Source organism: Drosophila tropicalis, unplaced genomic scaffold (genome assembly GCF_018151085.1).
Source record: "Drosophila tropicalis isolate 14030-0801.00 unplaced genomic scaffold, ASM1815108v1 contig_158, whole genome shotgun sequence".
In the NCBI taxonomy this organism is placed as follows: domain Eukaryota; kingdom Metazoa; phylum Arthropoda; class Insecta; order Diptera; family Drosophilidae; genus Drosophila; species Drosophila tropicalis.
Window position 1 is genome coordinate 14,468,955 of NW_027172602.1, and position 67,189 is coordinate 14,536,143.

Genomic DNA, 67,189 nt, shown 5'->3' on the forward strand with positions numbered 1-67,189 from the left:
AAATCGACAAGGTTGACACGTCAACTGAACTAGGCAAAGCAAACGCGACATAGGCGACTATTTTGTTCATATGTATATGTAAGTAAGATTTACTCTTATTGAATGAACAAGAAAATAAGCCGGTTGTAGTTCAATTTACAAACTGAATAGGTAACATATAAAGCAAGCCAATACTTTTACTCATAAATAGAAAGCTTTAAGACCATAAGCAAATATAAAACCGCAGGTGATTCCCACGTATCAGGAAAAAAATACAAATTGAAAAATTTTGGAACAAAAAATGGTCTTTGTCACCGCAACCAAGTCATAAAAGTTAAAATTTCATTAATAATTAAATAGTCCTCCCTTTCCACAGAACTGCACCACCACTTTCATTACATTTCTAGCCACTGTTAGAGTTGCATAACTTCAAATGACAGAGAAAAAAAAACAATTCAACGTTATGCGCCTCACACTAATTAAATTCAATTAAACGACAATCAAACAATGTCAAGCGGAAGTCAAACGACACAACAAAAAATGAAGCAAGTAAGTCGACTCGTCGACTCGGGTATACCATACACCAGGTGAAACAAATTTTTTTAAATTTCGAAAACCAAATGTACATATGTATGTCTATTAAATTGTTTTTACATGTTTCATAGTATGTGCTATCTCGCTCACTCTACGAACACACGAGCACTCTAGAGCCGCTACTAGCCAACGGCCAATTCTGGCCTTGTGGACCGCGTAGTAAAATACGTTCATACGCATATTTTGCATGTTTCTAGTCCGATTTCAATAAAATTTGGTAGTTTTGTAGAAATAGATAAGATTAATTAGTCTGCCGAATTTGAATGCGATAGTCAAAAAACTACAGGAGAAAATCGGTTTTTTCTTAATTATGGAGGCGGAAGTGGGCGTGGCAAAATATGAAAATATATATACTCTGCGCGAATACTAAGCCAGTATACATACTAAATTTGGTGACTTTAGCTTTGTTTGTTTTTGATAAAATCAGTTTTGTTTAATTTACGGGGGCGGAAGTGGGCGTGGCAAAATTTTTAAATAGCCAGTTTCTGCGCGTCTATTAAACTAGTCTGCATACCAAATTTGATGTCGGTAGCTGTCATAGTTTTTAAGAAAATCAGTTTTATGTAAATTCCGGGGGCGGAAGGGGGCGTGGCAAAAAGTTTAAACAATTAGTTTCTGCGCGCCAACTAAACGAGTATATAAACCAAATTTGATGTCTCTAGCTGTTATACTTTTTAAGAAAAACAGTTTTATGTGATTCCTGGGGGCGTAAGGGGGCGTGGCCGAAATTCCAATTAACTCTGAACATGTGCATACTACACGAGTATACATACCAAATTTGGTGGCTCTAGCTCTTATAGTCTCCGAGATCTGCGTGTTCATACGGACGGACGGACGGACGGACGGACGGACGGACGGACGGACGGACGGACGGACGGACGGACGGACGGACGGACAGACGGACATGGCTAGATCGACTCGGCTATTCATCCTGATCAAGAATATATATACTTTATAGGGTCGGAGAAGCTTCCTTCTGCCTGTTACATACATTTTGGCGACTTTAATATACCATTTCACCCTATGGGTGTATGGTATAAAAAACAAAAAGAAAGGAACAACATAGAAAAAAACAGAGGGCCGGGGCTAACTTCGACCGCGTCAAAGTTTGTATACCCTTGCAAGTTGTTTGTTACACTTTCATTGCCACCGATTGTTCCTAAGGAAGCTATTTGATATAGGCACCCGATGTTGATCAGTCCTTTACAGGTGAAGTCAACTCACCAAAACCTAATTTCACGACAATACCTCAGAAAATAGCGAAATTATTGAAAAAGTCACTGTTAGTGATTCGAGAGCTATATGAAATTGTGGTCCGATCCGGCTGAATCTGAGATATAAAAACTATGCAGTATAAACAAGCCTACATTGAAAATTTCAACCCAGTAACAAGCAAAGGTTGATGCACAGTAAAAATGCACTCACTCACGATTTTTTTTCTCTCTGATCCTATAATTTTTAGCCTAGATAATACGTTAGCTTATAATGGGTTTTAAACTGAGGGCGCGACAGTGATTAAGGACATTAGTATATAGACTTTTCATACTTAATAGGGCAGTCAACGCATCCCTTTCTGGGTCACAAACTTTTGAAATAATTTTAAATACCCTCTGCAAGGGTATACTAAAAAAACAAACTAAACCCACCCATAGGGTAAGAGGGAATGATTGAAGAATGACAGTGGAGACTTTACGCCCACGCGATTGCCTTCGACAATTGCCCAGTAAGTAAGTGAACATACATAGGAATACAGAAAAAAATCCATAATCTTTTGTAAATAATTGTGAAACTTTTTCAAATAACTTTTATATCTGTATTGTAAAATTTGACGGAATTTGCTCTCACTTTTTGTATATGTATATAGGGAAATGATATACTAAAGTCGAGAAAATGTAAATATGTCACAGACAGACAAAAGCTTTTCCCGCTCCAAAAAATACATTTGTATATATGTACGTTCTCGATCAACATTACCATCCAAGCTGATCTAGCCTTGATCGACTCCGCACGTTTGTCCGCATAAACTCCTAAATTCCTGTGTTGGCCGGTAACAGCGGGAAAGTGGTCACTTGATTGTAAGAGTCGGTGGAATAGACTATGCTAGAGATAAAATTCTTTTTTTAATTGGTGCATGCTTGATATAAGTCGGCCAGGCGACTTACATTGAATCATCGGCTGTATCGAATTCTGATCTGTAGTGAAGGCAGAAAAATTGACTTGGACTTTGTTTAATAAAATTCTGAAAGTTTCTCGAAATTACTTGCTTGAATTACGAAATTCAAGAATAATTTTGTTTCCATTCTGCAATATGAAGAACACATTACAAATCCTTCAAAATGTATCCCAAGTAATTGCGGGATATTTAAAATCAGTACACGGTAATTAGTTTTTTATCGACTCTGCTGTTGGGCATGACCATTGGCACGCGATATGCACTCCAACCCCTATTTTGTATGCTGCTTCTTAAAGGACATTGGTAAAACTAGCTAGCGACAAAGGAACAGCATATTAAATTTTTCCCTTTCTTCCGTTTTTTTGTTGCCCTTGTTGTTGCTTTTGTTTGCGTGACTCCCTGCTTAAAATGTTAATGACGATGATGGCATTGACAATATGACGATGTCCAGGAGGACATTCTCAACCTGTTGACATCGCGCCAAGGACGAGAGTTCATCTAAGCGAGCGTGTCACATGTCCGCGTCCAAACAGGGTCTGAGACTGGATGTATTTTGTCAGGGTTTGTAGGTGGCTTTAACCCTTTTTTAAACATTTCATTAACAGCCCAACTTTCTGCTTTGTGGGCTACACCTTTTTTGTTTTTCTTATGTATTTTTTTATTACGTAGCTCATTTTGCATGCAGCAAGTTGAACGAGAATATTTTTTAATGCGTCGGTTTACTTGCTGATGAAGTGAATCAAATTGAGGGATACTGAGACCAAAAACCAGGCAGTGTAATTGCATTTTTATTACTTTTAACCAGTCTACCAACTTTACCATCAACTCCGACTTCCGTCTCCGCCTTCAATCTCATTGCCATCTCCAGTTTCAGACCACGACCGCGACAGTTTTTTAAGTAACAGGGATAGAAAGGCAAGAAAGTGAAGTAGAGACTGTTGTAATAGAAGGTAAAGGAGGACAAAGAAAAAAGCGCCAGAAAAGGGTTGCCAAATGCGGCAAAATTCATCATCAAAGGTGTAACAACTTTTTATATGTTTAATTTCCCACCTATTTTTGTGCACCGACAGGCTAGGTCGGGTATTTGGGACAAATATCAGCCTAATATAGAGATGTATAAACTTACTTTTTTGTATGATAAAGGCTGCCCTTTCGTTACATTAAGTCGACCAGAAAGTAAACTAAAAACCAAGGTATTGTTGGAATTAAATCTTAAATGTCCAAAAAGAAAAAAGCTTTCCAACTCATTTGCTTCATGGGTATTAATCAGTCGATGCCAAACAGCTAAAACTGCGCCAAATTGTGCCCCCTTTTTTTTAGCTCTCACCTTAGTTAATTTACTGCGTTCAAAGTTTCAAAGTTTTTTTTTATACCCTTGCAAAATGGATGTATTCATGATGTATATCTCGGATTCAGCCGGATCGGAACACTATATCATATAGTATAAATATTATACGCTTAATTTAATTGAAAATCGGATAACTGTATTATATAGCTGTCATATAATCAGACTAAGATTCTAGGCTGTTCTTTTACGGAAATTCGACTTTTATATACAACGTTTTTCCACATCGACGGCTACAGGTGAGGGAAGAGTAAAACCTGCAAGAGTATACAAACTTCTGCGCAGTCGAAGTTGGCTCCGTCCCTCTGGTATATTTTTTTATTGGAAATTTAGTTATATCATAGTACCCGTCGTAAAGTCCTAAAGATGGGGCGGCTGGCTCTCTGCAATGTATTTTCCACTTTTGAATAATTTTGACCCAAATAAAAAATGATGTGAATTTCTAATTAGGCACCAAACAACAGCAAAATAAAAATCAACGCAGAGAAAAAAAGGTCTAGAAAAATTTAAGAAAATAATGTGAACCTCTTCTGTTGGGACGGTATGATGATGGCTAAATGCCACGGCTGCCTTTCTGACTGTGTGACTGTTTTATGGTCACGTGGGAATTGGACGCTGAACTCTGGACAAGCCTGACTAGTTAAAATGCAAGGATTTCCATCCTGCAAGGGGCGAAGAAACCAGCCAACCAACGGACATAGACCTTACCATTGACAAATTGATATTTGCATTTAAATTGAAAATTTACATTTGTGTGCGCCTTGACGATGACGATGATCGGCACTTGGAGACGTCTATGGGATTGGTATTAGGACTGTTGCTGAAACTGGAGTTGATGGTGTCTTGTGGTCACAGTGGGGTAATTCGCATTAAATACCACATTTTTCTTATTTTTACTTTCTTTCTGTGTTTCCTCCCCCGCTGACAACTGGGCGTCACTCCATTTCAGTTGACATTCGACATTAATACCCAAAGAATATCCACAGCACGCCAAAAGCAAAGCAAGGAAAAGGAAAGGGAGGGTACAGCCCAATTTGCATTATGAAATAATATTTCGGCTTTTCATTTCTACTTTTCCACATTTTGTTTCTTCTTTGTTCTCTTGTGTATGCGTAGGCAATCAGTGTTTATTACTTAGAAAAGGGCATGTTCAAGAAAGACAAAGTTCAGGTTAGAATGTCAAAATGAAGATGCCGCCTCAATCAATCAACTGGGCGAAGGCGACAGGACACTGCAGATGCAAATCATGCCAAAAGGGGCAAGCAGCAATCAGCCAGGAATCCCTCATCCGAATCACAATTTCAATTCAAACACAGGATCAACAGAGGCAGTCATAAATATCAATGAGCAATCACAATGAAGCAAGCTTGTACATACATATATACGCATCCTTTCAAATTCGAACACCTACCGATTCCAAATGAAAGGTTTGTAAATACATACATACATATCAATACCTATATTTATACTAGAATTGTGGGGTTAAATTGTATTCAGAATGCAACATCGCTAATGCTCTAATGCTTTACGTAATTTTAACACCGCTATTCCTTTTCGTTCTAGTATAACTTTTTTTTCTGAGCTTTAAAAACGTGTGCGACTATGTATGTATATAAAGTGAACATTATTTATAAATATGTACATATATAAACTAAATTTTTCGATACCAAGTATGAGTACTTTGCACACGTTAATTTCGATGGCTTATTTAAAAAACAAAGACAGATTCTTCAGAAATAAATAGTTTCAGATGGTATCAATCAGACTACTACTAGAGAAACACATGAATTTCTTAGTTTATTTAAGCAAATTTGATATTTTTTCTCTTCTTGTCTCAATGTTATTTATTTGCTAAGTGGCAAAGAAGTAAGCAGCGCTTGATTGGATGCGGGTGGATAAGATGGACAAGAAAGGGTTGTCGGGTATAGGAAAACACATACACTTACACACATGCTCATATGTAGACCTGCCTGCGGGTCATGGCTCTGCGTAATGGTGATAAAATATGCTCAAATTTGCCAAATATGAAAAGGTACAAAAGTTCTCAGCCAGCCACACATACAAATCCCGAGGCTATCCAAGGGTTTTGTTGGACACAATTTGAATATACATATAAATATAAATATATTGAAATCAAGTAGCGCAAGAAAGTGTAGAACGACATCCCACATGCGTCCAACTCCCGAAATCTCGGCAAAATGAAAATAAATGTGTTCGCTAAAATGAAACGATTGATTTTACTCGAAAGCCTCCTGCTACTCATAGACCAAAAGGGCCGGGTTTCTGACAGTGCCAGGGCAAGGGATAGCTGGACGAAACTCTATTTTTATTCATACGAGCTATACAAAGCAACAACAAAAAAATTGGCAAAAAAATTTGGATGAAATTTTCTTTCTGTTGTTTGTTGGTCCTGTCTGCGGGCGTCATGTTGGTCATCCCCATTCTTGGCCTCGCCGCGCTCCTGCCACGATTGCTGGTCATTCATGTGTGTCAAAATAGCAAACTGAATTTTGTATTCAAGCATTCAAATGCTCCTCCGTTCGATCCCCTTCCGAACCCACTTTTTGACTTTGTCGTCAGGCTGGTGGCACATGCGTTAATATTTCCGGGCGTAATGTCAGGATGGTCATAAAAAAAATGAATAAAATAAAATATATATGCATACACAAGTAATAGAAATAACATACACATTCATTTCCCATTCGCCAAATTGTCACGCATTGAATTATTTTGTTTGTTTGCAAAAAAAAAAATATACATATACATACATACGTATATAGAAATATATGTAAATATGTATGTACACATGAGTACGTACTTATATTAGTAAATAAGAAGAAAGACGGGTCGAAAAAAGAAAAATAACATTTGCATTTTATTCAATTTTTGTGTCGTTTTACAATTTCTCTCCCCTTGATCGTAACTCGCATTATGCCAATTCTTTACGAGTTTCTTACATGTTCAAAGGAGCAAATGTCCAACCACAGATATGTAGATAGTGGAAGATACTGAGTTAAAAAGTCGATGATTTATGATTTTTTTTAAACTCAACTTATTTCAATTATTTATGTAGATATACATACAATTAAGGACTTACGGAATAACACTATAACGCTAAATGCTTCATAAAACAATTAATAAACTTTATGTATTGGCTTTCAAATAATAAAATCTTAACGAAACTATACTCGATCTCGTGTTAATTGTTTTTCATAATACATATGTATGTGCATATGTAAAATGTTTCCTCAGTCCTTGCATTTGTCTGTTACGAATATGCGAGCATTTTATTAAACACGTGCTCCTGCTTCGTCCTTGAGCCATTCACCCTTATTAAGTAAGTGCATCTTATCGCTTTTCCATCGCGAACTTGCTTGAGTGCTGCCTTTATATGCTTATCCCGATTGTATAGCATATAATGTAGTTTAGTTTTGTATTTATGTTTGCCACGCAATTTTCCTGTTATCCCACACCAATTTGATTTTCCTGGTTTACCTACGGCACTTTGCACTTAGCACCTTGGTGACTTAACGCACTAAATGAAGCTTGACACGCACCAAACCCGTACATATGAACGCACACACACACACACTTATACAATAACAAATACACATGCATAGAGTTGAATGTGTGGGAAAATGTATTTATACATAAGTATATGTGAGAGGTACCGCTCTTGCATTTAGTTGAGGTGTGTTTAAGTTTTAATTGCCAGCAATTAAAAGTACATGTTTACATATCGTAAATACATATGTACATATGTGTGCATGTATGTATGTATGTAAATACTGGTCCTGGAACATGTACATATACATGTGTGCTCAATGCAAGCCATCTATTCATAAATCTAGTTCACTTCCATATAATAATGAGAATGGGAATCAAAGCACTTCAATGATAAAAGACATAACGTTCATTAAGGTACAGATTATGAAATTGATGCAAGTGTATGTATGTACATACATATGTACATATGTATACATGTACTACAGTTGAGTTTTACATAAAATCATTTAGCAAAGGCATGTCCAACATTGCCAACCTTAACTAATTATAAATTCTTTGCTTTAAAATAAATATCCTCAAAATTTTCTAGACACAGATTTCCAAATATTGGTGCCAAGAGAAAAAGCGAGTTCAGACACAATCAGATGGAGACACAGTTTCTCCGACCATGCCACAATGCCACATATTAAAAATATGTATAAGGAAGAAAACTTCGTCGACGTACTTTCACACTTTGCCTGATTAAAACGGAGTCGCCGCCGAGAAGGAGGAGATGCGGAGTGAAATGGGATTTAAGCGAATAAAGCAAAGTTTTTGGCAAAAGCAAAAGGCTTCAACTACATTGCAAAAACCAAACAACGTCTACAAGTCGTGTCCTTGAAACCCACACAGAAGTCAAGGCACGGGAAAGGAAATTTGAGTTAGAGGATGGGAAAAAGAGCAAAGAATTTTCTTTACGCTTCTTTCTTTGCATTTACATAAAAATGCCTTTGCTAATTTCATAACTCGGCGGACATCGGAAGGAACAGAAGGCAATACAGACGGAGAGCAGGAGAGACAGGGAGAGAGACACAAAACTAATTGTAAAGAATACAGCAAAAATTGCAAAATCTGCAAACGGGATTCAGATTCACATGCAGACTCATTAGCTTTGCTTCAGTTAATGCAAAATCAAGTGCCAGTCCCACTTCCAAGCAGACTTATCTTAGCTGCTTTTGCTGCTGCTGTCTGCTCCTGCTCCGTGCGTTAATCATCATCCTATACGCGTAATTACAGAGTCAGGAACGGCGGCGACGACGATGCCAGCCATCAACAGAATATTAAAAGACTTGGCCAAAGGAGTTGCCTGGGCATCCGCATCCAGGAAAAGCCTTTCGCACTATGAGAGCAAGAAAGATAGAGATAGATAGAGAAAGCGAGAGAGACAGAGATAGAGACCTCTGCGGTTGCCATTTACTGCTTGAGGTTGTGCATATTATTAACCCATCCTATCCTTAAAACAATTTTTTTCAGTACAGACTTTGTTTGTTTTACAAATACGTTTGTTTTTTAATTTCCAACTTTGTCGTTCAATATTACAAATTGTTGTATTTAGTAAAGAAAATGAACAGTGAATTTGAAATGGAAAATCAATTGATGAACGTTTTGTGTTCTTCCTTTATACATTTATATTCCTTTCTTAAATTTTCAATAGTACTATAAATTCAAAACCAGCTCTTTAATAATGTTCAGCTAACCGACTCATTTTGATGAACGAGTAGACTGATTTACTTTTCTATGAGTGATCAAGCTCAATTATTCACTCACTCACTGACTCACTGTCTCACTTCTTTAGTTGACACACTTAATTTCATCAGTCTGTTCAGAAATCAATTAATCAGATATTGTTTTGAACTAGTTTTAATTAAAAATAAAAAAATGATTATTTCTATACTCCGTTCTATCCAATTTTTATGAAACTTTTTACACAACTCCTTTTTTTCATCACCCTATTCATCAACACTTAAATCAAAAATCCCCGGCAAGTGCTAAAGTATTTTGAGAACAAAATGTCATCTGAGTGGTGAGTGTCTTAAACATGAAGGCAACTTACTTGCAATAGAATCAAAGATCCAACAATGCTGCGTCAGTAGAAGGAGCCGGCAATGAAGTGGGGAAATCCCTGACAAGAAAAGCACTTAACTCTTAAAGGCGAAATGCTTGTAAAATTTAAGCTCTACTTAATTTACGATATACTCGTAAACAATTGCCTCAGGCTTGGCAAGTTCCCCGACTCACAACTCTCAGTTCACAGTATTGAAACTCCCATTGTGGCACTTGTCACTAGCCGCGGGTGGCTGGTAGGCCACACCATTAACCCCTTTCTCTCCTTTCCCCGGCCACACACAAACGTACACAGCTCTTTCACAATTTTTACTAATTTTAATAAAGCGCCAAATGGAAAAGACAAAGGCGCAAAGATTCAGACGTCGGGGAAGATGCCGAGTTAGCATCTCAAGCTACCCACAATCTGCCACCCGCAACTTGGTGCGCCGTATTATAAGACAAAGGCTCACATCAAGAGAGTAACAACAGCACCTCTTCTACTCCCACACGTATATGCAGATGATGAACCGCAAAGGCAAAAAACGTTAGCCAAACTGCGGGCCGCCAAAAATATTGTGCTCCGGCGACATTTTTCGCTGCCTTTAGGAGTGGTACAGTATAGTAGATGAAGAAGGGGCAGGATGTCAAATAGCATTCCGGCTTACTTCTTTCAATTTTTGTTTTTCTCATTTCTGTGACGCGGTTTCTCATTATGCAGACGATGTGAAGATATGAAAGTCCTTATGGAGGTTTCTACAAAAGTAAAAAGCTAGAGATGAGAGCCTTTAACGATATTTACTAAACGACATTTACTTCTAGTTCAATTTTATATTTGTAATATATGGAAAATAATTTTAAGCTAAGGAAAAAATATTTGATGTTATTATTAGATCCCATCTCCAGCATTATAGACACACGCAGAACTAGGAAAAGGAAAGAGGCAACCGCCAACTTCGCATCAAACGCACATTTGTGTGCATTGGCTGCCGCAGCCGTTGGGAATTTAACCCGTTCAAAACAACATCTTCACCCTTCATTCTCTTTGGTCTGGCTGCCTCTGACTGCCTGCTGGGTTGCCAGTGGATTACTCAATTAATTTAATTATGCGCTGTCAATCATTTCGTTGCCTGTGCCAGAGACCAGAGCGACCAGGCTGTCTACCTAGTGTACCAAGGCACGCCCCCATTCGTACACCTCCGCCTTTTTTTGGACCTAGGCAAGAGTTACTTATCTTCTTGTTGCCACTTAATTTTTGTTGTCCTTAGATTTTCGACAAAGTCTGTGGGCGCTCAGCCGTGGTTCGCGCATACTCTCCCTTACTCCAGTCCGGTCTTATTTTTGGTTACCCTTTGGCATACTTCCGCCCCCGACCCACTACTGCAGAGCCTCCTCAAATTTTCTTCCTGCCTGAGAAAAACCGCGACCATACCGAACAAGAAGAAATCATTTGCGTTTTTGCGTTTTCGCAAGACTCAAACTGGATATGCTAATACTCCCATGCTCTCTTTTCCCCACTGCCGCTTTCTTCTGTTCGGCATGCATGTCGCATTCTGATCCTTCGTCGTCGTCATCGTCATGTTGACTTTTCCATTTGCTTGGCAATAGCTTGTTTTTTTCTTTGAACCTGTCAAGACACTTCTTCCCCCGTATCCTGCGGGTTTTATTTGCTTTAGTATTTGTATATGCTCCATGCGCATGTATATATGCATGTATGTATATATGTATACTCAGTGTTTGCTTACATGTGTAAATTACTTTTCAATCTTGTGATTACTTTTTCTACATTTAATTATTTTAATTATGGCTCAATGCACAGGATGGCATCTCCAACGAGATTCTTTGTTAAAAAGCCACCACTGCAAAAGGACTTGTGCTAATGTGGCACTCTATCACGAATAACAATCCGACCCCATATTTTATAATAAGAAAACCTTGCAAATATTTGGAAAACAGCCTTCTAAATTTTACTAGTAGTTATCGAAACAAGTTTCAAGAAAGTTAATTAACAGCCATCAAAAATGCTCAATTGCATGGTTGGCAGTGAGTAAGATAACAAGTGTGTGATTAGTATTTTTCATTACTAATTATTCCAGGTAATTATATTTACAAATTAATTAAACTACGCGATACATAACATAACATAAATTAATCCGTCAATTGCAATTTAAACGTCATCAATCCGCCATTTAGTAATGACAAGCTCCTTACAGATAAAAATGCTGACAAATCGAGTATGTAGACAAAATTTAACAGCTGCCTGGGCACTTCTCGAGTGATTCAGAAATGATATTAAAAGGGTACAGTGCGTCACCATCACTGGGAAATAATTCTGTTGTTGCTTCTGATAAGAAATTAGGCTTTTTGCTTAATTCGCCGCTTAGGTAGAATCAGTTTTGCAGGTTAGGCCTGGTCAGATGGTATTGATCTTGCGATTAAAATGTTGGGTTTTCCAGTGTACATGGATCGTCAGAAACCACATGCGACTTTTGACAAAATACCATGGACAGCAAACTACAAATATAGACTGCGGACGACGAGACCACGGCATAAATTTACTTTTTGTCGTTTTCGTTGCCCGCTGATGCTGCTGGAATTCACAGTTGGAAGCTCTTAAACAGTGATGATGTCGGGTGACTCTGCATCTGATTCAGTTTAAGAATGTTCTTTGAGCTTGGCATTTTTTCGGACACAATTCGTTTATTTTCTATCCGAGCTGGTAAATTTTGTTGCCTTTTTAGAGGGGTAAGCGCAAAAGATAGCTACTGCGCCGACTCTGCAACTGGAACGTAGAACAGTTTTCCTGAGTTTCTGTTCTAAAATAGAGGAAATGAGAAGCGGCAGCAATGTATGTGCGAAGGAATAAGCCCTAGCTGAAGAAGCTAACGGTACTAATGCTTTTGTCAGAACAGCCGATGTCAACGAGCTTCGTGTTTACTCCGAAAACCCGAATGACGAACGGCGACGACGACGTCAGCAGCGACAAACAAAATTTTTTGGCTGCAATTTTCATTGCGTTCGAAAGTTCGACAACTTTGGGAAAACTGTCAGTTAGCAGCGAACTTAGAACAGGTAGAGACGCACGTTTCGGGCTTCCTCGCGCGCCTCTGTAACGTAAACAGAACAACGAAACAAAAACCAAAAACGTAACGTAACGATTGCCCCTTATAGAAACAAAACGCTGCATATAATGCGTCGCTGCCAACGTCAACGTCGACGCCAACTGGGGCGCCAGAGTTGGCCGCTGCCAATGTAAAATTTTATTACCCCAAACGCATCCAGCAGTCGGCTTTTGGACGTCCGGACTTCACACCGCCTCGCAAGGACTAACGAAGAACAAACTTTATTGCAATTCTCTCGCCACAGCGTCCAAAAGACGACCCACAACTACAGCAAAAAAAATGTAAAAACTTTTCGCTCGCGAAAACAAGACAAAAACTTTTGTTCAAAACTACGCGTATAATAAAGTTTTCCTCCCCTTACTGTTGCTACCCCCTTTTGGAAAGCAAAAATTTAAAGCCTAAAACAAAAGAAAGACTCCCCGAAAGTGAAAAGTGTGCGCCATTAATTGATATTGCGTATACGCCGGCAAAGTTTTAGCTCAACTTCCAAGACGCGCAGCAAAGAGTGAGTGCCAAAAAGTTTTTGTTCTTACTTTTGTTGTTTTTTTATTGTTGTTGTTTTTTTTTTTTTTTGTCGATGGTTTTTTGTTCATCGTGATTCTTGAAATTTATATGTGTGTCTATTGGTATTTCGCATGCGTTTGTACCTATAAGTGAGTGAAAGTGTAACAACGTGCAACATCAAAAGCAACATCAGAGGCAGAAGCAGAAGCAGCTACAGTAAATACGAAATCCTAGAAAATTCAAATCACAACTATGTCTTCAATAGTTAAATAGTTCAAAAGTAAAACAAATGTGCGAAATTTGTTAAAGCAAATACCGTAACAAGTGACAAGTGAGCAACAAAGAGATTTAAAATAAGCAAACACACAATCCAAATCGATATGAAATAGTAATTAAAAATCGCACTGAACCAAACTTAACTAGGTAAAGTTCATTTTTGAATATCTCTAACAATACATATACGTATTTGGAACTTTCTGGCAAGTCGAAAATAAAATGAATATGCCCGTACATAGTTTTGTATGTGACTCCAATCCTTCCCTATCACCCCGAAACTAACAAAAAAGTAAAGCGAAGCAGAAAAGAATTAATCAAAAGAGAACATATAGTTCGCAAAAACTCAAAACAAACTTAGAAATTCAATGCAACAAGAATATAATCACATTGAAACAAAATTTGACAGAATTGATAATCGAAAATTTTAAAACATCAGTAAAAGTTTATGTTCATGGGTATTTTTGTTTGTAGTAAACAAATAAACATTAGAAACAGTGGGGCAAGTGTATCGAATTTAATGGCCGTGACTGCTAAGTTTTCAGTTTGTGAAAAAACAAAGATAATTGTTTGTTTGTTGTTCTTTTAAAATAATTAAAAGAATGCTTCCAGAAGTATACTAAATGAAATAAAATTTGTATATGAAACAACACGTTCGCATAATTATTTATTCCAACTTCCTTCTTCAGAGAAACTCATTCATAGCAACATATGTATGTACATATGTATAACCACATTAGTTGCTTTCTCTCTTTATCTATAACTCATTAAAATACCACTTGCATATTATTTAAAGTTGTTCGTTAATTGTCCTTTTTGATTGAATATCTAAACTTTTGTTTGCCGGCTTAACAAATAAAAACACACATTTAAAAAAAAAAATCCGTTAGGGCGAAAATTTTGTGTTTTTATTATCAACTTTTTCCGCCGATCAAGAGAAGTTTAAATATTATCCAAAAATTAAAATTTTCACAAAAATTATAAAAAAAGTATATTTTTAATGGTTTTTAATGTATGTATGTCTGTTTTAATTTAAGTTAAATCAATCATTTTGATTTAACATGTGAAATGTATGGTTGTAGGCAAAATAATTATAAAGTTTACAGTTTATTTTGAAATTGTAAACAATCCTGCAATAAACAAATGCAAACTTAAGCTTATTAAACAATTAGAATAAAACCAAATAAACCGACAGATTACGCAGAAGTTGAGAGTAAAATTTGTGTTCTGTGTCCATTCACCTTTGGTTATCATCGTAGACCAATTTCAGAACGTTTAAAAGTTAAGAATATGACTCAAGTTCGCCAATTGTGTTTGGATTTTTCAAAAATGTTGTGGCTGGGTAACATTTTTGTTTCGAATTTCACTTGTTAAAAGCTCTGAAAGCCACGATACTCAAACACTTGTAGGGCCCTGTAGTGTAAGTTCAGATCTGTTCCCAGTTGCAATCGAGCAGAGGAATATTGTTTAGTCTACAAGTGGGAGCTAAAGTGTAATTCGTTGTAATTGAATTTGATAGTCGCATTTGCACTTGGGATCGTTATGACAACTGCAATTGTTTCTGTAACTGCTTCTACTGCTGCCGTTGCTGCGACATTGTTGCCCAGTATTTCGCAAGCAAATCTTTTATAAATCTTGTGCACTCTGTGCAGGCAGAAACATGGCGCTATCCAAGCGTCCATTGACGAAAGAAACAGCTTTGGTTGAAAGCAACAACAACAACAACAACAACAATGGTGGACATAGCAACGGCAAATACGATGAACATGATACAACCATCAAAAGAAGGAAGCGTTGCAGCCGCGATGATGAATCAACTCAGACTAACAATAACAATACATTACCCCAAAAGAAGCGACCACTGAGCAAAAATCAAGCCCAACCCCAACAAATGCCTGAAACTCCCGAAAGTCCCAGTTCAGTTACTTCGCCGGTAAAAATCGCCGCGGCTGATGCCGATCAGGATGATGAGACATTGATCCGTGAAACGCAAGCAGCTCTAAAAAGCCTCTCGGGTAGTTGGCCCGATGCCCGGGGCAATTTATATCGCCTACAGGAACAGGACGAAAATCCGCCGCCATTTCAAAATCTCTTTGAGGAGAAGCAAAAGTATGATGATGCAACACCCCCAGACTCAACCCACTCGAACAAAAACGTAACTGTACCAATTTCCCGTTTCCACAGACAAAAGGAGAATGACCAGGCTCGCCTCAATGCCCATGTGGTCGATGAGCGTGCTAAGAAGATGCATTCGTCGTCATCATTACCAATCTCACCATCACACTCACCTATGTCTTCAGCGACTTCATCAGGACTAACCCCACACACAGAAGGTGTGGACGGCCTAGAATCGGTTACGGCAAGCAATGTGTATAGCCACCAGGCCGCCTCCGCCTTCAAGCCACCACCTATCGATATCATTAAAAGAAACGGGCATCATCTAGTGGCCAATTATGCGGCTGCAGCCCACGCTGTTCATGCTCATGCTGCCCAATATGAGTCTGCCGCTGGATTGGCCTACTATGGCTATGCGGCAGCAGCGGCGGCCAGTCAACATCATATGGAGGCACCACCACTTCCACCAGCTTCAAGATCAACGACTAGTTTCGACATAGCGTCACAATTGAACAACAGCGATAAGCCCATGCCCGTGCTAAAAAAGGAGGCTCCTTCGGTAACGGGAACAAGTGCTATTCCGGATACCACCAAACAGTATACAATCCTTCAGCCGGCAGGCGTGGGCAGCCGTGCAGCCTCAGTGATGCAAGATATAGTACGCGAGGGTGTTCTGGGTGTTCCTCTTGTAGCCACGCCGCCCACCTCCGGTGACACACCGGTCCAATCAGCGACACCTACACCTAGCTACTCGCCTAGTAGTCAAAATCGCGGTAAGTTGTTAGTAGAACAAAAAAGAAATCAAACCAAAAAAATAAACAAAAAAAAAAAACAAACTTAACTAAAAGCAAACAAGGATTGTGGTTTGGGTGGTGAAGTGTAATGTGCTCTGAGCTTTGTAAATTCCTGTGGTACTTTTTTGGTACTCGATATTTAATTGTGATCAGCTGATGTGCGAAACTTCTTGTTGCATTGAGTTTGACAATTGGCTATGAACATTTAAACTTTAAAACAGAGATACATAGAAAGAAAAATCAAAAAGAAGACAGAGAGAGACAGAGAAAAAAAAGAAGTCACATTTGTCTTTAAAAAGTTAAATGAATATGTGGTATTCCGTTTGCGTTGTTCAAAAATGAATTGTTAAAAATGTGACAATTTCAATAAATTTTAAACAATAACAGGCAACATGATGACAAAAATTATAATGTTGTCAAACTAAATGTCACCCCAATCCCTTCCCACCGAATAAGTTCCCCTCACCACAATTCTAAAAATAAGAACCCTTTTTGCAGCTCATTCGGCGGCCAAAAAGACATTAACCGATTTTGTCGTTATTAAAATGGGGCTGTGTTGGGGGAAGACGATAGGGGATACAAATGGGGGTCGGTTGAAACGAGGTTTGGAAAGCAGACAAGCAACAACTAATGGCTTGTAAACCCTTTATACCACACACACACACACACACAAATATACATACATCAGAGCACTAGAAGTCCTTGCTGTATTTTACTAATTGTGTGCGTGCGTGTGTATGTGATTATAAATACAGCAATATGAGTGCACGTTTTCTAAAAACCATTTTTGCATATTTATTTTGTCATTATGTAGGCATTAATATGCTGCAAGGAGCCTGCTGACAAAAGTTGAAACGCCTTTAAGCCAAACAAATACGCAAAAAGAGAGAAATGGGTAGAGAGATTCGGGTTTTGGTATTCATAATTTGTGTGGCTTTTTGAATAGTTTTCCTAGCACAAGATTTTACAGGCTGTCAGGGCACGTAATAAGTCATTAGACTCGTTGTTCTTGACGTTGTTGTTGTTCATTGCTAATGTAGCTTATTAGGTTTAGCTCTATGACAGTCGACGTCTAGTTGTATAATACATACATATATACATATACATATAATACAAACATACTTATATTGATATATGTATATCAGCACCCCCCTCCCCACCACTCCCTTTTTCTACTTCTCACAAGTACTTTTAATTAAATTCTAATTAGAGTCGAGAGTTGAGTTTTTACTTCTAAGACCTTAGCTTCCTTTTTTGCTTGCTTTTTATACGCTGCAATTTGACATTCTGCCCGGCCACGTAATACAGACACACGAAAAATATTTCGAAAAATATTTCATTAACCTACCCCGCCACTTCTGTTATCCCACTCTTCGGCTAAAACTGCCAACTGGCAATCCTGTCTGTTACAGAATAGAGAAACACATACACTCATGTGGTTAGAGGAGCAGCCAAAAGAAAGGAAGGGGTTGGCATGTTATCTTAGAAAAAGGGCCAAGTTTCAGACGTGGTCTGGTTGATTTTTCCCTTTTTTGTTCCCTCATCGTGTCACCCTTCCTTCGCCGTTGCTGTCAAGTGTGTGTGCGTGAGCATTTTTAAAGTAAATAATGCAAAAGCTGTTTTCCATCAAATTTTAATTAATTATTTAGGCAAAAGAATTCGCCGTGTTCGTTTGCTACGCTCTGCCGTTTTTCACTCAGGCTCTGTCTCGGTTGTCGCATCTCCACATAATTAATTAGAAATTGTACACTACTATCCCTTCTCCAATTTTGCCTAACTCACTGACTCACTGACTTACACGAACAAGTTGTGGATTTACTTTTAGATGGCGCCAAATGCCCAACTCCCAATTGCACTGGCCAAGGACATGTCACCGGATTGTACTCGCATCACAGAAGGTATAGGCCACACAGACACATGTGCACACTTCCACACACATGCAAATTTACGCGTCCTTTCTCTCTCCCTCTCTCTTTTTCTCTTTGTTTTTCTACAACTTGGCTTTTCTCGTTTTGTACAGTTTATCGGGTTGTCCGAAACGCGATAAGGTCACCACAGAATGTAAGTGCCAAACCGAATATCAAGTAGACTCTTCTATCACTCCCCCTATGACTTACTATCCAATCTTATTATACATTTCTCTTACTGTCTCTCTATCTCTCTCTCTCTCTCTCTCTATCTTCCTCTCTCACACTCTCTCTCTGTCTTAGTCTCTCATAAATTCTCCTTTTTCGTCAATATGTATGTCTCTGTCTGGCTCTCTTTTTAAAAGTAGAAATCAGAAATCAGCGCATGTTATATCGTATTTGTGTGTACGTGAGTCTCTCTCTCACCGAGCTCTGTCTTTGGCTTTCTGCATGTCGAAGCTATAGATCCTTTTACAGTGTTTCCCCTATTCTTGTCGCAGCATAGAAGTTTTTCTACCATCTTCCACTTCATCTCTGGAATGTTCGTATATGTAGTTGTCGTCGTTCACACAAAAATCATGCGTTTGGTTTTAAACTAATTCACACCTTACTATACCCCCACCACCCTCTGCCCTGCTCCAACAAACCGTTCACTTCCATTCGCTCCGCCCAGTGTTAGCCCTGCACGAGCAAATTCTGAAATGTCCCACACCCGGCTGCAATGGACGCGGCCATGTCCAGCCGCATCGCACTGTTCACCGCAGTTTATCCGGCTGTCCGAAGGCATTGCGTCGTTCGGCCCATCGTCGACCGCTTAGCGAACCTACACTAGCAACAGCAGCAGCGGTAGCAGCAGCAGTGGTAGCAGCAGGTGCGATATTTTTCTCACTGCTGCGAACCAACAAACCAACCATTTGACGTCCAACGAAACAAAACTTAATCCTATCTCTTGATTTGTCTTTCTTTATCTCTCCCTCTCGCTTTTCTTCTTTCATTCTCTCTCTCTCTTTTTTGTCTTTTTATGTTTTTGTTTTCTCCTATATGTAGGTGAACTCCAGGAAAAGCATGAGAAGGAGCTACATCCTTTGGATAAACTTAAGATTACTTCCAATCAGTATCTGAACAACAACAACAGTAACTGCATCAATAACAATACCAAACTTAGTGGAGCCACTGCCACAATGCCCATTATTAAATCAGAATATAGTCCTGTTTCCAGCATAAAATCCGAATATAACAAATCGCCGATGCACTCGTATTTAAGTAATGATACCGCAGCAGCGAATGCTGCCTCGACTGGTGGCAGTGCACGAGCCAGCAGTAGTGGTGGTGGCAGTGTTGCAAGCAGCGGTGCAACAGCCCAAGCCAATGGTGATAACTTACATGCTCCTCATGTGGGTCGTTTTGTTGGCCTGCAAAGTCCCCAGCCACATGCACATCCCCATGGACACCATCAACAACAGCAACAGCAGCAACATACCCTACACCAGCAACGGGGTCCTTTTATCGAGGGCAACGCTAGTCAAATGATGCCAGCGGGTAGTGCTAGCGATGGCACTGACCCATCGAGCACCTATCATGCTGAACATCAGCACCAACAACAGCAACAAACGGAAGAGCGACAGCAACAATATGAACAGATGCGCTACACCCAATCACATTCAGTAGCTAATGGTTCAGAACTCTTAGCTGCCAATGGTGCCAACGGTAGTTCCAGTGAATTGTCGCCATCAACAGCACGTTCCGGCTACGAGCCACATTCGCATCCGCCCACCTCATTAAGCTCGTTGGCTTCTTCAGTGGCGCCGACTGGATTTGCAGTCGATTCAGTGACTGCAACCGCATCTAGTGGGGCTGGGTTTGAACGTTACGATCCAAACAATTGTTGTCCAAATGGACAGCGTCAAATCACAGGTACAGCGCCAGCAAATATGTATCATTATTTGCCCCAAAGCGCCGATGATCTTCAAGCGCAGCAACAGAAATATCTGCAGGAGCAACAACTGATGCTGGCTAAGGCTGAGCACGAGGAGCTGGCCAATGGCGGTGGACCAATCTATCCTCGCCCAATGTACCACTACGATCCCACAATGGGCCCACTACCACCTGGTTTCTCAGCCATAAATTTATCTGTAAAGATGGCAGCAGCCCAAGCGGCTGCTGCAGCAGCTGCATATCAAAATCAACAGCAGCAGCAACAACAACAGCAACAACATCACCAGCAGCAACAGCAACAGCAACAACAGCAGCAGCAGCAGCAACAACAACAGCAACATACAAAACAAAGCACATCACCAACGCCAAATGTGGGTGTGCCAGCTGTACCCGCAGTGGACCTCTCCGGCTCCACATCGGTGACATCATCTAGTCCACACGGTTTCAACTCGCCAGCCTCGCACAACCAATACACCCAGCGAATGGGCAATGGCAGCCCCCAGCCAGGAGCCAGCCCGAACATAGCAAGTCCGCAAGTGCCAAGCCCCCAAGGTCAGACACTGGATTTGAGCGTAACGCGGCTTCCACACAGGTAATTTTATTTGTATTAATTTATGCCGGAAAACGAAGCAACAAACCAAAAAAAAATTATAAGTTGCCAATGATTCAGTCAGTAAAGGTTTAGAGCACAACCTCAGCTTAATTTATATGCGAATATAATTTCTGCTTTAATGCTTTCCCTGATTCTTTCATTACACAGTATCATTACCAGCCCCCAGTATGGTTCTGATGGCTTGGTTGTAGGACATGCCCAAGGATTTGGCGGAGCCGCACCAGGTTCGTTGGGTCCAAATGGTCCCCCACGTTCACCGCAAATGGAACCAGTGGACTTTAGTGGACCCCCTCGTCCTCTTGGTTTCGGATTAGTTGGTCACATAAGTGGTCCACGGCCGTATAGTCGCGAATCAACACCGGATAGCGGTGGCTCACATTACATTGAGACATATAGAGATCCCAGTGGTAAGAGAAGAAGGGCGGTAAGGCGCAGCATTTGAATTTCATGTTTGAATTGCCTTCCCGTAGGCTATTCTCCGCATCCCGGCTACGGCATGGTAGTGCAGTCCGATTATCCACCTACTGGCTATCATGGTTATGGACCAGCCGCCTACCAGTGCAGTAATCCATATGCCACAGCGGTGGGTCCTGGAGGCTATCCGACGCCCGTTTCTGGTGGCTATTCGCCCAGTCCAGCCACCTGCTACTCGATGCCACCGCCACAGCATATACCACAGCATGATAAGACTAAAGATGGGTAAGTGTGAGGGGTATAGAAATATGCAAAAATGACACTCTACACTCGACCAAAGACAATTGCTACGAGTTAACGTAGATAAAGGCAAATGAAACCCTCATGTATTGAGAGGAAGCACTTTTTAAAACTTGCTGAATTTACATCATTATAATAAAGTTTAACCTCAAAAGTGAAAACATTGGGAAAGAAAGCATCCATACATGCTTTAATATTTATGATTTCGGTTTTTGGGCTAACAATGAGGCCATAAAATAGTCCCAGACGGACGCCCATGCTCCCTTCTTATCCGACCTCGGTAAGAAATTTAAGGCAACCTTTAAAACAAAGAAAACTTTTAGGCCATCGTCTTATCTGACAAGGGCCACACGGACCCATTTTAAGACTCCTTTTAAGAGTAGTAATCCACAATCACATTCCTGTTCACATTGGGCTGACTTCTCTTGACGTCTTCAACAGCTTAACAGGCTGCTCGCGCTCTGACCGCAACCATTTGCAGTCGCACTCACAGGAACTTAAATGCCCAACCCCTGGCTGCGATGGCTCAGGCCATGTCACTGGCAACTATTCTTCACACCGTAGCCTTTCTGGATGTCCGCGCGCTAACAAACCCAAAAGTAAGCCACGGGATGGTCAAGATTCAGAACCGTTGCGATGTCCAATACCCGGCTGCGATGGTTCGGGGCATTCGACGGGTAAATTTTTGTCCCACAGAAGGTGAGTTTTAACATTAATGGCGGGTTTCGAACGATAAATATTGTATGAGTAATTCATTTGGCTTCAGCGCATCGGGCTGTCCTATAGCTAATCGGAACAAAATGCGAGTCCTAGAGGCTGGTGGAACGGTGGAGCAACACAAAGCTGCTGTTGCTGCAGCTACGGCCATGAAATTTGATGGTAGGTTGCCATTGCATTGCATTTGCCCAAATATGTTGCGTTTCATTTCTGTTTCTCTTTTCTGAATGTGCGTAATTTTAATTTTCCTGTTGTCAAAAATTTCCCGCCATTACAGCATGCACTACCGTGGGCAGTCAAGGAATAAAGAAACCCAAATTCGATGAAGTCACGATGGTTTATCCAAAGGGCTACACTGGTGAGTTTATAAATGTTGTGTAATTTGTTCTTCTTTTTTTTTTTGGAACATGTATCTATCTCTCTCTTGCGTGTTTTCTGTTATGAACTGGGCTTCTCGTCATTATGCAAACTAGCTCCTTTTTGGATCCGGGGAGTATAATATCATTGTGATAAAGTTAACAACACATACAAGGAAACCCAAAATACTGTACTATGCAAATAAGTATAGTCGATTTGCTAGTATACTAACAAATTAATAACAAAACTCAAGTCTCTCCAATTGTGTGGGAGCAAACACTCTATCATAAATTAATGGCTTGGTAACTCCCCGGCTCTATTGGCTTACACTGAATTCGGTATCACAGCAGATGTTATGCCTTCTAATTGTTGATGTTGTTGCTCTCTTTTTGTATTGTGCATTTTCGGTTTTTAAATTTTGTGTGCGTGTGCTAACATCAAAAAATATAATATATATATGTATGTATATATATCATATATATATACATATATATATATGTATATAGTTATATATGTATAATATCTATTTATCTTTATATATACATATATCTATATTTATAAATATTTATGTATATATATCAGATATAAACGATCAAATTGGATGTCGAATGATGATATCTTAGCCACAGTCAAGCCCCAAACCGGACCGGACCGAACCGGAGCGGACCAGGTTAGAACTGCTTCGCCTGGTGTTGGGGTTTCCCATTCGACAGATTCCTCTGCCTGATGTGCTTTGAGCTCGTTTCGTCGAGAACCTTGCACCTTTCTTTGGCGATTGTGAACTTTTTGGTATATTCTAATAACCGATTCACGGACTAACTAAGTGGCGATCAAGTTTGTGCATTATACATATGTACATATGTATGTATATGTACATATATGTATGTATACACAAGAATAAAAACACACAAATTACGCGTCCTTTTTAGGTTCGTTTTTTGTTTTGCCGCACTTTATTTTTTATATTTGTTAACTCTGAAACATTTTGACAATTGTGTTAACTTTTAAATAATTTTAACTTTTAGTGTTTTTTTTATTAGTTTCTGAGTTTCTTGCAACTCTGTCATTTTTCAGGCAGGTTCTCTGCTGGACAATTTTAATTTTGGTTTCAGTTTCGAAATATTGCATCAAAGTATGCCTGGAGGAAAAACAAAAAGTATTGTCGAGAATTATTAATTAATACGATATTCTTTGACTTGACACGGGCAATTCACAATCCTGATCCCTCCAACCTGGTACATAACATGACATGGAAAACAATCTTGTATACGAGTGTGATAATGTTGCCTGCTAAACACAAAACTAAAAAACAAAACAAATTAACATTCCTAGTTTTCTAGTTCTAATTTAATTCTGTTTTCCTTCTTTTTGTTTCGTTTCATGTGTTTTTGTTGGCGTTTTCTTTTAGATTACGCAACGTTTTGTATCGGTGCGGAATATCTTCTGTAAATAATAAACAAAAAAAACCAGAAAAAAATAGAACCAAAATAAAACAAATAAAACATAATGATGGTAAATGAAGAGAATAAGAAAACAAGTCACACAAAGAATATAACAAAATGTACATACATACAAATTAAGCAAAGAGTCAATCGATGAAAGGTAAGCCCTGAAATTCCACTCTTAAACACTTTTCCATTTACCCACACATTCATCGCCCACACATGAATCATTCTACATGTCACTAAAATGGTATTTGAGTTGCTAGCACACGCGCACAAAAGCAATGCAAAAAAAAAAACTTGAAATGAAAATAATTAAAAACTATAACTAGTTAATAAGAGAAGCAAATAAGGTCACATCTAAGTTTAAACAGCGTTATTCTTTGATTCATCTCACTCTTTACCTTATGGCCACTCTTGTTTGTTTCCTGCGTTAGGCGGCAGTGGATTGGACATCGTCATGGGAAACGTTGGTGTTGGTGTCAACAACAGCAACGTAGTCACTGAAAAGACTCTGAGCACAAGTGCAGCGGCTGGCACTTCCTCATCCGCAGCTTCAGCTCTTGTTGTGACCAACAGTGATGATCTGAATACTTTGGAGGCAGAAATCTCTGAATTGCAGAGGGAAAACGCTCGCGTTGAATCGCAAATGATGCGGCTTAAGTCTGACATCAACGCCATGGAATCGCAGCTGAGCACCAGCGATCGGGTACGTAGGCTCAGGTTCGTTGATGGCAACAAATTATGAGTACCAGCCTTAAAGTGGTTTCCTTATCGTTTATTTTATGTGAACTAGGCTAAGAAACTTTTTGGTGGTCACATGCTGTAAGTTCCCTAACCCCGAACCTTTACTGAACTTCTACCAGACATACCAAAAAACTTGAGCTTAAAACGAGACTTTGGCGGGAGTTTTCATCGTCGACGCCGTCGTCACCTGAATTCAAGCACTTTTCAAGGACGTCTCTAAAACTCGTAAAAAAAATAATAAGAAAGCTGAAATCACAAAACTCGGTGCAAAAGTCGCCGTGCAAAGTTTTGCCAGCCGCTTCAAGTTTGGTTTCTCTTACCTAAAGAACATTGAAAAGAAAGTTGGAGTGACGACGTCGTCGGTGAGCAAAAAAAAAAAAAAATAAATAAAGAGAGAAATATAGAAAACAAAAAGTTTTTTATATAAATTATTGGAAACTTCCGTTTTCACTTGACAAATTGCAGAATGCACTTCAAAATGGCGCTGCCATGTACAGCAGCCAATCGCTAACGTTGCATCGTTGCATCGCACGGCGAATCAGAATTTTGAAGTCAGGCGACGTCCACCCCTAAATAACCTTGTCGTACATACGCACATGTCCCTAGACGGTTTATGTGTGTGCGGGCCTGGTCATGCGCAGGCTGCAGCAGCAGTAGTCCAGGTCTCGGTCATATCAAGCGCCAACAAATCGCAGGACGCCATTCGATTTACTCCTAACCAAGAGCGTAAAAAAAAAACCATGTGGAAAGGAAAAAACATCCTTCCCCTCACAAAACTGTGCTACGTGTATAGGAACTTCGTGCTGCTGTCGTCGACGTCTATGTTGCAAACAGCAGAAGCAGCGCTTTGACTTTCTGAAGCTAAGGCTCCCATTCGGAGAAATGAAAAAACAACACCGAATTCTCCCTCTTGCTCGTTCAAGTCCTCTCACTCGCTTGCTCCCTTCAAAACGATTCGTGCACGCTCGTTTGTGCTCGTCTTCTTTTTGGGGGCCGTCGTTATTTTTCCTTGTTTTTGGTGGATTCTTATTGGAATTTCAACACATATGAATGTACATACACGTACCCACATGTATGTACACATAGCACACTTGGCATATGTATGTGTTGTATGTACACTCACATATGTACATATATAAGGATATATCAGTAGATATTATTTATGTATGTTTTTGCAGAATGCATACATATGCATGCCGATACTAAGAAACTGAATTCCCCTTCTTAATGTCAACTGAGCTTTGTGACCATTAACAATTATTCAATTCCTGGTGCTTAATAATCAAAATATGTATGAAACTGACTACGAATTCATTTGTGACTCTTCCTTGTCATTAGGAGGCTTCTCCATTGAGCAGCCATCAGGTGACGCCTCATCATCAGCAGCAGCAGCGTTCCAGTTCTTCTGTGGCTACAACCTCACCAAATGGCCAATCACCTTTCGCCAGTGTCTCGTCTACCACAGCAACCACAACCGCTGATATTGGTTCTAGCAATTCAAGCAATTCCAATGTGGTGAATACAATGATAAGCACCCATCATCCTACAGCCGATACTGGTGGTGGTCCGCCAAATTCCAACTTAAATAATTATGAGAGCTTGCGTAATAATGTCATCACTCTGTTAGAGCATGTACGCCTACCACCTCCACCACCGCCTCCGCCACCTCATCCGTCAAGCACTGGACAACTGGGCCTGGACGCCAGTTGTACCAGCGGTGGTCAATTGACAGGTGAGCATACAGCCTACTCCACATTGCTGCCACCACCACCGCCCCCACCCCATCACGCCTATACGGTGCATCATCCCGGGAACTATCCCCATCACCCGCACAGTCATCCGCATGCGCATCCGCATCCGCACGAGCATTTCGATTCGTACATCTCGAAATTGCAGTCGTTATGCGTGCCACCCGATGTCTATGCCCTGCCCGATGATGGAGGCCGACCCGTTTACAATTCGGTGAAGCCCAGCATGCATCAGGACTATGGCAAACTAATGCCTACGCCCATTTAAGTGATATAAGAGGGCGACCCGGAACCACTTCCGTTATCCCGTCCAGGGTCATGTATATAGCTAAATAAAGAGCAGAGGGGCGAAACGACATTTTTTTCCAGGAGAAAAATTTTAATTTAATTTTATATTTCTTCTAAAAAATTTGCAAAGTTCATGTATAACACACTCATCCTTTTTTTCCCAATAGTGATTTATAACTCTGGCTACCGGCATGTCTGACCTGATGTTTGAAAGTGTTTTTTTTTTTCAAATTTTATTTTAATTTTTAAAAAGGAGGAAATATTTCAGATTTATGGTTGGCAATTAAACATGTTCATACATATGTACTTTTTAAATTCCATATTAACAAGCAAACGTCGTTTGACTGTGTCCGTTTGTCTGTGTCTTCTTAGCACCTACCAATGTGTTGTTGTTGTTTTTTAACTGTTTGGTGATCCATCACAGCATTCAAAAGAATGATATTAAATGAAGCTTTTATGGATGTTCGGTTTAGCCAACAAATTTTTACTGAATCTCTGGATGCATTCAACATGAAGATTTAAAGTAGATTAATTTTCGAAAATTTCCAAATCATTTATTTCGAAACTATCGAATTATCTGTTTACCGCATGCCGCGAAAACGGAGAACATCATGCATTTGAAATTGATAAGTCAAGAACACAGTATTTAGTAAAACTAATTCATTCACCTTAAGAATTACTGCAATATAAAACATTTAACATCGGGATACAAGGTACACACGACCAACGTGAGGCAGCCTCCTTGTTCTTTATGTTATTCCTGGTAAATTGTTTATCGCCATATCCTGTACTAACTAAGAGCACATGAATATATGCATTCATATATAGATATATATATCTCATATAAAATACGAAGAACCTTGATTAGACCGTAGCTTTGAATTGTTCCACGTTCTAGGCTCTAGGCATTGATGCTTGTCGTGTTCGATAGAAATTGTAAAAAGTGGATATGAAACTAAAATATGTGAATTTTTTTGTGAACGTTTTTTTTTTAACGTATCTAATACTACCTAGAATATAGGGCATTTGTTTTTTTTTTTTTTTTTTTTTGCTGTCGATATCTGATGTCAATTTTCATAAAACTAAATAAAAGGAAAAAATCTCAACAGTTAAGCATGTATGTATGTATTTATGTATGTGTTTGTATGTACATCTAATTCTAAACATAGTTAGTGGTACGGAAAGGTCTGACACCAAAAATGAAGAAACAACGCATTGCAAATATAATCAACAGTAAATTAATGGTTTTTTTATAATAAAGTTTAGCGTACATTAAAAATTTAAAGTATAGAGGGATAAAGTGCAAAAAAGTAAAAACAGAAAGTAAAAAAAAAACTAATATCTGATGTCATAAATAAAAAATCTTGTTGCAAATGCCAACACTTCCCACATTCATTTTGTGGGGTCATAAGTTTGAATGCTTTCAGAACCATTATTGAAATCAGATTTAAGGCATTAAATAAATCAGAATAAATACCAAATTCAGTGCAATACATTTAAATGGAATTAAAATAGCACTTAAGTAAAAGTAGTTCAACTTTTTTTTGGGTTCTTATTAATAATAACAAATATGTAACTACACGGTATAACTACGTATGAAAATGAAAGCAAGAGAAATGAAACTCCCACAGGGGAATTTAGACGAATTTTAAAGAAAATACAGAAAATTAACAGGCCTAAAGAATCTTTGTATTTATTATAAAGTGACAAAAAAAAACAAAAAACAAAAAACGAAGATGAAATTATCTTCAAACCTATAAGAATAATAGAATTAATATAAAAAATATTTATAATATTTATTGTAAAACAACAACCATAAGAATTCTGTAATTTAAAAAAATATTTTATGTGATCATTGTCTTTTTTTTAAATATTACAAGAAATAAATAATTCAAGTACCAAATAAAAGAACAGGCACGTTATGAGTTCTGTAAAGAATGAAGTGAGTAACTGGTCTCGCCGACTTCGGTATACCATGTACAAAGTGAAAAAAATTTTAAGTTTGTAAGACCAAATGAATGTAGGTACAAAAAAAAAACAACATATTTTATCTCGCTCAGTCTCACAAGGACATGAGTGCTGCAAGGACATGAGTGCCGGCCAACGGCCACCTCCGTCCTAATGGACCATTTAGTAAAAGCGTTAATTTGCCTATTTTTGTATGGATTTCAATAAAATTCGGTGTATCAATCAATACAGATATTTTATAATTAAAAATCAATATCAGGTTTGAATGCGACCTTTTGAATACTGGGGGACGAAATAAATAAATAAACTTGATAAGTGCACGTCCTGCACAAGTCTACACACCAAATTTCAATGTACTTGTTTACTGGCTTTCTTTTTCTCCTCCTGGAGCAGAGTTCAGACAAACAAATTACAGTCAAAAATCTCTGAAAGAATAGTTCGAGCAATATACATTTACAAACACAAATTTAACTTTATCTGCTTACATACATAAGCCTTATAAGCTCATCTAAAGCAAGGTAAAGGCTGAGCTCAGGGGGAATTAATCAAAGATTTTAGTGATTGTAGTAGCGACTGCATAGGCTCTGAAACTCCTGTTGTATTTTTATAACGTTCCCGTTTTTAGTTGGCTTGGATAATGTCAAGGGCTTTTAATAATGAAACAAACACTTACCCATGGGCAGTGTGGGTTCAGAACGGTTTCAGAGAATTCCGTTACAACTTTTTTCTGGTTTTACAGCTTGATTTACATGGTTTCATTAAACATTTATCAATTTATCAAAATCCAACGCGTCACATACTAAGTCATTACCAAAAACTATCAACGAGCACAACTAAAACTGTACGGCTTACATTAGTGGTTTAAGGTAGCATGAGTTGGTTTCCCACACTTATACCAACAACTACTTGCTGTTGACCAAAGTACAATTTTTCTGGGTTCCCCGCATACCAGTTCAACGTTCAAAAGTTTATCTATGAATGTACAATGTCGACCGAGAAAACAAAAAAAACCCCAAAAGAAGGTGCTCAGATTTACACATGATTCAATCTCTTCGTCTGGCTCATAGCTGTCCGATGTTTGTTAGTGGGAGCCGCAAAAATATTTGCATAGTTACCTTTAATGTGGTTCGGCAGAGTTTTACCAACGATTTGAATGAAGTCGGTTTTTTTATACACAGTTTTTCGACAGCAAGGGAACAAAAATTTCCTTTGCAAAAGCACACACAATGTGGCATTTAATTTTAAATGAAAAATTCTATTCTCTTACCACGCAAACGATACCGACAGAAAAAGAGATAAGGTTAAATGTATATGCACACAAAGACCAAAAAGCATTGAATTCATTTGCATAAATAAGAAAAAATTCTATTAGAGTTCGGCACAAAGGTGAAATGCGGCTGGAAAGTTATACAGGAATAAAGTTCAAAAACGTAAACAAAAGTATAGCATATTTATTGGGGACTCAAAAAAATTTTGAGCTATGTTCGAGATACAAAGATGGCTCGAAATCTAAATGTTTTTCAGCGTTATATAATAAATGTTATTGACTTTCAAAACGACTTTATATTGATTTCCCTTTGCAAAGACCTGAACACAGATACTTGGTGCTTTTCTCTTTTCCATAGCCATGACTTTCACTTTACCACATCCATATATTGGGTGAAGCTAGTCGAAAATCGCATAAATTAAAAAAAATGTACACACACTCGCAGCACTAAAAAGACTGATAGACAAAGACCCCTAATGAAAAACAGTCGCAACCCTTTGGCGCTGTCCTCTTCGTTTTATATACATGTGCATATGTACATATGTACATGGATACATACCCCAATCGCCTGCCTGCAGCTTGTCGTTCCTCACCAAGGAAGTAATAAAGTATGTCGAGAGTAACTTATTAACCATGCTGACAACGCTACCAGCTCTTGGAGACCAGAAAGCAGTCATAGCCAGGATGTGTGCACAATGTGTGTACATATATGGCAAATACACACTCGCACAAACACAGTGTGTTAATGGAGCTGTACCTACACATGCATGTATATATACATATGTACATATTATACAGCACCGTATTTCATGTTTGCTAATTGCAAGTCGATTTTTCATTTCTCATTTTTCCCAAGTGTCGTCAGCGGAGTCCAATGTGGACTTAGCCAGGGGACACACTAAGGTAAGTAGAAGTGATTGGGCTTCATGTCGAGTGGAACTTGAGGTTTCCGTTTAGTGGTACTGCAACCGGAAGGACCGCACGAAAGACAAAATATTTAATGAATGCGAAAAAAAACCATGAAATTTATTTAAATACTACTCGTCAAGAGTGATACCCTATGCTTGCTCAGTTGCATGATAAAAACCGGTTTCGGAGTTTATACAGATTATTTAATGCAAAACAAATAGATATCCGTACCGATTTCAATACGGAAACACCTACTATGATTTTATTACAACACGTTTTCTAATGCATAGTAACAATATTCCTTAAATCAGTTTACGTCCTTCGACGGTTCAAAAGGTTAATTTAATTACAAATTCTTTACTTTCCTCAGTGTTCAGATTAAACATTCATGTGTGTGGTGGACGGAAGAGGTCCGGGCAAGCATTCTACCTGCCGTCCCTTGTACTCTCTCCCCACTTTATTCGTTTAAATACCCAAGAGAATTAAACCTTCGGCCTACGTATATATGTGTGTATCTCCGCCACCAACTTGTACTGATTGTCCCCCCAATGAAAAATAGCACTCATTAATGCTGCTCATTAGCAGCCGCAATGTTAGACAATTTTTGTTCCTTCATCCTGCTCATTTCTATTGACATTGACAGCTCCCCTTGCCCCTGGCATTTTGCGTGTCCTTCTAGTTCTGTAGAACCATTCAGCGAGTGTCAACTGGCAAATGATTTGCCATTATTTACTAATAAAACTCATCGAGTTTTATCCACACGCACTCACTACGGTAACCGAATATACTATATGACCTCCAATCGACCCAACCCCGGCTCCAACTATTGCTAGAGTGAAGTAGAATGGGTAGATGTTCATGTTGTCACTATCCCTGCCACACAGACTCTTATTTCAAAGCGACTACACGTACTTTTTTCGCAAATGACCTCAATTAAGGTGGTCAGAGTTAAGAAATGAGTTGGATATGGATTATAGGTAGATATGATACCTGAACAGTGCCATGTAATAGGCATAGGACGCCGTTAACCATAGGGGAATGATCTTAATCCCGAAAATTAATAAAATTATGCCACTATAGAATATTGCTTTAACAGTACACTTTTCTCTGAACTATTAGTTTCATGTGATCATAATACTACAGTGTTCCAAGCCAATTCTTATGTATACTTATGTACTGCCAGAATACAAACAGAAGCTGAAATGGGAATTTTCATTTAAACAGCCCGAAAACGGAGAGACTAGCTTTTATAAAAACAGACAGACGAACCTCTGCAAGAATTAAATGAAATCTAAGACTGGCTTGTAGGGTGAAAAGTTTCCTCATTTTGCTCACGGTAGATCCAACACGGATGACATACTAATTAATGTACATATGTATGAGCTTCGACTTGGCTAATGTTAGATACATATTCAACTTCCTTTTACCAATCGAAGTTGGATCAATGCTTGAAGCTTTAAATAAGAGTGGTTAATTGGTTGAGAAACATGAGTCAGACATATCATTTTAGACGTATTTTTTATTTCGATTATTCATTGAAATGACCACAAAATGACATTTGCATGTGGGTTCGGACGTGCTCCAACTCCAAGTTGACAGGCCGCCACCCTTGCTTGGTGCCTCGGGGAGTTTGGGCGACAGCTACATATGTGATCTGACCTAAGTATTGGGCTATTAGTCACCCTAAACAACAAATTTACTAGATATGCGTCCCTATCGGGTTGACCAAAAACAAAAAAACAAAATTGACAATCTTTATTACTATTTTTATTCTTGGTCAAAACTGCCTTTAAAATTCACACATGAACGCCACGTCTTTAATTGTCCTACTATACTTCTACGATTGAAAATCAGGCATTAGTCTGTATTAAGACATAATAATAACGCCTTTACCATAATGTTCGCTTTAAGGCATTACACACGCGTATTTGGTGCAGGGGAATATCAAGTTATAAGCTACTGTGACTGTAATCGTTGTTTTGCTGTTGGTGTCATCGCCAGTTACCATTGCAGTGACCAAAAAGCAATTAGCAAAGTTTTCTGCATTCAAAAACATACACGCCGCTCTCTTAGTCCTTGCGAACAGGCAAGCTGAAAGCAGAGGCTCCAGCCTTCATTTTGGTGTAGTTGCACAACTTATCATAGGAAATGGCAACTAACCAAGTGCCACGACCAGGCAAAAAGGCAAGCAGGGACATTCTCGACAATCTTCATCATTTAACTCAACCATCCTATCTGCTTCATTCACAATTATTCATGGATAATCTAACCCGAAATGGGACGTTAATTACTGGCGCATGTCAATGGCACGTCCCTTTTTTTTTGCAGAAGTGAAAATGAGTGTGGGCATGAATTGCAAAAGCAAAGCCTCTATATTTTGCTAAATTGGGATTGCACACGCCATAAACTATTTGCTCCGGTCCGCTCGTAATTTTATTGAGTGATTAATTGACCAAAATGCAGGCTGCTTCTGACAGATTTTTTTGTTAAAGCTTGCATCTAGAAATTTGTTTCTTCATTGCAAATTCAAAATTTATTTTTTATTTTCATCGAGTTTAAGGTGTATATAATAAAAGTTTGAAGATTTCTGGAAATTACTGGAGTGGTTAATTTTGATGTACTTTTTATAAGCCATCGAGCTAAAGAAGTTTGCTTGCCTTGTGCACTCATGCAAGAAGTGTCCAAAGAATTTAAATATTTTGCCTAATATAATGAACAATAGGGCATTGTAGCTGCTACTTTTGCTTTGAATTCCCAAAAATAAAACCACTTTTGAATAAGTTATTTCTATGGGTCAATTTTGTCGTTTGTATCTAAACGATTACGAATTAATTTTAATGTATAAATTAAACAAAAAATAAAACATGGTAAATAATGTTATAACATTCCGTAGACGTCTAAATGCTGTTTAAAAAATTCGGTCTCATTATGAATCTATAATATTAAGTCATTGGGTTTGATTCTGGCTTCTTTTAACTATGCTTCTGCTTGTGCGCAATGAACTGCACAAAATCACTGCGAAATAAGATCTTAGAATCCTCCTCGGCTGCGTGCTCTTCCACTTGCCTCAGGTTCGTCCATTTCCAGAGCAAACGACGAGAATAACAAGTGCGAAACGAGGCAAAGATTTCCACTGCTTTTCCATCAGGGATGCAATCTTTATAAAACGCATCTTTGTTTGTTGTATTAAAGTAGTACAGTTGATTTCGTGATCGCGAATGAGCCGAAACATACGGGTGACACAGTTCGCAAAATATAAGTATACCGCCGGGTACAAAAAACTTATTATCATCCAGGGCATAGCCGAAACGTTGCGATGCATCCTTGAGCGTGTAGTGACGCATCTCGTTAAAGAATGTGTTAATATCCTGAAGACGAAAAAGGGGCTTACTGCGCAGGGCACAAAAGTTGCGGTCTTTTTTGTACGGCTTGTTGAGACTCTGGGCATACTTCTCGCACATACTTATGCGTTTGTGGAATGGAAAGCGCCGAATATCAATCCCGCCTAGGCATATGCCATCTATTATGTGTAAGGCTGCTACACGCTGTATGGTCCTGCCTTCTCCATAGAATTCATACACAATCTGTCCAAAGAAAATTGAACGGGGCTGCACTTCGAAGCTTGTGGAGACATCTACAAGCTCCCATTTCTTATGCTCCGTATAGCGGAGCAAACTCCCACGTGATTTGCAAAGAAATAGTGTACAGGCATTAATATTGGTTTCCTCGCGTCCAATAGGCATAAAATACCAATCATTTACATTCTTTATAGCTTTGTCTAGATTTGATACGTCTAGCATTTCCGTTGGCGGCTTGCCTAGCCAGGTACGATCTTGGGACCACCATTCGTGAAGTAGATCTTGAAGCAACCCATCTGTGGTTTTTACTTCTGGAGCCTGGCGAAGCTTGTCAGGTAGACCCCAAAGCTTCAAGCATTTCTGACGTACCTCTGACTGACGAGTTTCCTTGAGATCCGCGTTTTGAGCAAAAGCAGCTATCTTGTGCAGACCAACGATTTGATTTTTTCCAATATTATTGTTTGACTCAAAGATATATCGTCTGAATTCCTCATCTTCAGCCATCTCATTAGCATCACAGATTTCCATAACATCAGACTCGTCATCCGCATTTGAATTTAAGAGGTTGTTAATTGCATTCAAATAGTTAACTATGGCACTCGTATCGGCACGCTTATTTTTGCAGACGAGATATCGCTCTGAATTGGCAGGTCTGCTACTATTTGGTTTGATAATTGCGATTTGGTAAAAACTTTTATACATCAGGTAGACCAAGCCTACGCTAAAGGGTGTAAACAAATCAAACACTTTACACACAAAGTTGCCATTCTCGCGCAATATTTTAAGGGCGGTAAGAAATTGACACAAGTACAATTGCTTTGATAGTATCTCCTGGATGTTCTCCTGTCCCTCAACAGAGAATCCACCGTCAGCCATAGCAAAGTGTACACCTTCTGGTGTATGCTTTCGTATGTATTCGTTCAGCGAATCCTGATTAGCCTGATCAAAGATGTTGCCATCATCATTGACTCCATAAAAAGGATCAAAAGATTCGGGCGATGCAGCAAAGAATTTCTCAAGCTTGAAGTCATTGGCCCCGCGTAGAGTAAAACCAAATCCTTTGGCTTCCCAAGATTTACGAAAGAGGACGTACTCTGAGAAACCACCTGGACCTGAAAGTGAAAACAGAAATGAAAGAGCCAGATGAAAACAAAACCTGCAACACGGCTTTGGCTAAAATTTTAGAAATTGGTTAGGGAGCTAAGATATATGCATCTTATGTGTATGCACACATAGACATAACCCTTTAATATGATCTCTCACAGTTTCAGGTTGTCAATTTTAAACCACACAAAAACCAAGATATAGGACGCAAACCGATTTGTTTTGTATTAACGATTGCTTTGTATACGAAATCTTAAACTTTTATAATTGCAATTTTAGTTCGATTAAGCTAAAAACTTAATCAATAATGCATTCTTGCTTAAGTTTCTTACCCGCGCACATGTCGGTAAAATAAAGCAACTCGTTCGGGCCAACCAAGGAGTTGCCGTGCTGATCTTTCGGATCGGTAAACATATTATCGCACATTGTATCAATATTGGCCATCTTTACGGCTGCCCGATTTAAAAATATTGAACTTCGTATGGTTTCAAACGGGTTGCAACGAGAGCGGGCACGCCGCTTTTCATTGTCATTAAGATCGTCAAAGACTGTCTTGGCGTTGAGAATATGGTCCAGAATGGCAGGATCGCAATATCGTGTCTCATCGTCTAGTGTGTTTTTTTTTGGGCCCGTCAAAATATACCTCTTAAGGTGGTCTAGCGAATAAGCAGTGGCATCGCCTCGATCATTTTTAAGCCACTGCACTGGCTCAGGAATCTCTAGTTCATCGCAGTTTGGATCCCATTGGCCCGCTGACATTTGGACGGTGTCAAGCTTCAGTCCAAAGCCCCGCCTTCCATCCTGTTGGACTGCTATAATGGGCTCTAATCGACCTTGATTGCTCTTACCCAAACCCTTATCGTTCTCGTAGCCCATTTTTTTCATCATCCCCATGACTTTGTTGGAATAACTCTTGACCCATTTACTCTTAATCTTTTTTGGCCCTGGTTCATAGTTCTCATCGTCCGATTGCTCCTCCATGTTTATATAGCTGGTGTGCGTTCTTTATTTGTTAAAATTTTTTATTTTGTTCTAACTTTTGCTTTATTTTGGTATCACTGACTATCGATACTTTACGTTAACATCATTATCTTAATACGGTCACACTGCCTCATAGTTAACAGTTGTAAACAAAATAAATTCGCGAAGCGAATTCAAAATATAATTTAAAGTTTTGATACAGACAAATAATAAAATGCGAGGGCATTCTAATTACTTGGATTTCATAGCATAAAAAACATTGCTTCAAATTATGATTTTGTGTCCTTTTCAAGCATTAACGAAAGGATTGTGCGATAGTTACATATTTACGTACACAATGTGATAAAAAAAAAACCTATATGTACATATAAGTGATGTAAGTTACTTTGTATTACGAATTACACTTTCCAAGCTTCTTATATTTGTGATGGGTTATTTGATTTGAAAAAAGATATCGCAAATTGAAACTACATTTTTTCATAGGTCTCGGAGTGGGGGCATGTAAGACATGTATGAGTATAGTTATCTTCCTCTTCATTATACGTTTCGGGACCAAATTCGTGTTGATGCACGGCATACGTTTTTTTTGTATAAATGCTGCTTCTGACTTCCATTCGCAATTGCTTCATTTGTTTATTATACTTTCGAGCTTTGCCCATTTCACGTTTGTCATCTCGCAACTCGTGCTGGCGTACCAGTTCATCTTCGCTACCCCAGACATCCATGGCTCGCTTAAGCACTTGAGAGTGTAAATAAAGCTTCATTTCCCCCCAACGTACGTTGTGGGGATTCTTTCGGCTAATAAAACGCAAAGGTGGCTCCCGTTTATCAAAGTCACAGTCTTTTAGCAGGTATTCGGCCTTAGCTTCAGTGCGTGTGATCAGTGTATATCGCTCTTCGGTATCCTTGTCGCGGCATTTGTCGCACACAGAATGAACAAAATTATTATATAGGTACGAATCTGCAAATTGATCTCCACATTCGAGACATTCCTCATATTGGACAGGAATGGCAATTGCATCATCAATGATTGGAGGTGCTTTCACATCAGTTTTGTCCTTAGTGCCTTGTCCCGGCAACACTGCCTGTTCCAGCAGAAATCCTCCGCCACTATCAATATATTTAGTTCCTTGAACCTTTATCACGGATGTTTGACTGGGGTCAGAATCAAAGGTGTTATCCGTCTGGTTTCTGTAAAGCAAAATAAATTTGGCTTGTGCATTATGAAGGTAGTGTGCATACTTTTGGACTTACCGGTTGGGAGATATTTTTACATCCTTGTAAGGATGCAAGACGAGCTTGGCCTCCTGCAATTTTTTTTGCCTTTGCCTGATTGCGTTCAATTCGGGATCTTTGGGCTATTGTTAATTTAGACGTGCTTCCTTTTGTTTCCTCCGACATGTCCAATACTTATTGTATCTAAATTTAAAACTTTTTACTATATGTATATAAATTTATTTAATATCGACAGTGCTCGCAAATGATGCTTTTAAATGAACAGTGGCATCAGTTGTGAGGCCGGTAAGTTAACAGTGAAGGCAAACGATAACGATTATGATGCTTTTAAATTAACAGTGCTTACAGCTGATGCTGTTATGTTCACAGTGAAGGCAAACGATAACGATTAACACGTGTCACGCAAATCTGTGTGGAACTTAGTGAAGGCAAACGATAACGATTAACACGTGTCACGCAAATCTGTGTGGAACTTAGTGAAGGCAAACGATAACGATTAACACGTGTCACGCAAATCTGTGTGGAACTTAGAAGCGAATTTTTATCAGATGGCAGTCAATTATTTTCCCCATTATTACTCGATTGAAGATATTTTTGTTACCCAAGAGAAAGTGGAATGCAAGGTTAACACAAAGTTACAGCGTATGGGTAAGTATATGTCAAACACTTTCTAAATGATAATAGCAATGACGTTTAAAACATCCATATTAAACAGGATTCCTTGATGCAGGCTCGGAAACTGAACATTTGGAACCTGGACGCACCGTCAACTTGCCTCTGTGGTACATTAAAGAACTCAAAGTAAATAACGCTTACTTCACAGTCTGTGTACCCGAAATCTACAAAAATGTGCACAAGGCCGTGTGCGAGGCAGAAACAACACACATCGAGTTAGGCCGTTTACATCCCTATTTCTACGAATTTGGTCGTTATTTAACACCATATGATAGCAACCATGTTATAGGCCGTATAATATTTGAGACGCTTCGCCAGCGAGTACGTTATCTGTTAGACATATCGAAAAATGATGTCCAGAACAGAAGTAGTAAACCGGAACATCGCTTAGACAACATTGAGGCCAACCTGCATGTCGCTGGCACTAAGACAAATACTCAGGTAATCAGTTTAAATGGATTTACTCCCATCTTCCTACTTTATTATGTTCTTTTAGTATATCAATTGGCTTCAGATGTGTAGTAACCAGATATGCATCTCCCAATTAGTGGAGGAGCATCACAAGAAGCGCAAGCGCGCCGATTGCAGTGATGATGAAAACGACAGCCACCCTGCCAGTAAACGAGGTACTTTGTGATGCTTAAAATTAAAATATCTTATATACAAAGATGAGACTGCTTTGTATGTTTTGTTCAAACTCTTATGATTTTTATTTTGAAAATCGATGTAGTCGGCATTAAGATAAAAAGAAATCTACAAACATACATACATAGATGAATATAGTTTATGTGTATTATAATTATCAAACATAAACAATTAATAATATAAATATAGGCATACTTGCTTGTTAAGCTCAATTATAGTTTATTGTTGTACAATATAACAGAAGCACAATATTCTTGAAAACGCATAGATCTTTGCTCACTGTGTGCTTTAGTAAAAAGTCAACCCATGTGTTAGCCTACAGCATATTAAAAATTCGGCTTCAATATCAATGATCCGAATCTTTATAATTTTCCAACAGTTCACTTTCAAACACAACTTTCTTGGTTTATTCAGAATTGTAAATTTCAGTTGGCTTCCTTTGAAATTAATTTTAAAATGCATATGTTCTATAAGTACATTGTTGACTATACAAAAAAAAAGTGACAGCGTATCTAAAATATAAGATCCATGGAGGCAATCCACGGCAATAGAACTGTCAGAACAAAACTTATTGTCAAAATCAAATTTTAAGAACAACAAATGTATGCATACTAAAAATTATATTTTCTATTTTGTATTCAAGTTCAGTCTGTAAGCGGCTCTTTCAAAACTAAAATGCATTAAATTTATATTTTTATTTCGATAAAACATATATTTCATGACCTATATGTTACATTTTTGTTTAAAAAAATAGCAAACTTGTAACTGTTTTGGTTTTAGTAGGATTTGTATTTTCTTTGATTTTTTTTTAGTACGTAATGTCTTTAAAAATAGGAAATTAAAAACTAAGCGTCTGTCAGAGTTTTTGTCCATCTCGTGTGATGGTACAACACGCACATATGTATGTATGCATGTATAAGAAAGCGTGATAGCGGCTTCGCAAAATGGAAGCGTTGGAACTGTGCCTTAAAATAAATACATACAGGCATATATGTACATATATACGTATAAACACATTAATATAAGAATAACGTTAGAGGTGTTTTATTTAGGGAAACTCTTCCTGCTTAACAAAAACAAATTACAATTTGCTCTAGGTTTTGCTGATTCCATTGGCAATATTTGTGGTGGGCATGGATTTGGCCGTAACGGTACTTTTGGGGATGCTGGTAGAGTGACCAAGCCTTTGCTTGGGTAAGAACACCTGATAAATAAAAGAATCACAATATTGAAAGAGATGGAACATTTACAATTGAAAGCAAAACCATACCTTTAACGCCCCTAGCACCATTAAATAGAACCAGTAAAGCTGTGGCAAGAAAAGAATGGCAATACTGATGAGACAACCACGCGGTAATCCAGACATGGCCGACCAAATGGAAACGGCATCAATGGCCATACTATAGCGCCACATCACATAGGGCCACATGCAAACGCGACAGACAAAAAATGTCGCTAACATAAGCAAACCGTTGGCAATATAAGCCGGCGAGTCCTTAAGGCGCATTGTACTTAGTATGCTACGTAATGAAACAAACGGTGTGGAGAACTCCATCATAAACATATAACTGTATATGCAATGTCCACCACCTCTAATGTACTGCAATTAAAAGTTTATATGCTTATATTTTAGGTGTTGATAAGTACTTTTTGTGATCCTTACCGTAACTACCAACAGACCGAAAGTGCCAATAAACACATGATGTATCATCATAACTGGATGAGTCAACACATATTTTAAAAAGTCCCAGCGTCCATCTTTTGGTATCTGCACGCAAGCTCCATCATAATCGCAAATTTCATGGGGTGTACCTGGAACGCTGCCGTTATTATTCCCGCCAACATTTCCTTCTCCGTTGCATGTTTCGGTATCGGTTCTGGCATCATAGTAGCTTTTACCGCCATGCCCATTGCTTAGTAGCTGAGATTTCGTCAATCGCAATTGATGCAACTTATCGGCGATTTTCTGCGTGTGCACTTTGTACATCGACCAAATGTCATACATAAAGTAGGCGGTGCCGAACCATCCATAAGCCTCCATTAAAAAGTGTGAGGCGTAAACAAATGACTTGGCGCAAGTCGATTTGCATACAATAAGGCCGACTAAAAACGAAAAAGATGCCTGTATGGCCGAGACGAGTCTGCAAACACAAAATTAATTTAGTGAATTGCTCCGTATGTCAACAGATTTAAATATTTAAACTTTTTAAGTCAATTTAAAAGAAATTTTTCAAAATTTGCTGTTTTTTACACGGAAACTTGGTTTGCCCCTTCCATGAACAGATGTCTACAACAGTTACTAGCGACGAGACCACGGATCGTTCTTTGGATAAGGTTTTGGTTAAGCATAATGAAAACGAAATTGATTTGCTTGACGGCCAAGAACGGTTCGTTGCTAAATGCATGCTTAACTTTCCACCCATAGAAATTGCAAATCGTCGCCTGCATGCCGATGAAATGACTGATGTTAAGCACTATTCTAAAAATTCTGATCCAATTACAGTAGACGGATATATCGATCGTGGCCAACAGCTGTTTGAACAGCTCACCCAGAGTAGACGCAAACGAGATCGACTGTTAGTTCCAGACTTGGCGACAGAATGGTTTCGGAAGCAAAAAATGTTCCTCGACAAGACAACTTCAAAAAAGCTACATTTTGAAAAGGGTACTTGCAGTACGCCAGAGTCGATATTATTGGAAGAATTGTTGTCCAATTGCCAGAAATGTAGCAGCTTGAAGTCGACTATTCAACACAATGACCAACACTTGCCGCGACAGGAACTAAGAAACAGGAAACTATGTCACCAACGGTTGCAGAGTAAATGCTGTACGCGAGTGCCATCTAACAAACTGGAACCAATAAGAAAAAGAAGTGTCAAGTTGCTTAATACGAAAGCAGATCATATACAGATTTCAAAAGAACGAAAACAACCATCGCAAAACTCGACGAATGTTGAACAAGATCCCATTTCAATTTCGAAGTCAGAAGTAAGCTGTACGAAGGACACTTTCAAATCACCTTTACCGACAGAAAGGAAAAATAAAATCTCGTTATTAAGGAAAAAACCCCCAAATAACAGGAGTTTCTTGTTTGAAATTACCTCTACGTCGTCGTTGCCCATGTCTACAGACGTGGAGGCAGCAAAACAGCTACTCCTGTATGTTTCAGGCAGATGGACAGCCAATGTCCGGTGATTGTATGGCGGAACGTCGCACAGAGCCATTACTGCCGCGCCTACGCAAAAAAACGATTTACGTAAGGCGCCGCAACGGCGACTCGATCCGACGCATTTCCGCCGCATCTCGCCAGAATTTTATAGCCTACTTAAGCGCTACGAAGATGGGATGACCCAACGATATCCTCTCTATGGAATATCAATGCGGTATTGGAGTGAGACAAAGCCATTTTGCCCTTGTGAGAAACGAGCTGGGCAAGCAGAAGATAAACGTCTCGGCGACGAAGCGGTAGAATCACCGCTCAACAAGCTCAAATCGCAGGAGATGAATGCCGCTTTATCGGAAAATGATAGTCCATCCGGAGGTGCCGAGGGCGATCCTGGCACTCAACAGGTTATTACAGCTACTTTGGAATCTCCTACTAAGGTACAGATACCTTGCACAAACAACACTTGCCCGGCAATAAAACCTCCCCCAGCAACGCCTATCAAATGCCAGTACTGCAACACGTGCTATTTCTATCCAATAAAGAAAGGGGAGAACAAGCCAAATTCCAAAAAGTGCTTTAACCGCATTTGTGGTTGCTTTAAACCTTGTCAATCTCCAGAGAATGAAACAAAAAGCAAAGATCCTAAGGATAACAGAAGCGCAACGTATAAACCATCTAATTTGTCCGCATCCTGGGGAACCCCTTTAAGAACTTACAGTGATATTCCTCGCTGCGTCACCACGTCTCTACCGACCCACGGTGCGAGTTTGCCCCCAACGTGCGAGACACATTACCATCTTCCACCTTATCAATCATTCTCCACAGCTTATCGAGGATCTGACTCCCCTACTTCTACTTCTCAGGCTGCCATATCTGCTGAAAATCCGTCCCAGCCAGCATCACGTAGTAAACATACTAGTTTATTTAGCGATTTCGCATGTTTATGTAAGCGCGCAATACTACCTGGTCGACACTTACTCTACAACTTTAACACAAAGTATCGTCAGCATCGTGAAGCATATTTCGACAAGCAAACTGGCAAGCCTATGATAGCAAAACAGCTTTCAAAGCACCATAACATACAGAATGGGCCCCCAAACCTTTTCCAAACACACCCAGCTCCTTGCTGTTGGCACTTACGGGAGAGATCAGACGTTTCCAATAGTAATACCACCTTGAAAGCTAATAACAGTTCTCAGAATGCAGTAATGTCTAGTCGCCTGATTGCAGAGTCTCGTTTGCAGACTGAGTTCAGCAGTATACGCCATGAATCACCGGAAAGCGTATATAGTTGTGCCAGGAATGATGAGAGCCCCGAAGAACCTGCTGTTCAAGATACGTCAACAGAAATTGGGATAGAGTCGTTGTGTATATGCAAGCAGAGCAATAGTCAAATTGTTCCAAATGTTTCACTAGAATGTGAACAGCAAGACCTTCAATTTGAAGCAGTATTCAATTCAGACTTAGATAGAGAATCCTCCTATATTTTTAAACCTTGTGATCATTTAGATAAAAATACGAGGATAGAGCCTGTCAACCACAATGTTTGTTCTACCAACGACAAATGCATCTATAGCAATGTCAAAGACATAGTTCAAAAGAAGTGTTTCGCATGCGATTCTTGTCTTCCGCATAACAATAACAATCCAAAGATCAAGGAAAAAAAAACACAGGCCCCTGATAGTGCTTGTGGTGCTCGCAAATTATCCTGCACCCGTGCCTGTTTTTTGGCTTCTGACTACTTGCAATTAATGCGTCGGGTTGCTCGAAAGCGAGCTCGTAAAGTTTCGCCAAATCGCAAATCTATGCGTTCAAAAGGCAGTAGTCGGGTGGCAACCGCATTACAAATCACACAAAATATTTTACCATGTCCCTTGAGTAATGAAAGAATATGTAAATTGAATGTTTGCCACAGTCGTAAGCCTAGTCCTTGTTTCCACAGTCAGCAGATTCAAATAAAATCTACTGCAGATACAATTGCAGGTTGTCAACAGGACTATCAGAAAAATCCAGAACTAATCCGTAACCGGTCTACAATGCAAGCAAAATCATTAATGGATCATCAAGATGTATCCTTAAATTCACATCTCGATAAACGCGCTTCTTCGATGCAAAATAAATGCCGTGAGGTCAAACAAGATCGACATTTATTATCTACGAACTTAAAAAATGAATTTATCAAATCAAAATATTGGCCATCTTACTGGACAGATGAAAGTTGCTCATCAGACAGTCATAGCTTGGAAAGGACAGACTCAGAAGATTCGTTAGAACCGAGTTCTTTACGCTATAACCATAATGGTTCAATTCCTATGTGTTGTTGTCAAAAGACATCGAATTTATCGTGTAGACGAACATGGTATCCCTTAATCGAGACAAAAAAAAATGAAAACAGTCATTACGCATCATCGACATCACTATTATCACATATTGAAAGTATTTGTAGTGTTAATAATACCAAAAAGAAGAAAAATTATGGGATGAATGATAAGAAAGAGGAAGCCTCTCACGACACTCCGACTATAAATTCTAAAATGGATGACAATTGCACGAAGTTTGACAATAGAAAAACAAAAAGTACCAAAATGCAATGTACTTGCTTAAAACATAAAATTAAGCAGTCGGGGATTCGAATTAATGATCATAAAGAAATTTTAGCACCAACGGCAAATGAATATTGTGGATGCAGTGGCGCAAAAAGATTTACATATGGTCATCAATCAACACACTCGGCGGCTAATTTCAGCCAACCATGCATTTGGGAAAATAGCCCACATATTAATGCACATTCGAAAACGTCTGCAGGCCAGAAGCAATCAAGATTCTCGATGGGTTCGGAACATTCTGCATCATTAAGACGGTCTCTTAGGTTAAACTCTAATTGCATATTTGGGCCTTGCGTACCAAATGCGTTAGTTCCCAATGTACCACCGGATGCCTCGGATAAAGATTATAAGATATGCCCAGCTTTCAAAAACAATTTAACAGCGATGGACTCTATTCAGTATACAAATGAATGTTGTAATCCTGCTCCATGTTACTACTGGAAAGCTAAACATTTGGGTGAACAGCAGCAAAATACATATACGAAAGCATCATCCCATCGATTACAAAAGTGCTCTTCATGTGCTAAACCTTTTTTTGAAAAGCCGACGATAAACAAACAGTTTATTCGAAACGATTTATGTTTGGAAAACAAAACCAAACATCACTATAATCACAACCATGCCCATTTGTTGCTGTGCTCAAGGCGCCCGCCACCACCAAAGGCTAAAACTACGGGTAGTCATTATAGGCCACAACAAATCTGGGGTTTCAAAAAGCGAGCTTTTTGGCAATCTCTTCCCCACAACTCTGATAATCGCTATAAAATAGCTGAAAAGGGAGAATTTAAAAAACTTCCCATAACGCAGCGCTCAAACTCTGGATATGAAGTGTCGTTTCAAAAAGGGGCTAGAGAACGAGACGTGTTAAGCAACAATAATCACCGTCCCCGTCAGCGTTATCCACTAAACTTTAGTCTAAAGCAACTTGGAAAAACTGATGTCCATAACTACCACAATAAATTCAATGAAGATTTTGTTAAAAATCTATCTTTTCCGCAAAGTACACCCACTGATGATCTAGACGACAAGTTGTATATGGAAAAAACCGTCAGGAACAATGCGATTAATACCCTTTCTTTATTAATACCATCACAGCATGCGACATCTACAAGGAAACACAACAGAAACTTTGCAGAGCTCATTTCATCACCTGCACCTTCACAAAGACGTTGTAATAGTCGAAATTTTTTGCGGCCAGCAGCTATTGTTTCTGATTTGGAATTCTACACACATTTAGAAAAGATTCAGCCAACTACGCCGTCCTCCGACTTGCAAGCCGGAAGCCTTGCTTACACATGCGACAACTCAAGTTTTAAAAACACATCTGTTTTAGCTCTTCCGACTACTTCTATCTGGGGACCCCAAATGAATACATCCTCTACTTGTTTCATTAAACCCCAACAATGTTCAGCTTATCGACGTAATTATTCCAGTTCTAGCGACATTGAAGACTACAGAAAATGTTCGACGTCTTAGTTAAACCTTTGGTTATACGAAACAGACTGTTATGTACTGCGCAAGAGTGAGAAAGCCAACAGAAGTAATAACTATTTCAAAACTCTACATATTTAAGAATAAAATCGGCACCGAAAATATATCTTTAATTTTTATTTCAGATGTACTCATTTCAGTTTTGTAAACTGTTAAAAATGTGTGCTAATTTTGATGCCAAAAAGTATGTTGAATACAAAAAGAAAACTATGTATAACTATTAACAAGAAACCCACCCTGCATTCGTACTCCAGGACCGGTTACTTCGGATTTTTGCCTTCTTCCTGAAAGACTCGTAATGCGCGAGCCACGTGACCCACGTCGAGTCTCCGATTTTTCAGAAGCTGTCTTTATGGTAATAACATGGTTATGTCGATTATGTGCCCTTTCTTGATGTGTAGATGCACCTATGCCAGAAATATTTCCCACTTTCGTATTGGGCGCTCCCGTCTTCGAATATCTATCTCGTCGGTCTCCTACTCCAGTTGTACCAGCAGCACGAGGCGAGCCCTCCGGTTCGGTTGGTTTACGCACACAGTAGAACTGAGTGTTGGCCAATTTCCGTACAGGTTTCCTGGACAATTCCAAATCTTTATCCAATTTTTTTAATTTACGATATTTCCTGCGCCTTATAATCATGTTTTTATCAGTAGTAGTTACTCGTTGGTACAAAGCACATAACTCTTTGCACATTCGTGCATTATAAAAGCTAGCGGCTTGCCGATCTTGATCTAAAATACTACACACCAACTCCTTAAGACTGACATTTTTCAAAGTTTCCAACAGGCGTTCCAAATCTACACGATAAATGGCTCGCTCGTTAAGACTTTCCAACATGCCAATTAGACACTTGCGCTGATCAAGTGTTAAAACTGAATTGAGAAACATCATGCGCACAACTTTTGCTATATTGTTGAAATCGAGGGGATCAATATGAACGCCACAGCGGTCATACATACTGTCGTAGATCTCCAGATCGTTTAACTCCGTGTAGGGCGCTTTGACGTGCAGCATTACATCCCAATCACGATCTCGTGCAAATCGCTTCATTGGTTGGACCTGCTGGTAAGCCAACTTAAAGAGAGAAGAAAGCATGTAATAAATTGGGCAACGAAACAAGTAGCTGAGTGCCTCTACTAAATTTTGATTGCGACGACAGGAGCAGCTGCAGAGTTGCTTAGAGTCATTCTCTTTGGTGCATCGAGGACAGATTTTCTTTGTGCAACGTTGGAACCAACGATAGTCATCAATCATGCGCAACCTGTCCTGTTGACGGTGAGTCACTGATGGCAGCCTGAAGCATGGACTGCAGCGCATGTTGCATCCATGGCAGCAAGAGTACATAATCAATAATTTTGTTGTTGTATCAAAAAATTTTGAATTTTGTTTTAGTCGAAATTAATGTATATTTGGGGCTATGGTATCTTGCCATGCCCCTTTGGCAGTAAATCCTGAGGCTGTCACATTTCTCAAGAAATGTTAGATTAAATATAAACCATGCTAGAGACCGAGATTACTTCTTGAAATAAGATTGTGGATCATTAAATGGTTGCTCTGCGACAGCGGCTCTAACACCGTTGAAACTTAGTTTTTTGAATTTATTTACATATGTATGTACTTCATTGAGTTAAAGATAATAAAAAAGAAGTCAGGACAAGACACAGTTTTACAATAAATTCATTTTAGTTAAATTTCACGTAATATATTTATTAGAGTCCTAAGTAGGCTCCTTAGTTTTGTTCACTGAAATCTTATTCAGATGGATTACTTCTAATAATAAATATGTAAAAACATTATTAGATTCGTTTTAATTGCAGAAAACAAAATTCAAAAACAAATTTCAAAAAAATATAATAAGAAGAAGAAAGTATCAAACGTTAAAAAAACCCTTGCCAAATTATTGTTTTAAAAATTTTGTCCATGTAAAACGTAAATGTCGTTGGAAATGTCAAAATTTTACGCCGGAGCTCGCGCCGTCGTAGTAAATCCACCTGTTGAAGTCGAACGGTCCAGGTTATCTACTTTATATCACCAAGTGAAACCCAAGGAGAAACAGAAAATGGTAATAGCAGCAAACAAGAAAACACTAAGTAGTTCAAAGGTGATCACAATCAGCAATGAAGGACCGAGATCATCGGTTGGACCGTTTACAACTAGTACACCATTCACATCAGGGAGGAAGAAGAGTAGCTCAGTAGGAGCGGCATCAGCAGTTCAAAAGGTTGGAACCAAAGGAGTCACTTTTTTAAGTCGCAATAAGAATCCAGGCAAATCTGTTAATGCATTAATTATGCAGAATCGGCGCAAACATATAACAGATAACTCAAATCAACGACATTACCAACTGCCTCAAAAAATCATCTTTAGCCAAGGACGTCGTCTACCATCTCAGGGCGCGGCTTGCAACTCTATGGCTCAGCCTGATCTTAAATGGATCATGCGGCCTTTGCGGAACTTTAAATCGAAGAGTAATTCTTCATCAGAGGTCGATGGCCGGTTTCGCAAGCTAAAATGCAAAGAACCGCTGGATCCAGCATCTTATCTGACTGTTAAGACTTCCTGGCCCAACGATATACGTCGTTGTCGCCGTCTGCGAACAACGGATGCAAGGGAACAGGAGAGCAAGCATTCCCGTGTGTTTTGCGTACCCAGTCAACGTATTATGTTGGTAGATCAGCTCAAGCAAGCTCAGGTGCATCAAATAAAGGCAAAGCGCGTGCGTTCCCAGCACAAAGAGCAACCGAAAGCGTTGAAACATGAACATAGTCAGTATGTCCAACCAGAAAAAGCTGTGTCGTCGGAGAAGTACGAAGTGGAGGAGACAATGCCCATAATCAATAATAGTGAAATATTAAAGAAACAGCATGAAGAGAAATTAAAAACGTTCAAAGAAAATTGTGATTTGAACCAAAAGGTCAGCATTGGCTGCACCAGCATTAGTAGCGGCAGTTACCAGACAACTATTTCATGTAGTTCAACTAGTTGCCATGAAAGCGACAGCATTGGCAAAATGTGGAGTAGCGGCCAGAAGTTTGATACTCGTATTATAGAACATAATGGCAAATTCAAGTCCATAAAACTCACTTCCACCGTAATAAAAATAATACCTAAATCTTCGGTAGAAAAGAACGCAGCTATTCCACTCCAACGCAAGCCGATAAATGTAACTGCATCACATGGGCCAGGAATCCAACTAAATACGCATAAACATAAACCACTAACAGTAAGTCTTCCCCAGTTGGCAACATGTACGCCGAAACCGAAAATAGTTTGCGTCGAACAGCACAAGATTCCGCGTACTATGGAGGATGGTATCGATATGAGCTATCAGTATTTTGTATCCACACCACTGAAGCGCGGCAAAAGACCGCAAACTATCCGATATCTTTATCGACCTATGGTGCGTAGCCTCAACAATTCGCACACAAAGCAACTAAGAAGGTTAAAAAAAATCATGCAAACATAATGAACGCAGACATTGAAAGAACACTTACAGATGAACTGGAAGTGCCACAACTCCCGAATACATCATCGGCACTCTCGATGCCAGGGCCTGAGCCACAACATATATTTAAGCCTCCTCCACTTAAGATCAATGCAAAGTATAGACCGTTGTTAGAGAAACTCTCCAAAATACCTTTCCCCACTGAATTGCCAAAAAAACAGCTCAATCAGGGCGGTTCAGGCGATGCTCATTTGGAGCGACTTGATCTGCCTTCCTTTCGGATGCCCGCTACACAATTAGAGTTCGAGGCGCAGGATGGTGAAATTCAACCATCGCTTCTGGATTATCACCCAAACGCAACACGTTTGGATTCCAAATCAGGCGCCTACATTTCCTATCACAGCCCACTGCATTTTCAGCGTATGACTGCAGGCAGAGCTGCATACGACACTAGAAATCGCGATACTGAGTCTTCATATTTGTTAGCGGACGTTTTTTCTCCAACAATAGCTGCTGTTACATTTGACGACATAGAGCTGCAGATTAGTCAGCAGCCTAGCGCTACAAACAAATCTGTTAGTTTTCAACTGAATGATCCTTATAGTAATAGCATAAGCAACGGTAGTTGCATTGCATTAGATAAAAAAATCCTGCAAGAAGAAGAAAACCAATAATAATCACAAGAGCAAAAGTAAGGTTTACAAGAAAGCCGACAGCAAAGGACGAAAGTGAATAAGTCTACAATGTAAGACGCATTAACTATGTGAAAAGTAATGTTTTAAATATATTTTGATATTTGCGGGTCATATTTTTTTTTTTCGTAAATTTAAAATGGTATGTAATTTTTCGAATGCAAATTTTAGATACTAAAGACTAAACTCATGGATTATTAGGTTATTTTATGGCTGCAAAAGACCATTATAATCTCAACATAGTGTGTTCTTTAACCGTTAATCAACAAATTCAACCTTTTTGTGAACTTTCTTTTTACTTTTTAAATGGTTAACAATGTTTTTGTCGACCTGTTTATGGGTTCTACAATATGGGTCAAAAAGCAATACAGGTACATACATTTATTTAATTTAAATGAAAATACGTAATCGGGTCAAATATGTAACCATACGTATGTATATACATACATATGTATGTTTTTTTGATCGACATATGTACATATTTTTATTCTCTACCCCTATTCAGCAGAACTAATCAATGAGTCATCTAGTAATAGCTGCTTATTGAACCTTGACACGCTAGCACACTCCCAACGTAAAGACATATTTTTTAAATTATATTTGCATAGTCCAATTTGCTTCAGTGTCTATGGGTTGCAACGGGTTGGTACCAAACTTAGTTCTCTTCGGCAGGATGTACCTACACATTTAAAATAAGGAACAAGTAACTGTAATTGGTCAGTAAATCCGTTATCGGCTCTTGAATCCTTATCCATATGGAATAAAAGGTCGATCGCAATGAAAGTACAATAGTAAACCAAGCATATTTTTAGAAATACATACATATGTATGTGTATACATAACTAAACATAACCATAATTGATAATAAAAACGCAGAGTCAAATTGCTGGCAGACACTAAGTATGTACTTTGGCATCTAAGCATTTATTCTCAACGTGCTTATTTGGTATTTGACAGCAAAGTCATATAAGCAAGCATTGACGATATTGTTATCACCGCTGGAAATAAAAACGGTGTGTAAATTATGAAAAGGGGGAGATGTTGGGTGGATTTATGTCTAGAGCTTTCGCTGATTACCAGACGGATGTGGAATTTTAGGCGTTAATAGGCGGACACAAACGTTCTTTAATTTAAATAAATTTTTTTAATCTTTTACATTTTTACATTCTCAGTAATATTTCAATTTAATGATGTTGCATAACAGTTGAAAGCAAGACTTGCATCACCATTCAGTTGTAATTTTCCTAACAGCATTTAGTTATAAACACTCAACGCATACATACATAGCTATGTATCATTGAGTTGAATCGCGAAGGGGCAAATGTATGTAATCTAGGTCATAGGTACCTTTAACAATTTAGGGTTAAATTCTAAAAACAAAATATACAAGTACATGTTTTAAGACCATAAACTTGAACTGGCAAATCAGAAAAATTGTCAATATTTAATTTACGTTACAATTAAACTAAATGGTATACGCCTAATCAAAAACATTGGCAATAACGTGAATATCGCAGTTGTAGGATACTATACAACGATAAATTTACGTACATGTGCCTCCAAAAGAGAAAATCAATATATGTGAGCAGTCCTTTCTGTACTCACTTATTTGTTATTTCCAGAACATCAGACATCATTAGGCGATACTTGCGTCTAAATTGTTGACCTCTTTTAGTTTCGACAAGGTATTTGTTGCAAAAGTCAGTCAGCGATATAAAATATATAAATCCTAGGGAAGTGAGAAAGAGGCCTCGTTGCAGTGTGATGCGGTCGGTGGTATTTGGAATTTGCCAAAGACTGCCGCAAGCCAGCCCCATTGAGCCAATGGAGAAGGCTAGAGAAAAGTAACATCCATGGCGTGTACGAGGACGAGACTCCATTTTCATCTCTGTTGCCATCGCTTGACATTGACTACTCCCTTCTTGGCACATAACTCCTTACGACGTCCGTTTTGTGGTTTGCTCCGGCTTGTTACACCATTGCCACTTTTTTCTTTGGTTTACAACCTGTTGCCCTGGAGGGTGTCCGCTCTCGGACCGTATTAAATGTGGTGGACTCCTTTAAGGGACTAGACGTCACACAATTTCATTTTGGCCAAACATATAATACGAACTACATATGTGCACATCTGTCGCCGTGTTTTGTTGTTGTTGTTGTCTCTGCAGATAGTGCTGGCAAATCCATCGATTGCACTGCCGATAGTTCGATTTCATCATCGATAGATCATAGTGGAGCCACTATCTGGCAACACTTCATTTAACAGAACTCGCAAATGATTCTGTTAAATGTAAAAATGTATCGATTACCTGAAAAACTATCGATATATCGCAGTTTAGCATTATTATCTAAGGACTTCTCATCACTACCATAATTCGTTTAAACAAAAAGAACACAAACGTGCGGACACAAACGTTCTTTAATTTAAATAAATTTTTTTAATCTTTTACATTTTTACATTCTCAGTAATATTTCAATTTAATGATGTTGCATAACAGTTGAAAGCAAGACTTGCATCACCATTCAGTTGTAATTTTCCTAACAGCATTTAGTTATAAACACTCAACGCATACATACATAGCTATGTATCATTGAGTTGAATCGCGAAGGGGCAAATGTATGTAATCTAGGTCATAGGTACCTTTAACAATTTAGGGTTAAATTCTAAAAACAAAATATACAAGTACATGTTTAAGACCATAAACTTGAACTGGCAAATCAGAAAAATTGTCAATATTTAATTTACGTTACAATTAAACTAAATGGTATACGCCTAATCAAAAACATTGGCAATAACGTGAATATCGCAGTTGTAGGATACTATACAACGATAAATTTACGTACATGTGCCTCCAAAAGAGAAAATCAATATATGTGAGCAGTCCTTTCTGTACTCACTTATTTGTTATTTCCAGAACATCAGACATCATTAGGCGATACTTGCGTCTAAATTGTTGACCTCTTTTAGTTTCGACAAGGTATTTGTTGCAAAAGTCAGTCAGCGATATAAAATATATAAATCCTAGGGAAGTGAGAAAGAGGCCTCGTTGCAGTGTGATGCGGTCGGTGGTATTTGGAATTTGCCAAAGACTGCCGCAAGCCAGCCCCATTGAGCCAATGGAGAAGGCTAGAGAAAAGTAACATCCATGGCGTGTACGAGGACGAGACTCCATTTTCATCTCTGTTGCCATCGCTTGACATTGACTACTCCCTTCTTGGCACATAACTCCTTACGACGTCCGTTTTGTGGTTTGCTCCGGCTTGTTACACTATTGCCACTTTTTTCTTTGGTTTACAACCTGTTGCCCTGGAGGGTGTCCGCTCTCGGACCGTATTAAATGTGGTGGACTCCTTTAAGGGACTAGACGTCACACAATTTCATTTTGGCCAAACATATAATACGAACTACATATGTGCACATCTGTCGCCGTGTTTTGTTGTTGTTGTTGTCTCTGCAGATAGTGCTGGCAAATCCATCGATTGCACTGCCGATAGTTCGATTTCATCATCGATAGATCATAGTGGAGCCACTATCTGGCAACACTTCATTTAACAGAACTCGCAAATGATTCTGTTAAATGTAACAATGTATCGATTAGCTGAAAAACTATCGATATATCGCAGTTTAGCATTATTATCTAAGGACTTCTCATCACTACCATAATTCGTTTAAACAAAAAGAAAAAATGACGAAAAGTGTCGGTGTGTGCGCGCAATTGGCCATTTTGTTAACTTTTAGCTGCTTAACACAAATCAGAGCAGCCAATTGTAAGTTTTGTGAACCCATACGTATAAAAAATATAAGAGGAAAACTTGCAGCTGCGTTTGTTTCCCGACGTCCGTTTTGTGGTTTGCTCCGGCTTGTTACACTATTGACACTTTTTTCTTTGGTTTACAACCTGTTGCCCTGGAGGGTGTCCGCTCTCGGACCGGATTAAATGTGGTGGACTCCTTTAAGGGACTAGACGTCACACAATTTCATTTTGGCCAAACATATAATACGAACTACATATGTGCACATCTGTCGCCGTGTTTTGTTGTTGTTGTCTCTGCAGATAGTGCTGGCAAATCCATCGATTGCACTACCGATAGTTCGATTTCATCATCGATAGATCATAGTGGAGCCACTATCTGGCAACACTTCATTTAACAGAACTCGCAAATGATTCTGTTAAATGTAAAAATGTATCGATTAGCTGAAAAACTATCGATATATCGCAGTTTAGCATTATTATCTAAGGACTTCTCATCACTACCATAATTCGTTTAAACAAAAAGAAAAAATGACGAAAAGTGTCGGTGTGTGCGCGCAATTGGCCATTTTGTTAACTTTTAGCTGCTTAACACAAATCAGAGCAGCCAATTGTAAGTTTTGTGAACCCATACGTATAAAAAATATAAGAGGAAAACTTGCAGCTGCGTTTGTTTCCCTCTGTTTTGTCCCCGTTCTCATACAACTGAGTGTGTGCGTGTGTGTGTGTGTAGGTAGTTGTGTCGCTAAGCTGGTGTCAATTTTTTTTACTGCTGTTTACGTATACGCAATTTATGTGTATACGTACATATGTACATACTTTTCATACTTAAATGGATTCCAATTTGTGCAACGTATACATATACATGTACATATTTACATGTAAATGCAAAGATGGTCTGTGTGTTTGTTTGTACACAAACGCGAAGTTGACAAATCATCACCGAAATTATGGTAGAACAGATTGAGAGGGAAGTTGCTTGTATTGTAACAATTGGTACTTCTCTGTATGGAGAAATTCGGAATGCTGACGGCGCTGCCATGTTGTCTTTTTCGTTTATTTTTTTCGTGGCATGAAGATTTATAAATTTACAAAAATATAAATTAATAAATTACGCCTACAATAGAAGACATATAGCAGTGTTTTGTAGAAAAATTCAAGTGTAAAGATAAGCAAACGCTTTGGTTCTGCAGTTGTAACCAGCCCTTCTTTGTCGCTATATTTTTATCTTTGTTGTTATTTTTGTTCATATTCACAAATATATGCGCCATGCTCCATTTAAGGTGTATCATTTTTCAAAAGATACTTGAACACAGGTATTTACATATATTAGCATCCATACAGACATATGGATACTAGAACATTTTTAGTTGAACATTGTCTCGCATTTTTGTTAAACACCAAAATATTGTTTTGTTTTGTTTTCCTTTTATTTTGTTTGTGGCAATCCTCAATTTCGACAATATAACAAATACACCTAAAGAAATGATTAGCCCAGAATAACTAAAAAAAACAACTTTCGTCATTATTTACTCGTCATAAATAAAAAAAAAAGTGCAAGCAGAACTTATTAAATAAATTGCGTTTGTGCACAATTTGTATGCTTTTGTATGCGTACATTTATAAAACAAAGATTTGCTAGCACTCACACACCTTTATTATTTTTCTATTTATTTTATACTCTGTGATAATCGGTTTTTTTAATTTTGTAGAGTTAAGTCTATATAACCTAAATGCACCTTTATGTATGATGATATGTATATCGGTATAAACACTCGCTTATAAATACATATAAATGCTTCTATCTGTTTTGTTATTGTCAGTCTTTCATATATAAAAAAATGACTAACAAGAACTGGCATCAGGATCAGAAACGCTTATCATGGTTTGGTGCTCGTTCCTCCTATAGCTACAGCTGAGATAAACGGTAGTACAGATTTTATTATACTTAGTGTACAGTGACTAAGTGCGTTCTTCTGGATGCGCCATGTGGAGGGTTAGGATTTACAATTTATACAAGCAAAGAAATATTTTTTATCAAAATTATCAGCAAATCTTAAAGCTAAGAGTTTTAGACATGCTTAAATCGGCTTGTTAAAAGGATCGCACCAAAAAGCATGTAGAAAAGACACCAACTAAAGTTTTATATATAACAAATTAAATATTTATAAAAATATACTTGTTTGCTATCTATTTGAATCTAAAAATGTTGCTAAGCTTGTTAATCGGTTCTTCTTTTTAAGATAGCCTTAGAAATTCGTTAACTTTTTTTAAAATAAAATATACGTTTAATACGGCGAAATTATGAAAAAAAAAAAATTAATAAGGTGTTATTAGATCATACAAAAAATACTCATAAAACACCGATACAAAACTCTGAATTAAAAATCAGTACAGAAACTTTTTCGTTCAATATATAAAAAACATTACAACAATTAAAATGAAAAAACTTAATAATTTGTCGAGTTATATTTGCGTTAATTAATTTAAGCATGGGCCGACTCCTATCATATCCTTGGCGCGAAATCCATATACACTGATATCCATGATGTTGTGAAACTGCCCGCTGATCAATCACATCGTCAAAGACGCGCAGTACTTCCAGATACTATTACTACCCCATCGCCAGATGTGAAAAATCAATACCAAAGCGTAAACGCCAATGCAAGTGTAGCGTCCACTGTCACTGATACCATGGTTACAACCGTTGATAGCAAAGCAGCCGGTAGTCTCGCCTACAATATACACAATGTCGGCGTCAATGGAACCGGCCAACGCAAGGATTATAGTGTGCAAAGCAGTGACGGCACAGCCACAGCTGCTGGCACAGCGAGTACTACGATTAATACTGCTGCCAAAAAGCCAACGTCATTGTTAGCTTCTCAACCTCCATATCCTAAAAAGGTGGCTGCTACATCTGGGACTCAACCGCAATTCTCAACAACGACAACAGAACGTCCGTTGGTCGACGATGTTGACATTTCAGAGGAAAAAATAAATAGCGGTATGACCAATCAATCTTTAGAACGACGCGAAGACCATCATGATTACTATAATAGTGCACTATATGTAAACAAAGAAGAAGCTGTAAAAATGTGGTCCCAGTTACGTAATATACCAAACAATACTATGTTGTCGTCATCGCATCGCCGCGCCATGACAGTGGAATTAAAATTTGATTTCCCTTTCTATGGACACTATGTGCGCAATATAACTGTAGCCACTGGAGGGTTTCTTTACACTGGTGAATATGTACACTCTTGGTTGGCCGCTACCCAGTATATTGCTCCATTAATGGCTAATTTTGATACAAGTATATTATCTGAATCAGTTGTGCGATTTCTGGATAATGGTAAGTTTAGGGGAAACATTTTATTCTTTTTATTTATTATTATTATTACTTTTAAGGTACCGCTTTCAGTGCCGTTTGGGAAAATGTTACATTACAAGATAAGCCCGATTATGGAAAGTTTACATTCAGTGCCACATTACATCGAAATGGAGACATTGTTTTTGGGTATTATCAAGTGCCCACACTGATTAACACCATTCAGGATAATCAGCATCCGGTTAAGGTGGGCTTGTCTGATGCTTATATCATTGATAAGTTCTTGTACTGTAAGTAAAGATAACTATTATACAATAAATATTTAAAGTTTCTGGAATATATTTTGGAAAACAATTGTTTCATGTTTGATTGAAATTAAGCACTAATCTAAATGAAAACAATTAAATTATCAATACGGCAATTAATTAAGTACTAAGACTCAATTTAAAACTCTAACTTATACATTTTTAATTCTCTAATCCTAAACAGTTGCCCGCAGAAAGACAATATATGAATATCATCGGGTATCCTTTACACAACAGGAGATTACCAATGCCACTATAATTAAACTTACCGCGTTACCAACCTGCCTTGGATATAATGATTGCGAGTCCTGTATTAACCATAACACTACGTTTGCGGTAAATACATATATTAAGACTATAGAGATGAAAATTTACGTAATTCCTTATTTTAAATAGTGTTCTTGGTGTCCTGCATTAAACCGCTGTTCTACAGGCACCGATCGCAAAAAGCACGAATGGACGCAGAAAGGTAAGTTCGGTTAGTTAACAATTTATGGGTAACAGACATAAAATTGGTCGTATTTCCTCTATCATTTTAAGGATGCGACGAAGCTGCAATCACTAAGCTATCTAGCTGTCCAGCGCTAGGAGTGAAGGGCAACAATGCTGCCCAGGAGAAAAGTAAACAAAACGACCTAATTGATGCCAATTCAAGGCAAATTGCGTCTACTACTGTCGTGTCACACAGTTCAACAGCCTCTACGGAGCCAACAGTGAGCACCGTACGCCCGCCACAGCCATCTTCCACAAGCAACACTGGTGAAAATAATAGCTGGCACACAAACAGTGATCACTTGGATGCCAAATTGTCTCAAGCAGAGGTGGATAACAAAAATGTGGGAGTGGCCTTTGGTTTTATGGTACCAATTTGTCTGGTTTCTGTAATAGCGCTTTGGCTGTTCTATGCCTACCGAAATCCGCATACAAAAAGTGGTCAGTTGCTAATACAGGTAAGTGTCTTAGAATAATAAACTTATTTTTGCATTTAAAACTAAATAATTGTCTTATAATAAACATGCAGTCTAAGCATTTGCATCAGGTTTGTAAAATAACAAATTTACCAAAGAGTAGTTTACGCAGCGTTCCTACAATTGCTAAATAATTTGTTTAATTTTTAACAGTTCCGTCCTAGCCAGTGGTCTTGGCGGCGTGGCGAAGCCCGCTATACAGCAGCCACGATACATATGTAGAAGAGCAACAATAACTTCTACTCTGTAACACAACCAGCAACAACAGAAAGCTATCGTGAATTATAAAATAAGGTAAATGTAAACGAAATACAGAAATACTGATGATAGTCTTTAATTATTAGTATTTTTGGCAAGCGCATAGAAGAAAGTAATTTTTTTTAAATCAAGCGATTGGAAAAGACAAAGAAAAAACTTGGATAAATTTAATTTTGATATGTATTTATGCAGGTGAATGCGCTTTTAAAATCTCATCTCTTTTTTCTGTATTTTAAAAACAAACCAAGACATGTGAAAATGTGTGTTTTTCAGGCCGTTATACAATTATTTAATTTTGCGTTGTTAAGTGTCTTCTCTAATTTGCTCAGGCTTCTACTATACATATATCCCTCTTTCAAAATAAGACGGGCAACCAACTCACGTACACACATACTCACAGGGCAAAGTGCTTGCAATTGTTTTTGTAGTTCAATTTTATATATTTTTTTTTTTATTGTGGAACAGTTTAAGTTTCCATGTTTACAAATGTAAGTACACTTACTGTATACATATGAACATATAATGAGTGCGTGTTGCTTCTTGTTTGGTATTAATGGTTTATTTCTCTTGCTGGTAATCAATTTTAAAAATAATATATAATATTTATTTTTGAAATTGTACTATACGAAATTTATAAATGGTTTTTATACACATAAAAATTGTACATTTATCTCTTGTAGAAAATTGGTATACAGACAAATTTTCATTGTATAGCAGATTTATCTACATGTGAGAACGACCTATTTTTTGTTAGTAATTTTGTAATAATTAACAAAGAAAACTTTTTAGGTGTACAATTTATTAAACACAAACCTAAAATTAAAAGTAAAAAAATGTATACATATTAAAAAAAATTAATAAAATCAGTATCAAAATCAAAACCTACTTAAGTGTAAAAAACACAATTAAGAAAACTGTATAACAATGTATTTTGATAATGAAATAAAATTTATATTTTAAACTTCCTTTCTTATATTAGCATCTAGCTAATAAATCTTTGGTATTAATGGTACACCCTAAGAAAAAGCAATTTTTTTTGCAATGAATTTATTTAAAATTGGAATTAAATAACGTCAATTATTTTATGGTCTGCATGTTGATTAATGTAAATTTTTGTAGGATTTATGAATTTGAAAGTGTAACAAAACTTTCAGAATATTTGGAACAATTGGCAAAACAAAGTAATCAAAAAGCCGATGAGTAACCACATACATATATTTTTGCTTCTGGTAGATTTTAAACATTGACCGCAACATTCTCGAAGCCTGTAAAAGAACGGAACATGTCTAGCTTTCGCACATCCTGCACATTGAATCATGCATCCAAGCGTTTTCCAACGTAGTCAAAAGGATTCAAGTGAATCGATGGCTCAAACTGATTACGAATAATCACACAAAACACATGCCAATTCACAACAGGCACTTCACGTAATCACAATGTCCACAAAATGTATAGGTATATTTCTCCGTTTTCTTTTACAGCTACGCTCCTGTCCAGAGAGAAGCTTCATCCAGCTAAACCACTTGTTCACTCACTGTAACTACTGCATTTGGCATATAATTTGTTTTCTCGTATATCATCTTTAATGTCCGCAATGCCATCGCCAATTATTACAATGCGGGTTGTGTTGCAAATTAAAAAATATACGTAATATAAAATATATGGTTTTTCCAAAAAATTTCATTAAGTTCCTACGGTGAGTGTTGTTTCAAATCATGATGACAAATGACAATCCAATTAGAAATGACATTAAAATAAACGGACGTTAAAAATACTGTTAAAATAGTAAAAATTGCTGAATTAATGGCTTAATTAGTGGCTCAAATAGAGGTTGTCGGATAATGGCCGGTATAAAAATTGTGGCAGTCGGATAATTACAAATAAAATAATGGTGATTAAAAATACGGTTGACACATTGGATCAAATAGTGGTAAATGCTAAAATAGTGGCTCAAATAGAAGTCGGATAATGGCCGGTATAAAAATAGTGGCAGTCGGATAATTACAAATAAAATACAGGTAATTAAAAATACGGTTGAAACATTGGATTAAATAGTGGTAAATGCTAAAATAGTGGCTCATATAGTGGTTTGTCGGATAATGGCCAGTATAAAAATAGTGGCAGTCGGATAATTACAAATAAAATACTGGTGATTAAAAATACGGTTGAAACATTGGATTAAATAGTGGTAAATGCTAAAATAGTGGCTCATACAGTGGTTTGTCGGATAATGGCCGGTATAAAAATAGTGTCAGTCGGATAATTAAAAATTACCAAACAATACTATGTTGTCGTCTTCGCATCGCCGCGCCATGACAGTAGAATTAAAATTTGATTTCCCTTTCTATGGACACTATGTGCGCAATATAACTGTAGCCACTGGACGGTTTCTTTACACTGGTGAATATGTACACTCTTGGTTGGCCGCTACCCAGTATATTGCTCCATTAATGGCTAATTTTGATACAAGTATATTATCTGAATCAGTTGTGCGATTTCTGGATAATGGTAAGTTTAGGGGAAACATTTTATTCTTCTTATTTATTATTATTATTACTTTTAAGGTACCGCTTTCAGTGCCGTTTGGGAAAATGTTACATTACAAGATAAGCCCGATTATGGAAAGTTTACATTCAGTGCCACATTACATCGAAATGGAGACATTGTTTTTGGGTATTATCAAGTGCCCACACTGATTAACACCATTCAGGATAATCAGCATCCGGTTAAGGTGGGCTTGTCTGATGCTTATATCATTGATAAGTTCTTGTACTGTAAGTAAAGATAACTATTATACAATAAATATTTAAAGTTTCTGGAATATATTTTGGAAAACAATTGTTTCATGTTTGATTGAAATTAAGCACTAATCTAAATGAAAACAATTAAATTATCAATACGGCAATTAATTAAGTACTAAGACTCAATTTAAAACTCTAACTTATACATTTTTAATTCTCTAATCCTAAACAGTTGCCCGCAGAAAGACAATATATGAATATCATCGGGTATCCTTTACACAACAGGAGATTACCAATGCCACTATAATTAAACTTACCGCGTTACCAACCTGCCTTGGATATAATGATTGCGAGTCCTGTATTAACCATAACACTACGTTTGCGGTAAATACATATATTAAGACTATAGAGATGAAAATTTACGTAATTCCTTATTTTAAATAGTGTTCTTGGTGTCCTGCATTAAACCGCTGTTCCTCAGGCACCGATCGCAAAAAGCACGAATGGACGCAGAAAGGTAAGTTCGGTTAGTTAACAATTTATGGGTAACAGACATAAAATTGGTCGTATTTCCTCTATCATTTTAAGGATGCGACGAAGCTGCAATCACAAAGCTATCTAGCTGTCCAGCGCTAGGAGTGAAGGGCAACAATGCTGCCCAGGAGAAAAGTAAACAAAACGACCTAATTGATGCCAATTCAAGGCAAATTGCGTCTACTACTGTCGTGTCACACAGTTCAACAGCCTCTACGGAGCCAACAGTGAGCACCGTACGCCCGCCACAGCCATCTTCCACAAGCAACACTGGTGAAAATAATAGCTGGCACAATGTCCACAAAATGTATAACTATATTTCTCCGTTTTCTTTTACAGCTACGCTCCTGTCCAGAGAGAAGCTTCATCCAGCTAAACCACTTGTTCACTCACTGTAAGTACTGCGTTTGTCATATAATTTGTTTTCTCGTATATCATCTTTAAAGTCCGCAATGCCATCGCCAATTATTACAATGCGGGTTGTGTTGCAAATTAAAAAATATACGTAATATAAAGTATATGGTTTTTCCAAAAATTTCATTAAGTTCCTACGGTGAGTGTTGTTTCAAATCATGATGACAAATGACAATCCAATTAGGAATGACAATAAAATAAACGGACGTTAAAAGTACTGTTAAAACAGTAAAAATTGCTGAATTAATGGCTCAATTAGTGGTTCAAATAGAAATTGTCGGATAATGGCCGGTATAAAAATTGTGACAGTCGGATAATTACAAAAAAAAAAGTAATGGTGATTAAAAATACGGTTGAAACATTGGATTAAATAGTGGTAAATGCTAAAATACTGGCTCATATAGTGGTTTGTCGGATAATGGCCAGTATAAAAATAGTGGCAGTCGGATAATTACAAATAAAATAATGGTGATTAAAAATACGGTTGAAACATTGGATTAAATAGTGGTAAATGCTAAAATAGTGGCTCGTATAGTGGTTTGTCGGATAATGGCCAGTATAAAAATAGTGGCAGTCGGATAATTACAAACAAAATACTGGTGGTTAAAAATACGGTTGTAACATTGGATTAAATAGTGGTAAATGCTAAAACAATGGCTCATATAGTAGTTTGTCGGATAATGGCCGGTATAAATATAGTGTCAGTCGGATAATTAAAAATAAAATACAGGTAATTAAAATACTGTTGAAATAGTAGATCAATTAGTGTGAAATAATGAAATAGTAGATCAAATAGTGGAACACAATAAAATACTAGCAAACTTTAAAAAAATGGCTCAAATAGTGGTGAACAGTAAAATAGTGGATCATATAATAGGAATTGGATAAACGGGCAGAAAAAAAGGAGGGACTTGAATAAAACAATGCAAGTCAGATGATGAACTGGATGTATAAAAAAGGTGTCGGAAAAAATTAAGAGATTTTACAAAGGAATCAGGTAAGAACATTGCAAGACAAATATCATACGGGACATTATTTTAATAAATATTGTGTATAATTGTTAAATGCTTGTATTAATTGCAAATTGTTTAAATTTTATAAAATACCGTTTTAAAACTTTTTGTTTAACTATGCCTGCTAGTGATGATGGTATTTAAATAGTAATTCTAACTTCTGCTCTAAACTAACCAGAACTCAACACGACTCTGTTAATTTAAGTTTGCATCCATATGTTACTGTTAAATTGACAGTGCTTGCTATTGAAGCTGTTAATTTACCAGAGCTTGGTATCGATAATGTTATCTTAACAGTGCTTGTTATCGATAATGTTAACTTAACAGTGTTTGTTATCGATAATGTTAATTTAACATTGATTGTTATCGATAAAGTTAACTTAACAGTGGTTGTTATCGATAATGTTAACTTAACATTGATCGTTATCGATAATGTTAAATTAACAGTGATTGTTATCGATAATGTTAACTTAACAGTGATCGTTATCGATAATGTTAACTTAACAGTGCTCGTTATCGATGCTGTTAAATTAACATTGATTGTTATCGATACAGTCAACTGTGCTCGTTATTGATGCTGTTAACTTTACAGTATTTCCATATGTTACTGTTAATTAACAGTGCTTGCAATCGATGCTGTTAATTTAACAGTGCTCGCGATCGATGCTGTTAAATTAACAGTGCTCGCGATCGATGCTGTTAATTTAACAGGACTCAAAACAGCTGTAAAATAAAATAAATAGTGGCATTTTAACAGAGCTCAAAATGAGTCGGTGAATTAACAGTGCCGTTAGATTGATCGCCTTGCTGTTACTGGCACAGTATAAATAGAGCGTACGCTGCATGTTAGATTTCATTCGCCATTGGGTGGCCGTGGTGCGCGTATGCATCTGCCGCCGATCAATGAAGGCAAAGCAATAAATGCTTTGCAAAGCTTTTACTTGTCCGCGATCAATTAATAGCATTTAGTAATTATATTGTGCGTGACAGAGAAAGCAATATTTGGCAAAACGACATCGGTACACTTAAACAAGACAACCGATCGTTTGCCAGCGAATAAATCGAAAGTGATTGTATGCTTACAACGCTAACAAAGGAGCGCAAGTTCGAACAGCTTTATTTGTTCACGTGCAAACTATAGCAGTATGCAAGTATTGTGCGTAACAGAGAAAGCAATTTTAAGCAAGCAACATCTGTAGACTTTAACAAGTCAACGGACCGCTTGCCAAGGGAATACATTCGCACTAGTTTTAAGACTAACAAAACAACATCGGCACACTTAAACAAGATAGCCGATCGTTTTTTAAACAAGGCCCTGTCTGTCCGCTTGTTCGGTTAAGTCCAGTTGTCTGCCCTGTTTGTGTTCGGCTATATTTTTTAATTTCATTTATAATGTCTCTTTAAGCCACGCAGCAATTTTCATGCAATTTTCCTTAAAGACTGACTCATTTGAATGGCTCAAACACACACGCACATTATTAATGCTGCATTTAACTTTGGTTTTTTACTTCTAACCCACCTTACCCTGCTCCAACAACTACTGCAAACCCCCAACTTGACCCTCATTGCGGTTGCCCAAGAGGGGGTTGAATGGAGTCGTGGCAGTAAAGGAGAGGTTCCGGATTGGGGGACGTATAACACAAATTAAGTAACACTTACAATGCAAACTCAAAGAGGCGTTCAAATACGCATTTCAGTTTGGGTCGGCACACAATGAAAGAACGCAACGTGTGGCCAAATGGCCAGCCCTACTCCCACACTTGATCTTTTTTATGTTGGGTGACCAAAAATTGAAAAACCGCCTGCAGTTGTAAAATGTTCAGGCGTGAAACCCTCGATTGAGGTTAGGTCTACATTTGTCTGGCTGGCCTCCTATACTTTCTTCCTTCCACTTCCTCCTGCTTGGCTCGGTCTTTGTCTCATTTAAAAAGCCAAGAGTGTAAATCTGCCTTTCTGTCTGTGCGACCGTAAATCCATTTTCAGCATTTCATTTCCTTTGCCACACTCACTCACTCACGCTCACTCACACTCGCTCCCACATACACAAGCATTCATTAGCATTTTTTCCATTTCTCAAATAACAAACAGAAAAACAATTTTCACGCGTTTTTAATGCGCTGCCATTTTAAATAGTATAAATCTCATACATATGCAATTTATGCACACATCCAATTACCAATTTGAAATTATGGCGAAAGCCAAGCAATCGTCAGACAGGAGACAGGTGGTACCCATAGTCTCAAAGAAGAATCAGAATCAAAGAAAATGGAAAAACCCAAACCAAATTACCGCATCACGAAAATAAATAAACACAATACAAGAAAAGCGGCCTTTAATTGCAATGGGCATAAAGTGTAAGATTTGTTATGCAAATAAAATTGCTAACCAATCCAGCGCTGGAGCGCTGCAAAAAATTCAAAGCAAAGGAGCAACATGTTATAGAGGTTTGTTTAGATGGTCGAATTCTACATTTTTAAAATATCTATATAGATACACCCATATGGCAGTAAATATTGTGTTACAGGAATTATACCACTTCTTCTTCATCTGCCCCACTGTATGAATTAACACACAAAGGCACACACGCACCTTAAGAGCATCTGCAATGTAAATAAAATAAAAATAAAGAAAACATTTTTAACTTCGACTTTCAGGATGTGTACTAATGTCTCAATCTCGGAATTCTGTCTCGATGCGAGCATGTGCGTGTATGGGCGCAAGTGTTGGCGCAGTTACTTAAACGCCCAAATCCCCCTAACCTCCTCCCCCAATTGTGTGCACTGTAAAATTAATTCAAATTAATTCACTTGCGTCGCAGATGTTTCGGCTCAAATTTTATGCGCGAATTTCATTTTATAAGAACAATAACAAGAAAAAGGTAAAAGGGAAGAGCCAGAAAAAAGAAAAGAAAAAAGAAAGACGCATGGAGTGGATATTCTTTTTAAATGAATATTGATCGGCAAGAATTCATTTTGAAACCCGAAAACAACCATGCAAATCCATTTAAAATAGTTTAAAAGAATGGATGTGGTAACCTTAGAAAACCGCGTTGTATAACAACTCTAAAACTCATGATAACTGTTGTCTTTTCACCTTTCGCTACTCGGCTCACTGCAATTGATCGGTCTATTCAATTGTGCCACTCCTTTTGTTATTGCTA

General features: G+C 38.1%; 9 protein-coding genes and 1 long non-coding RNA gene across 12 annotated transcripts; 5 read left to right on the forward strand and 5 right to left on the reverse strand.

The window, feature by feature from the left end:
- The first annotated feature begins 12,642 nt into the window (after positions 1–12,642).
- On the forward strand, positions 12,643–28,716 carry LOC137581930 (AF4/FMR2 family member lilli). Of its 2 annotated transcripts, XM_068296341.1 has the most exons (11): positions 12,650–13,307; positions 15,232–15,688; positions 15,764–16,467; positions 19,443–20,922; positions 21,091–21,350; positions 21,414–21,642; positions 22,099–22,356; positions 22,424–22,536; positions 22,652–22,732; positions 24,611–24,882; positions 26,259–28,716. In XM_068296341.1, the coding sequence occupies exons 2-11, from the start codon at positions 15,240–15,242 to the stop codon at positions 26,934–26,936; spliced, it is 4,524 nt and encodes a 1,507-aa protein (XP_068152442.1). In that variant the 5' UTR covers positions 12,650–13,307; positions 15,232–15,239; the 3' UTR covers positions 26,937–28,716. The 2 variants fall into 2 exon arrangements, with proteins under 2 accessions (XP_068152451.1, XP_068152442.1); XM_068296350.1 differs by lacking the exons at positions 24,611–24,882; positions 26,259–28,716 and adding an exon at positions 24,140–24,328 and having other exon boundaries at positions 12,643–13,307; positions 15,232–16,467.
- A 5,182-nt stretch (positions 28,717–33,898) lies between these two features.
- On the reverse strand, positions 33,899–37,012 carry Cmtr1 (Cap methyltransferase 1). The gene is made up of 2 exons (XM_068302631.1): positions 36,115–37,012; positions 33,899–35,790 (listed from the first exon to the last, which is right to left on the reverse strand). The coding sequence occupies exons 1-2, from the start codon at positions 36,761–36,763 to the stop codon at positions 34,073–34,075; spliced, it is 2,367 nt and encodes a 788-aa protein (XP_068158732.1). The 5' UTR covers positions 36,764–37,012; the 3' UTR covers positions 33,899–34,072.
- Positions 37,013–37,161: 149 nt separating this feature from the next.
- Xpac (DNA repair protein complementing XP-A cells homolog Xpac) lies at positions 37,162–38,281 on the reverse strand. The gene is given in 3 exon segments (XM_068302638.1): positions 37,162–37,918; positions 38,006–38,082; positions 38,084–38,281. Coding segments are annotated over 3 exon segments (846 nt in total). The 5' UTR covers positions 38,165–38,281; the 3' UTR covers positions 37,162–37,230.
- Positions 38,282–38,481: 200 nt separating this feature from the next.
- Psf3 (DNA replication complex GINS protein Psf3) lies at positions 38,482–40,027 on the forward strand. The gene is made up of 3 exons (XM_068302636.1): positions 38,482–38,647; positions 38,715–39,115; positions 39,171–40,027. Exons 1-3 carry the CDS (start codon positions 38,548–38,550, stop codon positions 39,309–39,311), a joined length of 642 nt encoding a protein of 213 aa, XP_068158737.1. The 5' UTR covers positions 38,482–38,547; the 3' UTR covers positions 39,312–40,027.
- A 60-nt stretch (positions 40,028–40,087) lies between these two features.
- LOC137586548 (ceramide synthase) lies at positions 40,088–52,933 on the reverse strand. Its single transcript, XM_068302634.1, has 4 exons — positions 52,325–52,933; positions 40,983–41,460; positions 40,590–40,919; positions 40,088–40,523 (listed from the first exon to the last, which is right to left on the reverse strand). Exons 1-4 carry the CDS (start codon positions 52,648–52,650, stop codon positions 40,413–40,415), a joined length of 1,245 nt encoding a protein of 414 aa, XP_068158735.1. The 5' UTR covers positions 52,651–52,933; the 3' UTR covers positions 40,088–40,412.
- Positions 41,295–48,266, reverse strand: LOC137586549 (uncharacterized). The gene is made up of 2 exons (XM_068302635.1): positions 46,819–48,266; positions 41,295–41,460 (listed from the first exon to the last, which is right to left on the reverse strand). Exons 1-2 carry the CDS (start codon positions 47,924–47,926, stop codon positions 41,423–41,425), a joined length of 1,146 nt encoding a protein of 381 aa, XP_068158736.1. The 5' UTR covers positions 47,927–48,266; the 3' UTR covers positions 41,295–41,422.
- LOC137586552 (uncharacterized) lies at positions 48,326–50,829 on the forward strand. The gene is given in 2 exon segments (XM_068302639.1): positions 48,326–50,039; positions 50,042–50,829. Coding segments are annotated over 2 exon segments (2,184 nt in total). The 5' UTR covers positions 48,326–48,515; the 3' UTR covers positions 50,702–50,829.
- A 184-nt stretch (positions 52,934–53,117) lies between the features above and the next one.
- LOC137586553 (uncharacterized) lies at positions 53,118–55,266 on the reverse strand. The gene is made up of 2 exons (XR_011033804.1): positions 53,615–55,266; positions 53,118–53,380 (listed from the first exon to the last, which is right to left on the reverse strand). It is a non-coding gene; the product is annotated as an uncharacterized lncRNA (long non-coding RNA).
- On the forward strand, positions 54,852–59,406 carry l(1)G0289 (lethal (1) G0289). 2 transcript variants are annotated; one of them, XM_068302632.1, is made up of 8 exons: positions 54,852–55,081; positions 56,960–57,820; positions 57,877–58,086; positions 58,286–58,437; positions 58,498–58,570; positions 58,642–59,051; positions 59,123–59,140; positions 59,223–59,406. In XM_068302632.1, exons 1-8 carry the CDS (start codon positions 55,000–55,002, stop codon positions 59,289–59,291), a joined length of 1,875 nt encoding a protein of 624 aa, XP_068158733.1. In that variant the 5' UTR covers positions 54,852–54,999; the 3' UTR covers positions 59,292–59,406. The 2 variants fall into 2 exon arrangements, with proteins under 2 accessions (XP_068158733.1, XP_068158734.1); XM_068302633.1 differs by lacking the exon at positions 59,123–59,140 and having other exon boundaries at positions 54,856–55,081.
- A 2,297-nt stretch (positions 59,407–61,703) lies between these two features.
- LOC137585487 (plexin domain-containing protein 2-like) lies at positions 61,704–62,978 on the forward strand. Its single transcript, XM_068301283.1, has 6 exons — positions 61,704–61,835; positions 61,892–62,101; positions 62,301–62,452; positions 62,513–62,585; positions 62,657–62,909; positions 62,942–62,978. Exons 1-6 carry the CDS (start codon positions 61,778–61,780, stop codon positions 62,976–62,978), a joined length of 783 nt encoding a protein of 260 aa, XP_068157384.1. The 5' UTR covers positions 61,704–61,777.
- Positions 62,979–67,189: the final 4,211 nt, after the last annotated feature.

Coding starts and splice junctions, on each gene's coding strand:
- LOC137585487 (XM_068301283.1), top strand. CDS start 61,778: ATGGCTAATTTTGATACAAGTATATTATCTGAATCAGTTGTGCGATTT. Junction 62,453..62,512: donor ACCATAACACTACGTTTGCG/GTAAATACATAT, acceptor TATTTTAAATAG/TGTTCTTGGTGTCCTGCATT. Junction 62,910..62,941: donor TGGCACAATGTCCACAAAAT/GTATAACTATAT, acceptor TTTCTTTTACAG/CTACGCTCCTGTCCAGAGAG.
- LOC137586549 (XM_068302635.1), bottom strand. CDS start 47,926: ATGTACTCTTGCTGCCATGGATGCAACATGCGCTGCAGTCCATGCTTC. Junction 41,461..46,818: donor TCCTGGAGTACGAATGCAGG/GTGGGTTTCTTG, acceptor TTGTGTTTGCAG/ACTCGTCTCGGCCATACAGG.
- LOC137581930 (XM_068296341.1), top strand. CDS start 15,240: ATGGCGCTATCCAAGCGTCCATTGACGAAAGAAACAGCTTTGGTTGAA. Junction 21,351..21,413: donor GACATATAGAGATCCCAGTG/GTAAGAGAAGAA, acceptor GCCTTCCCGTAG/GCTATTCTCCGCATCCCGGC. Junction 22,733..24,610: donor TTATCCAAAGGGCTACACTG/GTGAGTTTATAA, acceptor TTCCTGCGTTAG/GCGGCAGTGGATTGGACATC.
- Cmtr1 (XM_068302631.1), bottom strand. CDS start 36,763: ATGGAGGAGCAATCGGACGATGAGAACTATGAACCAGGGCCAAAAAAG. Junction 35,791..36,114: donor TTTTACCGACATGTGCGCGG/GTAAGAAACTTA, acceptor TTTCACTTTCAG/GTCCAGGTGGTTTCTCAGAG.
- LOC137586548 (XM_068302634.1), bottom strand. CDS start 52,650: ATGTGCCAAGAAGGGAGTAGTCAATGTCAAGCGATGGCAACAGAGATG. Junction 40,920..40,982: donor TCGGTCTGTTGGTAGTTACG/GTAAGGATCACA, acceptor TTTTAATTGCAG/TACATTAGAGGTGGTGGACA. Junction 40,524..40,589: donor TGGTGCTAGGGGCGTTAAAG/GTATGGTTTTGC, acceptor TTTATTTATCAG/GTGTTCTTACCCAAGCAAAG.
- Psf3 (XM_068302636.1), top strand. CDS start 38,548: ATGGCAGTCAATTATTTTCCCCATTATTACTCGATTGAAGATATTTTT. Junction 38,648..38,714: donor CACAAAGTTACAGCGTATGG/GTAAGTATATGT, acceptor CATATTAAACAG/GATTCCTTGATGCAGGCTCG. Junction 39,116..39,170: donor GCACTAAGACAAATACTCAG/GTAATCAGTTTA, acceptor ATGTTCTTTTAG/TATATCAATTGGCTTCAGAT.